The sequence below is a fragment of the Rattus rattus genome, chromosome 13 (assembly GCF_011064425.1).
Source record: "Rattus rattus isolate New Zealand chromosome 13, Rrattus_CSIRO_v1, whole genome shotgun sequence".
Classification (NCBI taxonomy): Eukaryota; Metazoa; Chordata; class Mammalia; order Rodentia; family Muridae; genus Rattus; species Rattus rattus.
In genome coordinates this window covers 73,097,815-73,169,903 of record NC_046166.1, presented here as the reverse complement: position 1 = coordinate 73,169,903, position 72,089 = coordinate 73,097,815, and the positions used below count along the sequence as shown (strand labels likewise).

At 47.1% G+C, this 72,089-nt stretch overlaps 1 pseudogene; it reads right to left on the bottom strand.

Moving 5' to 3' along the window:
* Positions 1 to 25,912: 25,912 nt before the first annotated feature.
* LOC116914594 lies at positions 25,913 to 55,069 on the bottom strand (annotated as a pseudogene).
* Positions 55,070 to 72,089: the final 17,020 nt, after the last annotated feature.

Here is a 72,089-nt window from a genome sequence, read left to right as displayed (position 1 = left end):
AGACTTGCCTTGGTCATGGTGCCTGTTCACAGCAGTAAAACCCTAACTAAGACACAGGACTAGGCTCTAAAATACTCTTTCTCCCCCTAGGCCTGAAGGTGTTTCCCAAAACAGTACTGCAGTGTTCAAATCCTTGAACGGACATTTCACATCCACGTCAAGGGTCCCTCACTCAAATCAGCTCTTCTGTGCAGCTCAATATTTCTGAGAGGATAATGAAACAAGTCTTTACTGTTCAGGTCAGTTAGAAACTAAAGATAGTTCCTCTGCCCTCCAACTCTATTCTTCCACTTTGAACATGTTCAGAGACGATGTATCTTTCCAAAGCTGATGAGCAGGACCTCACAGGCCTAGTGCAGTCAGTGGCTAATTTGCACGAGTTTTGTGGGTAGCTAGGTACTGACTAGACATCTTTCTCTTACTTCTTTTTTCAAGCACCGAAGTAAAGAGTGCCCTTGCCCAGAACCTGGTGGCCTAGACGAGCAGAACTGAGATGTGGCATCTGCTGTTGAGTGAAGCCTTGGGGCATAACTGGGAGTTGGCAGAAGAGGTAGTCAGCCTTCATCCACCCTTGTAATGTTTTCTCTCAATATGGCTTTGTCTCATAAAACCGTGCCAGGAGAAGATGAAAGCAGGCACATGCCCACCACATTGGATCTGGAGTGCATTAGATGATTGTACTTGTGCTAGCATGCTCTGCCTTGCTCTCACTGGGGTACCATTGAGTGGACTCGTTACTGAAACCTAAGTGGCAGAGAGACTTCAGAGACAACCATAGGCCACTGATAAACGCTGCATTAGTCACTTTCCTGTTGCTGTGATAAAAATACCAGGACTTGGAGCAATTTAAGGAAGCAAATGTTTATTTTTGGCTTACAGTTGCAAGAAGCTAGAGTCTGTTGTGGTGGGAAAGGCATAGCATGCAAACCAAAGAACTTTGGGGTCTCCGTGTCCTTCATATGCAGCAGAGAGACCAATCGCAGGAGGCAAGGATGCAATTCAGTTCAACACAACTAAGTCCGGTTGTGGTAGTTGCAACAGGTATGGTCCCCATAGACTCATGTGTTTGAGTGTTCGGCCCATGGAGCATGGCACTATGGGGAGGTGTGGATTTGTTGGAGTAGGTGTGCTCTTGTTGGGGGAAGGGTGTCACTGTGGGGGTGAAGCTTTGAGGTCTCATATATATGCTTAAGTCTGGTCAGTGTGATCCAGCCTCCTACTGCTGCTTTTAGATGAAGATTCAGAACTCTCAGCTCCCTCTCCAGTACCATGTCTTACCCACCATGATGATAGTAGACTAAACCTCTGGAACTGTAAGCCGTCTCCAATTAACTGTGTTCCTGTGTAAGAGTTGCCACGGTCATGGTGTCTCTTCATAGCAATAGAAACCCGAACTGAGACACAGGAGTTCTGAGCCTTAGTAAGTTTGTTTCAGGCATTTAAGCACAATGAGATTTGGTGAAAACTTTCCTGGTGATAATTAACCCAATCCCCTTGTGCAATACAATGCAGATCAAGGTAAATAAAGATCAGACGTGACTACACTGAAACTCTTTGTAAAGTACACGGGACACCTTTCGTAAGGATGGGTTCTACTGATTGAGAAAAACAAGCTTATAAGACTTTGACCAGGCAGATCGAACAAAGGTCACCAAGCCATTAATAACCGCCACTCCCAGCTTTCTGGGTGGATAATAGATCATGCATCCCTTCCTTTGAAAGAACAACACTGTGAGTTTAGCATTCTAGGTTCCCTAGTACTTATTTGTGAGCACAAGGACTTCCACACCTGCTGCAAAGCAGGAAGTTGGCTTGCAAGTTGGGGAGGCACTATAAACCCTTAAAGCCTGCTCTCGGTGATGTACTTCCCCCAGCAAAGATGCACTTCCTAAAGATTCCAAGACCTCCCCCCAACAGTGCCAATGACTAGGGAACAAGTGTTCAAATACATGAACCTATGGAAGACATTTCCCAATCAAACCACTACATTCACTCTCTTGACTGACACAACGCTTATGGCCATCTTATAGGTCAAAATGTATTCAGTTCAACTTCAGCGTTCCCCAGGGTCTTTCACAGTCTCAACCCCATTCAAACGTCTACAGTTTCTTGTGAGACCCAAGGCAACCTCTTGGATGTGATTCCTGTAAGAATCCAAACATTCTTTGGGCATGCAATGGTACAGAGTACAATCTGTAACCAGAGTAGACACATAGGCAATTGTGCTTGAGGAAAGCTTCAGCTGAGTCTAAAATCACTCCACCTTTTGGGGAAAAAAAGCATGAGTTTTCCATGTTAAAGGCCCTATTTTCTCTTAATAACTTCTTGTGAACACCAGATTACATGGTTTAATGAGAAAATACCATTTATTTGGATTTGATGGAAAACATGATAGGAAAATTAGCTCTACAGAGATAAACCTAGGACACAATGTACCAGTTTTCTCCTTGGTGCATTAGAATAAAAACATATTACCTCCAAAGCAGCTTTCAGACGTAGGAACATTAACAGGCGACACAGAATGACAAGAGGGACTGCTGGGAAGGGGCCCGCCATCCATTCACAGCCTAGGGGTGCTGGCTTCAGACATAGCAGGTGTCATGAAGTAAACCAACCAGGAACACCACACATGTGAATTTGATCTTCCTGTGATGTCTGCCAGCCAAAGTCACTCATGTCTGTAAGGCTCCGATTGCATTCACTCTCACCTGACACTTATTTAAAAAAAAAATCGAACTATGAAAACGGAATATTTAATAACAGCATGTTCACTTGAGGGTGTGACTATCCCTTAAGAGCTCTAGATTGTACTCAGCATTTTAAAGGTGTGCACGCCAAAGGCCTAGTCCACAAAGATAGATACTCAAACAAGAGAAGAGATAGCTGGGCCACTGTAAGCTCACCAGGGCCCCAGAAGACCAGAACTGAGAGCTCAAAGCCCTGTATTCCAATGTTCAAGACCTCCCCAGAACCCCTACAAGAATACCCTGGGTCTTCTGCAATGGGTGTCATTTCCCACTCCACTTGTGGTTGTTGACCCCTTGGTGGGCACATGACTCCTTGCTGCTGCATGAGCAGCTCTGGAAGGAAGGAAGGAATGAGCACAGTATCACACACCCACGAGTTCAGATCTGGGCAGAACAGCATTGCTACAAACCATCGTACCAATAGCTTCCCTATGGCCTCTGTGCAGCTTCAGTGACTCCAGGCACATAATGTGCCATTCTATAGGTAGTTGGGCTTTGGGAATGCTTGCCTGATGCCTCTGAAATACCTCCCAGCATCCTAGAACTGGAGGGGGGGGTGGAGTCTCTAGTAGATATTCACTGTGTTAATAGATGACAATACTGAACACTCATGTGTATTATTAAACTGTAAAAATTGGCTTGTGCTGGGCACGCTGTGGTGAGCTTTGCATGAAATTACCCTTGTAAGTGTGTCTTAAATCCCGGCCTGTGAAGAGCAATGTCAGTGAAACTTGGGAACCATGAGAATCATAGCTGTCCATCTCTGGACAAACTGGTGGAACTGCAGGCAAGGCTGAGCTAAGGGGCTCAGCAGCCTGCCCACCTTCTAGAAACAGGGCTCTGCAGCATGACATTCTAGGACCAACAGAGACATGGGGAAGCATCTAGCAGCTATTAGAAATTCCTGTGGTGGATTTCTCTAAGGCACCCATGGATCAGTGTGTCTAGGATGGGCCCCGACTTAGTTATTCTTCGGAACTAATAACAAAATAGCCAATAAGAACAACATAAGGACCGAAGGGTTGTTCGAGGCTCACAGTCTGAAGATCGTCCATAGTGGAAGATTGGGTAGCTGGGTCAGGTTGCTTAGCCAGACAGACAGACAGACCTCACTCTGCTTCATCCCTTTTATTCACCGTGGGCCAGGGCATCAGGACACCCCACTCAGACTATAGCCGGTTCGGGAGTAAGTCAACTTTATAGTCAATATCAACCATCACAATCCCCACCTCATGTTTTAAACTTTCTTTCCTGGTGACTCAGTGACCACGCAAGTTCAAAGACATTGACCCTGCTTGGTGGCAAGCAGGCTCAGATGTGTATACGGGAGTCGTCTGTTCACACACAAGGAACAAACTGTGCCGGGCTCTCGTGCAAACCAGGTTAACCAATGCATAGCTCTGAGATCCATCATCTGTTTTTGACCCGGATGAGTCACAGGCAGGGCTCTCTAAGCTTGCATCAACTCCGAATTAGCAATTGCACTGCCTCTCTCAGGAACCGCGATTGTTTAAATACATATAAAATTGTCCGGTCTTGGAGATGAAAGGTTTCTGACATCATGATGATGTCACCAGCGGACAAAAAGCCATCCTTTTTGCATTAAACTCCATCAGGACTCTCTTCTGTTTATTTCTCGCAAATCAGTAACCATCACACGAGTGACCACAGAAAATGTGGCCAGTTTATAAAAAGAAAAGAAACCACCTTGTTGCTCGTGTTGATGCTTTAGTCATGAGTAGCATGTGCTTGGTTTTCTGCAGCAACTGGGCTTTATAGTTCCCCTTCTCTTTTCTCTCTCTGAACCCTCCCCAGTATCCTCATGTTTTCTTTCAGATGCATGGCCTCCGTTTCTTTCATAGTTGTTCTGTGCATACGAATGCGCTCGTATGTAATGGTAAGCACAGAAATGTAACCACTCATTCTGCATAATAAGATACATCCATGTCACTTGTATGTGCATTTTCAGAACTGGCCATTTGCTGATGTGCTCTTCCCTGGGGAAGACTGTCTTCCCTGCTCTGAGCATTCCTTAGTTTCCTGTAGTTCCTTCTGTAGGGCTGGCAGCCTAGTGAGATTTCCGACATCCATGTTAGCATGTCTATTGACGTTGTCCCTGCTCAGCTCATGTTTAAACGGCCATGTTGGTGAGACTTCATGGGTGTAGCTTCTGGTATTTCTAGAAGACATGACCTCACACAAGGCCCTGTCTCCTACAATCTTTTCCCCTCATCTCTTACCATTTTCTGAGTCTTGGGTGTAGGACTTGTGTTGTGGATGCATCCGCTGGGACTGGGTTCCAGCAATTTACATTTTGATTGGTTATGGCTTTCTGTAATGGTCTCTGTCTGTTGTAAAGAGGAATTTCCTTGCTGATAGGTAAGGACGACACTTACCTGTGGACATAACGGCAAACGTCTAGAGTGTACTTAGGGACGATGTTGATTTAGTAATGCAGGTTCTGATCTCAGACCCATGACCTTTCTCTCCCTAGGTTCTTGTCTAAGTTTCCATTGTCAGACATAGTCCCCTTTGCTTGTATATTTTAAAAGATCTCTCTCTCTCTCTCTCTCTCTCTCTCTCTCTGCTCCTTCTCTCTCTCTGTCTCTCTCTCTGTCTCTCTTTCTCTCTCCTTATATCTGTCTCTCTCTCTCTCGCTCTCTGTCTCTCTCTCTGTCTCTCTGTCTCTCTCTCTCTCTCTCTCTCTCTCTCTCTCTCTCTCTTTCTCTCTCGGTGGTGTGTACACTCATCATTCAGGTGTGTGTACAGGTCAAAGGCTGACGTTGAACTGGCCTCAATGGTTCCCCACTTTATCTTTAGAGATCTCACTGATCCGGTACTTTATCCTGTCTACTGGGCTAGCTTGTCAAGGAGCCTCTGGGAATCTCCCGTGTCTGTCCCCAGTGCCAGGACTCTAGGCAGATAGTACACTCATCTTTTTGGTTGGTGTTGAGGGTCTACACTCAGGCCCACCCGCTTGCACAGCAAGAGCTTGATGCACTCACCCCTCTCCACAGGCTCAGACCTCTCCAAGGCTCTGCCCTCTTCATGGCTCCGCCCCTCTTCAAGGCTCCGCCCTCTCCAAGACTCTGCCCTCTCCACGGCTCCGCCTTTCTCCACAGGCTCCTCTTCACGTGCTTGCCAGCCCTGGTCATGGAGCTACCCTCTAGCCTCACCTCACTGAGGACCCTGTGACTCACACTTTCTTGTTACCACTCCCGGAGTTCTGGTAGCTTGACCTCTTTGACAAGTTAGCTGTATCAGACCACACCCTGAAGATGACCAGGCAGAGACAGATAGAAAATTAAAGTAGTATTTTCAAGTGGTATGCCTCTTTTCCCATCTGTTATGGGAGCTGACTTCACGAAACTTATTTTTGTGGACATTGGCAGTCTAAGTTAACAGCTACAAAGGACATGAAACAGAATGTGAGTTAAGATGCCCGATGACATGAGTAATCAATATTTACAGAGTCCTGTGGTCACTAACGGCATGCTTTCTCCTTTCTTCCCAAGTGGTGGAAACCTCACTGTGATGGGAGATTGGGTATTGAGCATGTGGGATGCTCTATGCTGGCCACGCCCCTCGAAACCTGATATTGTGTCTATTGTTGGGTGCTTGGTTACCGGCAGTGCATCCAGAAACAGGTTGGACATTACTATAGTAACACTAACTGACTGAGGTTGTGAAGGAGGCTGAAGACCAGGAAGTACTGCCCTTTATCCCACCATTCAGAGTCGGGAACATGAATCCAAGCAGAGGTCAGAAAACACAGCCTCCAGCTTCTCAGAGAGTCCTGGAGCTGCGGTTTCCAGGTTCACAGAGCCATGTAGACTGACTTCCAAGAGGTCCTAAGCCCTGTTCTCCCTAGCAGTTATAAACCAGGTGTGAACTCAGCATTTCCACCCTTGTGAAAGTGAAGCCCGGGGAGGGATGCAGCTGAGCTGGAGGCACACCGCAGAGAGAACGCATAAGGGATGACCTTCACACTCAGTCTGGGAGCAGGGTAGTGAATGAAGGCTGGTGCTTAGGTCCCAACTCTTTCTTATTGTGTGGAAGACCCAAGACAATGGAATGGGTTCAGCATGGCTTTAGAGGGGGCCATTGTCTTGTCATCTTCTAAACTTGCTCTTTGTAAAGGGACAAGGACAAGGGTCCATCTCCACTGGAGCCCATGCTTTCTTCCCTCCCTCTCTGCTGAGACCCAGACACCCAGACGTGCAGAAGAATCATCTGTAGCGTCTTTCCAAGTTTGCAAGGGGAAGCATGAGTTTGTTGTTGTAAAAACATAAAAAAAAAAAAAATTTCTTTTTTTAGCCCCACTAGATCCAGCACCACAGTGCTCCAAGCTATCTAGTAGATGTCTTAGTCCCAGTCAGCAAAGCCTCTCATCTGCTTTGCTCCATCCCATATCACACTGCTGAAGGCCTCTCTCTGAGCCTGGCAGCAATCTCTCTACCTATCTAGTTCCCAAGGCAGGTTTCCATACCAGAAACACATATCCCAACTCCGTGGCTGCCCACACTCTCTCCCACATTCAATTCTCCACAAGAAAGAACACACAACACAACAACCTCTGATCCAATTGATAGGATATAATTGCTCACCTAAACATACAAAGCCCCGTACACACCCATCCCTTAAGAACATTCATAACAACCTGAAAAGGTATAGTGTGGAATCTTAACATCAGCCTCCATGTTCTCTCCTAGGCTTCTCCACAGCCTTGTCCTCTCTTCCGTTCCCTTCTCCTCCTCTTCCTTTAAACTTTTCTCCTGCCCATCTTTCCTTCTTGTCCAATGACAGGCCTCCTTCTATCCTGTACCTGCCTCACCTGTATGATGACATCATCCCACGTGAGTTCATCTTCTGGTTGGTCCCTAGGGCACCAGAAAATCATGGGTAAATATTCCTGGGAACCTATTGTACATCGAAGGCCAAATGCGAAAGGAGTGTGTGTGGATGGGCAAAGCCTCCCTGTATCCCCAAGTTTATAACTTAGGGAGTCTGAGACTCCAGACTCAAATCCAATCTTTCGGGGTTGGAGATTTAGCTCAGTGGTAGAGCGCTTGCCTAGCAAGCGCAAGGCCCTGGGTTCGGTCCCCAGCTCCGAAAAAAAGAAAAAAAAAATCCAATGTTTCAGACCACTGTCTTGTATGCTTTAGGGAAGGCAGATACAATGTATCTTAACTATGTGCTGGCCTCGTTGTGGCAAGGGAAGGCAGATACAATGTATCTTAACTATGTGCTGGCTTCATTGTGGCATCTACACCAATGGTGGAAAGCCTCTGTCTGTGGCACTGAGTTGGTCCCCTGTGTGTCTGCAGGAGATCAGGGGACACAATATCTATGACAGCTGTGTACCATGTGATGCTGCATCCACAGCGACATCCAAAACCACAGAGATGATCCAAAAGCCACTTGATTCATTTCAACCCCCACCTTTCTCGAAAGGATTTTAGTGTGGTGAGGTCTTAGGGTTGCTATTGCTGTGATGAAAGAACCATAACCAAAAGCAACTTGGGGAAGAGAGCATTTATTTCACTCACAGGAATAATTCATCACTGAAGGAAGTCAGAACAGGAACTCAAACAGGACAGGAACCTGGAGGCAGGAGCTGATGCAGAGGCCATGGAGGGTGCTGCTTACTGGCTTGCTCCTCATCGCTTACTCAGCCTGCTTTCTAATAGATCCCGGGGCTACAGCCCACAATAGCCTGCCCCCCCCCATCACTCACTAATTAAGAAGATGCCCTACAGGCTTGCCTGCAGCTCAGTCTTAAGAAGGCGTTTCCTCAGCTGAGTCTCCCTCCTCTAAGATGACTCTAGCCGGCATCGAGTTGATATAAAACTACCCAGCCCTTGCGATTAAACAGGAAGTGTTCAAGCCGATGTCTAAAGTATACAACTAGGAGAAAATTATGAAGGAAGTCAGAAAGCGGGGGAAAAAGAACTAAAATTGTTCTTCTAAAAACTGTGTTTAAAAAAGAAAAAGCAGGCTGAGAGTGGGACATGCGTGGGACCCTAGCACCTGAGAGGGGATGTTGCGCTGGCTTCTAGAGAGGAGGTCACGCAAGCTTCCCTTTTCCTCCTGTTATTCTAACAATTTACTATAATCCTCTCAAAAAAAAAAAAAAAAAAACCTAACGAGAATTCACAGGACTGGTAGGCACCGTTTAACAGAAACATGAAGGCGGTCTACTTGTGCATGGATTCATCTGGCAGAGATGGATTAAGCTGCACCAGGGATGGTTTTACGGGCAGCAGGGAGAGCAGGTGGTTGCCTAGGGCAGCAGAATGCTTTAGTGACTGTCACGGGAGAGTCTGTAAGCTGTGAGGGGCTGTGTGGGCTTGTGTCTCCTTTCCCATCTTGCCTGGGGCAGCAGACTGCCAGCAGGCACCCCTGGGTGGCACATAGCAGAGGAACTCCTGAATGTGTTTGCATTGTTAATGAAGCTGGTCAGGGATGGCAGAGAAAGACCCTGTTTACTATTGTGTGTGCATCTCCTGGGCCCTGAACATTTTGTCTCTGCGCTAAGCACAGATTCAACTCAGGGCTAGAAGAGGTTAGAAGAGATGCCCCCAACAGCCTGACATTGAAATTGTTGAGATGAAGGTCACATCTGGGGTGTGGCATCCATAGTAGACCAGAGGAGAGCAGCAGGATTTATGCAAATTCCCATCTTCCTGGATATATGATATATTGTAATACATATCATATGTAATATATACATATACATATATGTGTGTATATATACATATACATACATACATACATATATATATATATATATATATATATATATATCCACCACTGCCACCAATAACAATGACAACACCTCCACCACCACCACCACCACAGTCTGGTAGATTCAGCCGAAGTTGTTCTTAATCTGCATATGGCCCCTCACCTGCTGATGCCTTCTGCTTCCACTACCACAGAATCCAGGTTACCCAATCCCGAGGAAGCCTTGGGGAAAGAGGCTCAGTTCTGCAGTACATCTTTATCTCATACTGGGGATGATTGGCCATTTTTTTTTGCAGCAAGTCAGAGCTCAGGAAACACAAGGTCTTGACCTGTTTGAGAAACGGTGGCCCAGGCTAGGTCCAGATCCTGGAGACAGCTGACTCTGTATTGTGTACGTTAGCGACTTAAATTATCACTCTAACTTTCAGTTCGCCAAGTCTTCAGGAGACAGAATGGGTCAGTCTGTACAGACGTGGCGAGAACCAACGAATCTTAGGAAATGCCAATGAAGACCGTCAAGGCAATTGGGGAAAGTCTACGGGGTCCACCAACAGTCACAGCTATGTCCTGTGTCGAGGACAATGCCGGCTACCATTGCAGTGGTTCTGAGGGGGAAGCTCGGGGATTCTGCTCCCATTGAGGTCACTGTAGCCACAATAGAATGGTGTCTAGGGACAAGAGGAGACCAGGAAAGGCCAGCACAGCTCACTGCAGTTTCCAAACACTTGTTAATCTTGTCCACTTGACTGGGTTCGCAATTGCCCAGAAGACACTGGGAGTGTCTGTGAGGATGTTAGGAGAGAAGCTTAATCAAGGAGGGAAGATCCACCTTGAGTGGTGGCACTGTAAGCTGTTGTCGGACTGAGCTTGGGGCAGGAAAGGAGCGATAGATCAGTGCACTGGCTTTTACTTTTGTCTCTGGGTTCCTCACTGCGGGAGCAGTGCCCAGTTGCCTCATGATGCCACGCATTCACCGCCATGATGGGTAGAATTCTCAAACTGTGAGAGGGATCAAAGCCTTCCTTCCTTGGTTGTTTAAATCAGGTACGTTATCAACAACTAGAAAAGCAACCAATCAGTGTCCTCTTGTGTAAGCAACCAATCATCAGTGTCCTCTTGTGTAAGCAACCAATCATCAATGTCCTCCTGTGTAAGCAACCAATCAGTATCTTCCTGTGCAGGCAACCAATCAGTGTCCTCCTCCGTGTATACTCTGGAGTTTGACTTGTTTTCAAGGAGCTTCTACCCAGATTCAGTAGGTTTCTTCTCTCTTTGAAAGTCATTTTAATGTTGCTGGCTCCCCCAAGCCCCCGTGATTTTTTTTTTTTATTGTTTATTTGGTTTTCTGTTTTGTTTTGTTTTTAAGTTTTTCCCAATTAACAAAATGTACTGTACAGGTAGAGCTCGAGGGACCTATTTTTATGTCAGCATGCCTACCACATATTTCATTCTTATTACCATTAATGGGAACTTCATATGCATATCAATGGGAGAGAGTCCCCTGCAGTAGTCAGAGTGAATAAGCTTCATTAATGCAGTATTATGGCTGATTTGTCCTGAGAAAATGCATTTAAGCCTAAAGGGTTTGAATAAATCTGCCAGCAGAGATAAACAGCTCAAAAGGATTGAAAGACAAGTGTGCCTGGACTTCGGAGCCTGCACTGGAGGCCCAGGACCAAGGCTTCGGGGAAACGTGGGGGCTCTTTAAGAGAATTGCAAACGCCTGGTGTCTACACAGACATGAAGGGCCAGGGATGGGGGTGGGGGAGGAGGTCAGCTGTGGACGCTCAACACAAAGCTTCATTTTGCCAACACAGAAAGTGGCAAAGGCCCCAAGGGGGAGGGGAATGGTCGTTTCTGCAGCTTCACTTGATAAACGTGACACCACGGTGTATTTGTAATAGTTAATAAGCCAGCAATGACTCTCTATTAAACATATCGCCTGTCGTTCAGAGACCCTTAACTTTACCATCTCTTCTGATTCGGGCTTCCACCACACATTAATTCATCCTGCCTCCCCGGGGTGCTGCTGGCCAGGGACATCTCTCAGTTTTTCCTTATTATGGATAAGTGACTTGGAGGGCCGCTGGGCTGGCGTTTTGTAGACTGTCTGCGGAATCTGCCTAATGGCTTTCTCATGATGGGAGTAGAGTTATAGGTTTGTGTGGGGCAAATGGGTGGTGCCATCACACAGAAGAACCTATAAGGTTGAGTGAGTTTAGTTCCCAGAAATCTCAGGCTTGAGATCCATTTCTGTTACCTGCTCTGGAACGTGTAACCAGGACACCCCACTGAGAAGCCCATGGCAATCAGTCACATTCAGGGAAAACACCTGAAGTCCTTCCCCCACACAATAGAGTATTGCTAATGTCTCAAACTGAGCTAATAGGAAACACCTGCCCCTAAATCCCTCCCTACTCATGGATATTTGTATAGTCCCTGTCTACATGGAATAAAGCACACAAGTTATTTCACCAAGGATCCTCTGAGCTGTACACTTGGGGAAGAGTTCTCTCTCCCAAAGCATTCATAGCTGGATCTTGGACCTACCTGGCTGGCTAGGCTAACACTGCTTCTGCCTCTGTCGCTGGTGCAATTGCTGGTGCAGACATTGGATGGCAGTGGGATCTGTGCTACCTGTTCTGCAGAGGCCGCCCAGATCTCCTAACTTCTCTTTGGAGAGCTGCTGGCCCCTAGCCTCGTGGAACCTATTTATCTGGGCTCTGCTTGGCTCTCTTGGTGAACAGTGGACGACAGGTTTGTTGGAAGGTCCTGTTTCCACTGCCTGTGCTGTGGCTGAAGAGTTACTGCTGTGGACATTGACCTTGTTCACGGGCACCAGGCACCACTGGGCTTTTCCAGTGAGGCATTTGTTCCTTAGAAGGAAGCTCCCATTCTCAGGGTACGATCGTCTTCCTGGAGGCTGACACACATACCTAGTTAATGGGAATGCTTTTCCGTGTGACCCGTTTCTCTACTAGTTCCCCTTATAGACTTACTCAATAATTTATTTGTGTCAATATGGGTCAGTGACTACATATTTTATATTTGGATTAAAAAAAAATCAAAGAATACTTCACACATTCTGTTTTCCAAATTATTTTACTAGCCTGCAAATTTATTAAAAAAAAAAAGAAAGAAAGAAAGAAACATTTCTAGGAGTGACATCATTGACCAAAGAGTATGTATACCTTACATTTGAATAAATGCCCATACTTCCCCCTAGAAAATTATTTCCATTTTTGTTTTCTCCAGAAAATGGGAGAACATCTGCTTCCTGGAATCTCTGAAAACTCTGTGTTATAAAATCTATTGAAGTTCACTAAAAAAAAAATTCATTGTGGTTTTGATGTGTTTTATTATTTGTTAATTAGGTTTAATTAATGAAATTAATTTAATTCTAATGTCTGCAGAAGTGGTTTAGATCCTTACTTTATTTCCATAGATTGAATTCTACCATTACTTTCCAGTTTATGATTGTTTCTCTATTGTTTATAATTATTTGTTTTACAGTATTTATAAAACATAAATACATTGTGCCTCAAACTTAGAGTCTTTAACCAGCGCTGTGAATGGTGCTGTTTAGCGAGGTTACAGAACCTTTACAAGGAGGAGCCTTGATGGGGGAAGAAAGTCAGTAGGGCGGGCTTTGAGAGTGTGTGGCCTCAGCCACTGTTAGTAAGTCCTATGTGTGGTTGAAATGTGAGCGCTCAGCTTCCTGCTCCTGCACCTGCTGCCCTGTCTCTCTGGACATTAAGAATGCCCCTGCTTGAACCCTAAGCTCAAATAGCCTCTTTCTTCCATGTAACTCATGAAAGTTCGCAGTGGTTCCTCAGGACTCTAGGTCAGCTCACTAAAGATAACTGCTACATTTCAATGTGTATGCCTGTCCTCTCCCCAATGCAAGTGAGCGGGAACAGCTGAGGCTCCCCAAATCAGAAAAGTTCATAAAGACAACATGTTTTCCAAACACAGTGGGGGTTTATCCAGACATTTAAAAAAAACAGTGAAATTAACAACATTTGCAGGAAACATTTGGGGAGTGTGAATTATGTTAAAGGAAATAAAATGGGAGAGGTAGACTGGCAGAGAGGAGAGAGGGCAGATGTGATTAGGATGAAAGGTGAATGAATAAATATAGTAATGGAAAAAAGATAGAAAGACAAAGAAAGAAAAGAAGGAAGGAAGGGAGAAAGAAAGGGAGGGAGGAAAGAAAGAAAGAAAGAAAGAAAGAAAGAAAGAAAGAAAGAAAGAAAGAAAGAAAGAAAGAAAATGGAGTCCTCTGATGCATGGTTCTTCTACCTCACGCATGAGAGAATATGTCTGAGCTCTGGGACCTCCTTGCTTGGCTCCCTGAATCTGAAGGATGTTTGCTGCTTTATAATAAAGACTCCATTCCCAGAATCAGAAGCATAGTGCACCTGAAGGTGAGATGTCCTCGCTGTACCTTCACAGTAAAGCACTTGAATTCTTCACCACAGAAGTGTAAACCTTTGCTGTTTTAAGCCACCGAGCTTTGAGCCATTTATTAGGTAACAGCCAGCAACTATTAGAGTAGTTTTCCATCCTGCCTGCAGCCTGGAGAAGCATGAGCAAGCTTAGCTTTTCTCTTTATCTCCCTTGAGGGGAATTTTTGATGTGCATTCTATGGCAGGGATAATAGTGCCTCCTCTCAAAGATGCCTACATCTGAATCTCCAACGAGTGTAAAATGCTCTCTTAAAATGGCAGAAGGGACTTTGAAAATGCCCAGGTCTTACAGAAAAACAGTTATCAGGGAGCTTTGTCAGGAGGAAGCTGGAGTACCAGGCAGAGAGGGGACCACGGACAGGGGTCAGGGAGATGTGAAGATGCCGAGTCTGACTCTGACGATGAAGAAGGGAGTTATAGACAGAAGATAGTCTGAGACGCTAGGAGATGTGATGTGACCCTCTCCGAAACTTCCAGGAACATCACAGCTCAGCAGATGCCCAGGTTTCAGTCTAAGACTAACTGGAACCCTGACCTCCAGGACTATGAGCGAGCCTGGAGGTAAGTACCTGTTATTTTATACTCTCATCTGTGTGTTTTCCTCCAACAGCAAGAGGAATCCAAGGCACCTTCTAAGTTTGGGATTCATTGAATGTCTCTCTCACATGGATCTTCCTTGGGATGTTAAGCAAGCAAGCACCCTTTGGAATGGGGAATGCAGGTTCTTAGCTTGTGGAATACAAGGAGGTTTTAAAGTGTGTGCACTGTTCCTGTTTTGGAACCGAGTGCAGACAAACGGTTGGATGTTCTGACCCTGTTCGCAAGCAGAGGCTTTGTCTACGTCTACTTCACTTTCTCTGTCTCCTGCTTGTCGTGGCCACTGCTGAATCACAGTCACTGTTCCCTTCAGCTCTGTCTCTGACTGGCTGTCATTTTTGGTGTGCTTAGATTTTTTTTTTTTTCACTCTCTCTCCAGCTCACAGAGCACCTCCATCTGCCACTCGACACACTGTGTGAGCTACCACCGCGTCTCTTCTCTCGGTGCGTCCGCAAAAATGGTGGTGCTGGTTGGTTCCCAGCAGGGAGGTAGAGTGAGCTATAACTTACCCTCTTTGGTCATTTGGTTATAGTGGGGTTTTTTTGCTTGTTTGTTTGTTTTATAGTACACATTTTCACCAGAGAACTAATTTGTCAGCCTTCTCACTCCACCAGAAAACCCACACCATCTCAGTGTGCCCTGACAGTCTCTAGCTTTTCTCTGTTTTGAGTAAACTGTCATAAATGTGCTGTGTGGAAAACATAAAGGAACACCTTTGACTCCTTCCACAACGTCAGGAATCATCAAATAACATAAAGTCACTAGGTATGAAAGTTTCAACAACAGCGATTTGCCTGACAATCCTACTCTTCTTGGTGGGACCAGCCCAAGGGAACAGTTTACTTTATTCCTATCTTAACAACGTTAATTTCAGATCACACGCCACTGAATAAATACATCTTTCTTCATATTTTCAGGTTACAGGTGACCACTAAGAATTAAAGGTACAGAGATTCAAAGACCCCTAAGGAACCACGACTAGGAAACCGAAGGGAAGGAACAGGATCTGTCTACTGTGATGACACAGTAAACCCGAAATGAACTCTGCAGAGGCCAGAGCAGCTGCAGCTGAGGGTGTGGAAGATTGAGAGCAGAGGCGTTGAGCTGAGCCTAGCTGCAGAGATAAAAAGGGCAAGACCATGTTCAGGTGAAGGAATGGAAAGACAGATAAATATCCAGAGGACGGGTGGTCCAGACTCAAGTAATCCTGTCAACAGCAGGAATGGAGCCTGGCTGAAGCCTAGGAAAGCTGGAGTCCCCTGCCTCTTGGTCCTTGAGGTACACATCAGGTGTCAGATGGCAGCTGGGTGGGGCCTCTGCCATCAGATTACCGGATGGCTACCTTTGTACTGGGTCCAAGTGATGGAGTTGTACCCTCTCTTGTCTGTACATAAGTGGTGCCCACCAGACTGTATTCTGTGTTCACTAAGGCGTGCAGGTATCCTCCACCCTAAAAATGGAACCCAAAGCTATTTATGGGATAGTCTTTCAGGGTGAGAAGCCACTGCTCTATGCAACGTGAGGTCACTAAGAATAGGACACTTGATACCAACATGGACACAGAGGGACCCCCCATGGGGACAAAGACCCTAGTTTTGGACTGTGGGAGTCCCAACACCAAACATGGCTGTAAGTGTGCAAATTAGCCTCTTACCTCTTGCTTTCTCTAGCAAGATGGAGTGGCCTAGCATGGCCTCCAGTGAAGCATCTCTCTGCTGACATCTGCTCAAGGGGCCACCGAAGACACCTTTTGATTGCATTTGTTGGTTCCCCAGCAGCTGTTCGAGAAACTTTCTCAGAGGGAGACTCCGTCTGGAGTCTCTGCCAGGAGCAAGTGGGATCGACGCTCAAGGTTCCCTCTCACCCAGATCTGCCTTACATCCGAGAGGTGGACTTTGTTGGCCTTTCCTGGATCCCAGAACTATAGGGGTACACACTCACGGCTTGCACACCGACTGAAGTGGCTCTTGAGAAACACTCTACATGGCTTCTTCTGTCTTCCTTTCGTTTTGGTTTCTTGAAACATGAGGGTTACATATGTTCGTTTTGATTTTGAGTTGGGATTTACTTCTAGACATGATAGGAGGAGGGAAATTTCAACTCACTGAATCCATTTAAAAGCAGAATGGCTGGCTCATCAGCCAGGCCTCCATAGGGCTTCTGGCTTGTTTCACAGCATGTCTAAGGGCGAAGTTTCCATGATTCCTTTCTCACTGGCTTATCTGCACACTTCCCCTCTGGTTAGATCACTCGCTAATTAGAGAAGCATGTTTTCTATGGCCTCATGTAAGGCAAGCATCTAACTGAGCTTAATCTCATCAGAACCCTTTGGCCCAGCACTAATAACTTCCTCCCACTTTCCTATCTGTGCATTAATCACTGTGTTTGAAAATGGTTATCAGTCGTTCATAGCTCATCCTGTTTTGCTTTGGGTCTGTTCTTCCTGGCCTGTGTTTTGGGGCACATCCGGGTGTACAGTTTCTTGTCTATGGTAGCCTAGCTGTGTTTGTCCAGCTTTTCCTCCCTGCTGTCTATTAGCTTGAGGTATCAGCAAATGACTCTGGATCAGAGAACCATGCTGGGTCCTTGGACCTGTGTGTGTGTGTGTGTGTGTGTGTGTGTGTGTGTGTGTCTGTGTGTGTGTCTGTGTCTGTGCCTGTGTCTATGTGTGTTTATGTATGTATCTGTATCTCTGTGTGTGTCTCTCTATGTGTGTGTGTCTCTGTGTATGTCCGTGTGTGTGTGTGTCTGTGTGTGCTTACATGTGACAATTCCTATGAGTCCTTCAGGCATTTGGAGAAGTCCCTCATGTGCACCCACTAGGCGTCCTGTGCCCACTCCTTTGTCCTCTGGGTCTGCAAAGAAGGTTGGAATCGTGTGGGGATAACACGCTCATGTTCCTTCCACCTGGGATGAACTTCATCAGCGCCATGTCAGAAGCCTGGCCTTCCTGCGGAGATAGATCGAGATGCAGTTGTACACAGCTTGCAGAGGCCAGGTCAACCTGCATGAAGTGGACAGCTATTTCAGTATTTGCCAGGAAACAGTGCAGGCATATTTGATTTCAAAACCAAATAGGTATATTGGACATAAATGTGATGCCCAGAGGTTATGCAATATTTATCTGGAACTTTTGAATTTCCCAGGTAGGTAGATGCAAATAGAACATTGGAAAGAAGCAGCATGGGGAGAGATGTTGGGCTCTTGTCCATCTCTCTCTTCCCTGTGGTTATTCTGCTAGCATGAGTCATCGTGACAAAAGAAAGGCACACTGCTGTGTCTTGGGATCAGTCTCCCAACTGTATCACTGTTTGAACAGCACCATTTGAGTTTCCCATAAGCCTGCATCCTACAGAGTCAAACCCCACTGGTGTTCAAGGTTTGTCTTCTTATCAGAACTATGGCCCATTGTTCTTCTCCTTCATCTGCTTTTGGCTCTGTCTGTCTCATTTCTAATGATGCCCTTCCCCTCTTCAGGTTGCCAAATATTGCCCACATTCACTTACATTTCTTCCAACAGCTTTTCCCCCAACAGCCTGGCAGCAAAGCTGGTTGCCGTCCTGGGATTGGCTGGTGCTGACGGGGCATTGTCATTCTCTGGTAAGGAGAGCTCTCCATACTCCTCACACCCGGAGGTGTGTGGCCATCGATTTAGAGCGGTCCCCTCTTGACCCACGCTGAGCTTGATGTCATACAGCATGTGCAAACCCAAATTCTTTTTATAAACCGATTGGAGACTCTTATCCCTTCAGTTCTGTAACTGGTTGGCAGTCACTGACAAGATGTGGATGTGACGTAACTGTCAGATAATAGAGGACATTGGACTTAGCAGTCAGCCTAGGAATGCAAAAACCTACCCAAAGTGGAAACGCGAGTTTATAGAATGTGCTTTTCCTGATGTACTGATGTGCTTTTCCTGAATTATATTGCCTAACTAAAGGGGAAAGCTTCATTTCTTTCCCTGCTCTTCAGTTTCTACAAGCAAAATAGGAATGAGGAGGGCAAATTCCCTCTGCACGGAGTGGATTTCAGTGGATTTCTATCAACAGAATCTGCTGGGCAGCTATCTCTAAAGAGCTCAGGTCGTTTTAACCAGCAAAGCGCATCCTTAACGTGTTGAGATAAGTCAGATCCTTAAAAGAATAATAATTTTAATGACAAATCATCCCACCTTTAGAATAAAGCGCAGCTTCCAGCTGGCAAGGCAGCGTCCTAGCAGAGCTGTGGTGGCAGTGTTTCCCCGGGAAGGGCTCTGCAGCTGTGGTTTGTTTTGTTTTACCTTGGATCGTTGTTTTGTAGTTTCTCCAATGAGAGTAGCAGAAAAGTGTTTCCTGCAGCCTAACACGTCTGGTGCAAAAGCCAGGGCTACGTCTGTCTGTCTGGTTCTTGAGCTGTGAGTAGAAGAGGGGAGAGAGACTGCCGAAAGGGAAAGACACACAAAGGGAGGGAAACCAGGCCACTTACAACATTTCTGCCGATTATCTGACTCAATAATGTTTTAAAGTATTGGCTTTAGTAGGAAATACTCTTAGTATTGATCTTATGTGTTCTTTTTTCTTGTTTTAAATGTATCTACCAGAACACTGAAACTCCATAGGCCATCCGTTTGCCTTCTGCTTTCTAACACAGAGTGCTGCTCAAGGCAGGGACTTCCAGGAAGGATTTATTAAACCTTATGTTGTTCACGCATAACTCAATTTATTCCCTAAAATGGACTAGCCTAGGATTTCACTCCGTCAAATAATAAACAACAAGGTTGATCTCTGTCGGTGTAAATAAGAAGCAGCAGAAAGACAAAGAAAAAAAGTGGGCGAGGTTGAATTTCTGGGCATTAGTTTTAATATGCGATTTTCAAAGCACCCACGCATACACCCCGGCTTTGAGCTTTGGGTAGAAGATTGATAGGGGACTGAAATTGATCCTTTGTCCATCAACATGACGGGCGCGATAATGGATAGACTACCCATATCAGCTCATCAGGATGCAGCCCCATGGCCACCACGGAGCAGATGTTTCCTTTTGTGCCGCGCTGATAGAGAAATGGACAAGGGACATTTAAAATTCATTGTGGGGGAGACCCTATATTATAATGAATCTCATTAATAGTGATTAAGATTTTTTTTTTGTACTCCCCCGCTACCGTGGTTAATACCCTCCCTTAGGTTGCCAGCCGCTGGTATCACCATTTTGTGTCTTCAGAAGATTTCTCATGCTTTAAACAACTTCCAAACTAAAAAAAAAGGAAAAAAAAAAGTTCATTTCCTTACAAACAGGCCAAATTCACACTGCAGAGGTGTTTCAAATGACGAGTGTGAATGGAGAAGTGCTCAGGGTCCCCAAGTTCTCTATGACTTTTGATTGCTGTTGTAGGAAGGTGGCAGCCAACATAATCGCTCTGTTTACTTGACTAGAAAACCCTTCCGGAATTCATGGTGGAAACCCAGGACCCCAATCAGGGACGATGCCTGTCAATAACAGGGTGTGGTGTTCGTTCGTGTTTGTAGACAAGGACGTTCACCCTGCCGGGGACAGAACGTGGAATGCTGGGCTCTGATAGTTCTCCACCTCCATTCATGGGTTCGGACTTTGCTACTGTGAAGCAGAGGTCTGGGACTAGCCAGGTAGAGCCGTGCCTCTTGTGGGGACTCCTGCACTGGCACCATGACTGGAGCTGGGGAGAACCCACTATTACAGCAGGGTTTCTGCCACATTAACCCAGCCAGCCCTGCCCTTCCCAAGCGCCACAGCCTTTGTGACACCGAAATCACTCCCACAGCTCCAGAATGTTAATGCAAACCTAATTATACATCTCGGCTTCCGCTTTGGCGATAGGCTGTACTTAAGTAAAATTTAGCGCATCTTATGCGTTCCTACAGCTGGATAATTAGAAGGCATTTCAGTTTGGGGGGCAGGAAATTAATGATACGAAGATCAGGAACTATTTAAAGACGGTTATCCTCTGCTCTTACCGACCCGCTCCTGGAATCAAACTAAACCCCGGGTGGAATCAAGCCCTGAGAGGGAGGCGGGCATGGTTAGGATTCAACTTGTGAGCCTGGGACCCACGCCTCCTCTACCCACAATCCTCTGGGTGAACTGAGCCAGCTGAATTCTGAGGTAGGGCTGGCTGGTCAAGGGAGGTCTGGGCAAGCCGAGAAGATGCAACTCTCAGATTTTCACAATCCCTTGACTGGGGGGGAGAGATTATCAAACATTAAGGACAGGAAAGCACCTTGGAAATCATCCCATTTGGGGATTATTGAAATATTTTTCTTACTACACCGATATCCAAATAGCCCGACAGTTATGTACACCCAGACATCGAAGGCGGTTGGGCATCCTTCTACCCTGGCTGTGTAAATCCCCCAGAAAGCACACACAGCTCTCTCCTAAGAAGGGGAGCTAGCCTTTTAGATCCACAGATGACACATGAAGCCGGTAGTGAATGAGCAGAAGGCTGGAGCTCATGTCCACTCCCCAACAAGCAAGCAAACCCAGAGCTAGGGGGTCTTTTGAGCTGCACTGTGTCTTGATTTACAGCAGACACAGGGTGCTATGTCTTGGTATCATCATCATCATCATCACATCATCATCATCATCATCACCATCATCACCATCATCATCACCATCATCATCACCATCATCATCACCACCATCATCATCACCATTATTTAACGAGACTGACTGCTTTGTATTGAGAAACACATCCATGCTACCTGTTGAGGTGGGGACAATAAAATACACCACCTGCTCACAGGTGAGAACGTTCTAGAAGAAAGCTGTTATCAAGGAAAAGAAAGGCCATTCCTGAGTCAACACAGATGTGGAGTGGGGATGGGAAGGCCAGCACATTATAGTAAATAAATAGCTTTTGTTCCTTTTGTGTGTGTGTTGGGTGGGAGTGGGTTGGAAAAGTACTTGGTCTTTGTGGTTTACTGTTTTCCTCAACATACAGGAACGTGGTGTCCCTCATGACTATTTCAGAAGCCTCGTGGCAACATGAAGGTGTGTGGGGCTCCTCAGCTTCCTGTGTTGCACCAACAGCAGCCCCACGCAAGATCTTTCCACAGCTACTCTAAAAAGCTTGCTGCCTCTGGTTCAACTGGAGGTCAACATGTAGAAGAATGCAGATCGATCCATGCTTATCGCCCTGTACAAAGCTTAAGTCCAAGTGGATCAAGGACCTCCACATCAAACCAGACACACTCAAACTAATAGAAGAAAAACTAGGGAAGCATCTGGAACACATGGGCACTGGAAAAAATTTCCTGAACAAAACACCAATGGCTTATGCTCTAAGATCAAGAATCGACAAATGGGATCTCATAAAACTACAAAGCTTCTGTAAGGCAAAGGACACTGTGGTTAGGACAAAATGGCAACCAACAGATTGGGAAAAGATCTTTACCAATCCTACAACAGATAGAGGCCTTATATCCAAAATATACAAAGAACTCAAAAAGTTAGACCGTGGGGAGACAAATAACCCTATTAAAAAATGGGGTTCAGAGCTAAACAAAGAATTCACAGCTGAGGAATGCAATGGCTGAGAAACACCTAAAGAAATGTTCAACATCTTTAGTCATCAGGAAATACAAATCAAAACAACCCTGAGATTTCACCTCACACCAGTGAGAATGGCTAAGATCAAAAACTCAGGTGACAGCAAATGCTGGCGAGGATGCGGAGAAAGAGGAACACTCCTCCATTGTTGGTGGGGTTGCAGACTGGTACAACCATTCTGGAAATCAGTCTGGAGGTTCCTCAGAAAATTGGACATTGAACTGCCTGAGGATCCAGCTATACCTCTCTTGGGCATATACCCAAAAGATGCCCCAACATATAAAAAAAGACACGTGCTCCACTATGTTCATAGCAGCCTTATTTATAATAGCCAGAAGCTGGAAAGAACCCAGATGCCCTTCAACAGAGGAATGGATACAGAAAATGTGGTACATCTACACAATGGAATATTACTCAGCTATCAAAAACAACGACTTTATGAAATTTGTAGGCAAATGGTTGGAACTGGAAAATATCATCCTGAGTGAGCTAACCCAATCACAGAAAGACATACATGGTATGCACTCATTGATAAGTGGCTATTAGCCCAAATGCTTGAATTACCCTAGATGCCTAGAACAAATGAAACTCAAGACGGATGATCAAAATGTGAATGCTTCACTCCTTCTTTAAAAGGGGAACAAGAATACCCTTGGCAGGGAAGAGAGAGGCAAAAGATTAAAACAGAGACTGAAGGAACACCCATTCAGAGCCTGCCCCACATGTGGCCCATACATATACAGCCACCCAATTAGACAAGATGGATGAAGCAAAGAAGTGCAGGCAGAAAGGAGCCAGATGTAGATCGCTCCTGAGAGACACAGCCAGAATACAGCAAATACAGAGGCGAATGCCAGCAGCAAACCACTGAACTGAGAACGGGACCCCCGTTGAAGGAATCAGAGAAAGAACTGGAAGGGCTTGAAGGGGCTTGAGACCCCATATGTACAACAATGCCAAGCAACCAGAGCTTCCAGGGACTAAGCCACTACCTAAAGACTATACATGGACTGACCCTGGACTCTGACCTCATAGGTAGCAATGAATATCCTAGTAAGAGCACCAGTGGAAGGGGAAGCCCTGGGTCCCTGCTAAGACTGAACCCCCAGTGAACTAGACTGTCGGGGAGGCGGCAATGGGGGGAGGGTGGGAGGGTAACACCCATAAGGAAGAGGGGGAGGGAAGGGGATGTTTGCCCGGAAACCGGGAAAGGGAATAACACTCGAAAATGTAAATAAGAAATACTCAAGTTAAAAAAAAAAAAAAAAAAAAAAAAAAAGCTTGCTGCCTCACAAGTGTGTGGCTACCTGGAATGTGGGTGTGAAAGCCTGCGATGGCTGTGTGCGTTTGCCGGAAGTGAAGTTGTCCATGCTTGTGTATGAACGCACATGTGTGTACCCATTTGTATCTGCAGCTAAGCGTGTGGTTGTACATTCGTTTGCCTGTTAACCTGTGTGTGTGTGTGTGTGTGTGTGTGTGTGTGTGTACAAGAGTGTGTAAGACAGAGTGAGTGTACTGGTCTGTCTCCCTGGAGAGCATCTGTGAGCTAGGATTCTATATCCCAAGTCCCCGTCTATCTTCTGATGTCCCTCTGGGTCATTGGAACTTGTACCATTACTGTGCCACCTACGGTTTTGTTTGTTTGGACAAGCTGCTAATACTGTCTGCTCTGGGCAAGCCACTCCACTTGCTCAGATACCTACCTACCCGCCTTAGTCATGTGGAGAGGCATCTTGGGACACTACCCTCCTTTGCTATATGGAGATCTGTCATGGTGGATAAAAGCCTGCTCAGACTGCATTGCAGAGGTCTGCAGCTCCAAGGGTAGGGAATAAGCTAAGCTTTCTACAGGACAAATCCCTGATGACGAGAGACTGTTTGTGGAGTGACAGGGACTGCAGACTCACGGAACACCCATCACCAACTGGCATCTTCTTTCCATTCTCTTTCCATTTCTCCTTTCAGTGTGTTTTATCCCCAGGAGGTCCTCCAGCCTGACAGGGTGCACTGGGTCTCACCTGCCTGCTCTCCATTCGGCAGGGCCTTAGACAAGTCAGGGAGCGGAAACATTCCTTCGATGATGCCCTGATTCAACTGTTGATATCTTTTAGCATAAGACACACCCATCTTTAGTTTTTCAAAAGACACATGAGGCATCCTATGTAGTGTTTTCCCAAATTCTGATTACGAATCCCCTTTCTACATCTTGTCTCACAGAGATGAACATCTCTCGGAGAGAGAAGGAGGACTCATCTGAAGGATCTACCACAAAGTTAAGAGGATTTCAGGGTTTGGGTGTCTTATCCTCCAGTGATCTCTCGCCTAACCTGAAATCTCAATCTCATGTATTCCTTTCAAAAAACAATTTGGGGTGTTCTTTTTAAAGGTTAATATTTCAGAAGTTTTTCCCTCCTTTGAAGGGCACTGTATACTTCAGCACCCTAACCCCCCTCGCCACACCCCACCACCCCTCAGCATCTACAGATGCAGAGAAGCCTATCTACCTACAGCTTGGCTCTTCATCTCCACTTTGAAGGGAGGGGGAGAAGACGATATTTCAAAGTAATTCTCTCATAGGCATGAAATACCGAAACCCTTGATTAAATGTTGTAGCCTCTGATTACATTAGAACCATGAAATATGAGTTTCTCCTGAGCTGGCAACGGGTGGCTAGTTAATGTGTTTATGTACTGCTGCTGCGTGTCCTGGTGTCTAGGCCTCTCTGTCTACTCTGAGGGAGATGAATAAGGAAGTGTGCAATCAGCAGGTGATGTAGAGGCAGCACGGAAACGGAGAAGAGCCACTCAATTGCTCCCAGAATCTATTTTACATGTCCAAGCGGCCATTCTTCATCATCGGAAGAGGCTGCTGGCTCAACTCACTATTCGCTGTAGACTGCTCCCACCACAGCTCACTCACAATACCCCAGAGCTGCTCACTTACTCACTCCCAAACTTAACGCTCTCCATGGAGGCCTTAGACCCTGCCTTTGTGTGTGTGTGTGTGTGTGTGTGTGTGTGTGTGTGTGTGTGTGACTGGCACAATCTGGGTCCCTCAGATTTCCCTATGTATTTGTGGGGACTATCCTGATCTGAGGGTGAGAAAGAACTCTAGACAATTCCGGCAGAGGAGAGTGTGGACAGAGATTCACACCTCCGCATGCCTGGTGCCCGGTATTTACCAGATCCCAATGGGCAAGTTAAGTGTGCCCTGGGAAAGAAAATTAAGAGAATTCATTCAGTCATCCCAGTCTCTCGGCAATGACCCTCTGTCCAAATGACAGAGGTGTACCCACAGAAGAAGCGACAATTTCAATGTCCTGAGTGACATATGGAATTGAACTGAGTCGTGAACTGTAAAATATGCCCTGGACTGTGAGACACTTACAAAGTCTCATTCTCCATGGCCTTGTCCCTGGTCACAGCTTTAATTAATTTTGCTCATTTGGCCTTGGACTTCTCTTTCCAGCCAGATTATTAGGTTAATATTTCACACAAAGTAGAGAGGACATGACCCATCCTGCAGGACATGCTGGCCCCCCACTCCCCCCCCGCCTTCACACTGAGTGTGGACACAGATCCGTGGCACCTAGGTGAAGGCTACGCTCAGGCCTTCTAGTGTTGGGCTAGGCTGCTCTCTTCTCGCCTGTCTTAACCCAGGATCTCTGCTCTCTTTGGTGGAGTTAACTGACAGCCAACAGTTATAGCATCAGCTGATTTGGGAGAAAAATTAGGGACCAATTAAGCCCAAATCTCACTGCCCTTTTTCAAGGGGTGGATGCCCCCTCCCTACACACTTTCTATTAGGGCTGACTGAGTATCTTTTCCTCTTTGTTCCTCAGTGCTGCTACTGTCGTCTTCTTCCTCTTCCTCCTCCTCCTCCTCCTCTTCTTCTTTCTCCTCTTCCTCTTCCTCTTCCTCCTCCTCCTTCTTCTTCCTTGTCCTCTTCTTTCTTTTATTTTTTTGGTTTGTTTTTTGTTTTTGTTTTTTGATTCTTCAACTGAGAGCAAGAGGATTTATTGTATCAGAGTCACACTTGGCCACAAGTGAGAACTGAAGTAGTCCAAAATGACAAAGGTGCAGGGCGGAGGGCCAGCGGGACTGTTTTGGTTGTAAGAAAGGCAGTCAGTTCCCCAGGTGATCTCGGTGAGATGACATTGGGGGTCCACTGAGACTTACTGCCGACGGCAGCATACAGTCCAACAACTTCTACCAGTGTCCCTGTCTTCAGCATCCCTTACTAATGCTCCTGCAGGCTCCGTGGCGCACAAGCTAACTTGCTTGGACCTCTGCCTCATCCGTCTTCTCTTGCTCTTCAGCCTGCTATTTGCTTCCTCCGCCACTTTGCTCTGATGGTGCAGGCGTTTCAAGGAAGATGGCGCTAAGGCTGATCTCCCCAGCTTCCTACCACAGCTCTCTCCCTTTGTGGCAGGCAAGTGCTGTGCTCTCAGCGTTCCTTCCTGTTATCCTTCCTTAGTCTGGAACCATGAGCACTATGTCTGGGGAGCCTACTGGTGAGAACATAGTGGCTTCAGCACTGTTTTCCACAAGGGAGAATGAGGATACTTTTCCTAGAAATCTGTTTACTGTACAGAGGGGAAACAACAGACCAAAAATTCCATCATCCTGACGGGTCAGTGAGTTTATCGGGGTCACTTACAGGAGCATGTGTGGGTCGAGTTCCACCCCAACACAGACAACTCAAGAGAGATACACTGCTTGAGATGCCAGCACAGCCTGTAGGTAGTTCTGCCACTGACGAATCTCCCCAGCGGTGGTACAGTGCTTACACAATCTCATCCAGGGCCTTCATGAGTCTTATAAGTCCCTGTGCACTTCATGGGACTTGGAAACTCCCTCCCCCTTCGTGAGGGAACCTTTAAGTCCTGAGAAAAAGTTGACACCAGTAAGACTCGGCATACGGAATGAGCCAGTGTGTGACAGGCCACTGGCCTCCCCTGAACCCTCTGGGACCCCAACTAGCTGGGCAGAGACTGAGTCTACACTGTGTCTAGAATCAGTCCTTGGAAGTCAAGAATAGCCGCTCATAGTGACTGGCAGCGAAAAGAACAGAGAGGGAAGATCGGTGTCCTTAGGACAAGCTTGTCCATAGCTGTGTGACCCAAAGGACATTAGTGGTCTCCTAGACACACCTTAAAAAAACACCAAAGGGATCCCAGAATGACTCTGGTGAAAACGATTTGCCAAGCACTACCTTAGGGCGGTGTGTGATCCAGTCACTGAAGAGTAAAGCAAAGGACAGCAAGATGACAACCAACCACTGCCCAGAACCTGGCCTTGAAGGAACGGGTGGGAAAGGGTTACAAAGGGACACACACGCCTTTGCTGCCTTGACAAACCTTTGGTTGCCAGGTTGATTTACAGAGGGAGTGCTGGAGACAGATCCCCACACACAGCTGAGCATGCCCCCTGCATTCTGAGGGGAGACTGATGCATGACCTGCGGCCAATCAACCGACCGGTGCCCAAAGATACACTCAATGGAGAGCCCCCAGTTGCTGCCTGACCCCTTCCATCCGTTACTCTTTAAGTCCCACACGGGAGAGTGGAAGATTCACAGTTCGTATCAGACCGTGATCGGTCTGTCAGTCTGAGAAAGCGCCAGGAAAACAAAAGAACAAAATTGATGAAATAAATAAACAGAGTAACCCGTCAGCCGGTATTAGAAGGATACATCTTCATCTAGAAGTCACAAAAATTTACTGCCCTTCCAGCACACAGGGCTGCACAACCGTATATTATCACAGGCTTTACGGGCGTGCCTTCCAACTGCCAACATCTTTGGCATGCATAAAACTTGCATCCATGTTTTGATGAGAAGCTGCCTCAAATCTATGCCGGAAGTAGAGCAGAGATCACTCAAAACGAGAAGGGAATATGTAAGAGCTGCTGTTGTGTTTGGAGGGGAGGAGAGTGAGCAAGGCCGCGCTTGGAGCCTGAAGAGGAGAAAAAGTCCGGTGAGTGAGGACGAAACCGGTGAGGACCATCTCCTCACAGCTGAGGTATAAAAGATGAACTGAGTCACGGGCACTTACTGGGGGCCTAGCTTCAATATTCATAATGGTTTCAAATAAGATAGTCATTGTTCTTGTTTTTTTTTTTTTTTAGATTTGAGACTTGGACACAAGATTTATATTACTCTGTTCTCCTGGGGATCTGTAACCAAGCATTACAGGTTAAGTGGCTTCAAGGAGCAGATACCAACTCCTTTCCAGTGCTGAGGGCCAGAGTGTAAAGGTATAGGTCAGCAAAAAAAAAAACACGACTACCAAACATTACTACCAAACAGCAGGGTAATTCTCTGAGCCTCTTCCTAGAACCCACAAAACCTCCCTTGGCGTTTAGCCTTTTGTCTTTACTCTGTCCATGCTACACGGCTTCTCCCAGGCCTGGGTTTAAGTACAGGCCTAGGGTCGGTCTTCATGAAGCTTTCTTCTCGTAAGGACACAGACAGATAGGATTAGGGCCCAACCCTCTTTAGCATACCGGCTTCTTATCTTCACTAGTAACGTCTACACCGTCTGGATTTCCAAGTGTGGCAGGATTCTGAGACACAGGGGTTATATGGCCTTAGTGCGTCTGTCCTGAAATGACTCTACCTGTTCATAGACCACAGTCAGGCCCCAGGCCTCAAACTAAACATCCCTAGAAAAACGAAGCCATTGATCTGCCATCTTAAGTTTCCACCCGGAGGCTGAACTCAGGTTCTGGTGATGTGATTCCTAGTGGTAGGAGGTGGTGTGGGGAAAGGTTCCAGAGAGCAGAACGCAGACGGGGTGAGCTAGGATTTCCACATGCCAGTCTGGCCACCCCATTGGCTGCCCCCGCGTCTGTGGTCATGGGTCTGGAGCTGCGCCATTTCCCCATCTCTGGCTTACTCAACAGGCATCTGCTTTAGGTGTTAACGGTTGGAGCTCATCTCTGCATACCTCCCTGGATTCCAGCTTGCCTCTTCTCGACACCACCGCCACTCCAACCTTCTGAAATGGAGACTTTCCTCAAGTCCTCTCTCGGGACTTCCTCTCTTTCTTCTTCCTCCTGGGACTCTTTCCATGGGAACCTGCCTGAGGCAGTGGCCACTTCGTGGAGCATGTGGCTGACAGGAAGGAGAACTGCAGTGCCCCCTGCACCCATTTTTTACCACAGCAGTAACCTCTCATCCCTACCAGTTCAAAGATGCTGGCCGTTCCTCTCAGTGTGTCCTCAGCCAAATGTTCTCAGGAACCCTTCATGCCTGTGAAGCCTCCCCATGTCTCCAATTAGATTCTGCTTTCTCCACAGCCATAGTCTTCATTGTTCTTGAGTCTCATTGTTGGTCTCCGCTCATAGGCCTGGGTTTAAGTATAGTGAAAAAGATGGTGGTCACGATTTCTAGGTTGTCAACTCTATTGGATGAAGAAACACAGTAGGGTGCCTGGACTCATCCGTGATGGATTTTTTTCCTTAAAGATTTATTTTTGTGTACGTGGGCACACTGTCGCTGTTTTCAGACACGGCGGAAGAAGGCATCCGATCCCATTAGAGATGGTCGTGAGCCACATGAAGTTGCTGGGAATCGAACTCAGGACCTCTGGAAGAACAGTCAGTGCTTGTAACTCAATCCAGCCCCCTCATGATGGATTTCATGGAGAAAACTAACCAAGGAGAGAAGCCGTGGCGGCACCATCCTGCATGTTAGGGTCTCGGGACGGACAGAAGTCTAAAAACGTTCTATCTTTGCGGAGCCGCTGGCCGCTGCCCTCAGTCTCTTTCCGCCTTCCGGTCTACTGGTGTAGGAGTAAAGGGCTACTTCCTGTCCCTGCCGTCCCCGAGAGCTGCCGCAATTCTGCCATCACCATCGTGGACCTTATGGCCTAAAGCCCAGAGCCAAAACAAATTCATCAGCCCCTTTAAGATGTTCGTCATCGGGGTTGGGGATTTAGCTCAGTGGTGGAGCGCTTGCCTACAAGGCCCTGGGTTCGGTCTCCAGCTAAAAAAAGAAAAAAAAAAAGATGTTCGTCATCAGATATTCAGTCATAGCAACAACGTAACTCACCGGTGAGCTAATAAGGAAGGTAGAGGAGCCCAGTTCCGTAACAGACAGATGCGTGCGAGCAGTTACTCAAATGTGTACTGTATTAGCTCCTAGCAGGACATATTTCCCACCTCAAGGATACTAGATCAAAAGTGAGATCAAGGATTGGCGCCACGACGCCTACACCTGCTGCCTCCCAAGAGTTGCAGCATCCTTCCTCCATGTGACAGGGCTGGGAGTGGGGGAGGCCACCCAGGTATCCTCCATACTGCTGAGCCCCAAAGGGCCAGAGGTCAGCTTTCCCTGGATAAAGCAGCGCAGTGAGCAGATGCCGGTTTTGTGAATTGTTTATTACGGGGTTGTTTTTCTTGGAGTCCAGGGTTGTAGATTTTTCTGGCCAAGTGCGATAGGTAGTTATTTTCGAGTTATTAAATATTCATTATTAAATATTTAATATTTACCAGGGCTGTTTCTTTCATACAAACTAATTATGCACAGACCTTTCATTGCCAGGAACTATATGCTGGTAAAGACTAATTAGCATCACAATGACTGCCCCTCGTGTACGTAGGGCCATGAAAGATCAGGATAAATATTTAATTTGAATGCTCTTTGTGGGTTCTCCCTGATTATGTAGCGAGCTCAGCCCAGGGGTCTCAGCGGCTCCCCACAAAGGATAAGTGGCAAAGGCCAACGCTAGGGCAGACCATGAGGTGGCAAGGCACTTTCTGTGTGGACTGAATTGTGTTCACCTAAGTCCTAACTCCCCGGTACCCACACTCCAGGATCAGATGCTTGCACTGGGGGAGGAGGAGGAGGATGGATGAAGGGATGGGAGGAAGTGCTCAGAAACCACACAGCAGCCTGAGGCCAGTGGGAGGCAAGCACAGAAAGGATTGTCAGGCCCACACAGGAACCATCCCCAAGGTTGCCTTGCTTCCAGAGTTGTTCCACCCAGAGTGTCTTCTATTCACACTCTGGTCCTGGGACACTTTGTGTAGCACCCGCAGCCCACGAGGCTGCTGACTGGAAACCCAGGCTTTGTCTGGATTAATTCCTTGAGCCCTTTGGCGCCTCCACGCTCCCTCATTAAACCCCAGGACTGAGCCTGCGGAGGGGCCGCCTGTGACCTCCTCATCCCAGGAGCCCTTCCTCTTTCACCTGGACTGTAAACACAGACATTAAACAGCAACCGTATTCGGAGTGACGGAGACGCTAAGATTTATGAGCGTGTTAAGGCTTTATGACCTGTTCTGAGAGGAATAAAGATGAAACGACAGAAGAAAACCTTCTGCAAATGTTTGACCCGAGTTCTGGTGCATTTGAAATGAGACAAAGGAGAAAGGAAGGGAAGGGAGGATGGAGGGAGATGCAGACACACAAAGACACACGCATCTTTCTACTCCCTTGGCAAGCATATTGTTGGCTTGTACTTTTGACCAAACACTGCAAGATATCGAGAGGAGAGAGAGAGAAAAAGATCTAAGTTAGGTCTGATTTGTTTTTTGTTTGTGTTTCTTTGAATTTCTTTTGTCCCTCGGTGTTTAGATTGTGTCTGCACCACAGCGAAGCCCAGGAGACAATTAAGATGACTCTGTGCTTGTGGTGCCCTGACATGGGTCTACTCAAGTGCCCACCCTCAAAATAAAAAGCAAGAGGACCGGGGCGAGGCTTGGTGGAAGAGTGCTTGCCTCCTCGCATTTGCAAGGCCCTGGGTTCGATTCCTAGCACGAATAAATAAAGAACAAGTAGCTCACACCACAGTGCTTGGAACTTAGAGAGTAGATTTTAGGTGGCGTTCTCCAAACAACGCCACCTAAACGCCTGAGTCTGTGTGGGTAGCAATAGCCTATGCTAATTCACTGCACTGGGGCATCCCAGTAAGTGTGGGTGGTGACCACATATGCTAATCCGCTGCATCGGGGCATTCCACAATACACTTATTTTGAAGCTGCTTGTTTTGTTCTATAATAATACGCATTTAATACAAAAATAAATAAACGACAGCAAAGACCGCCTGTGTGTTTCTGGGTGGGTCAGTCCTGCGTAGCTGGCGTTTTAGGATAAGAGGCAGGTTGATTTTTTTTTTTTTTTTTTTTTTTGTGGTGGTTGTCGTTGTTGTTTTGGAAAATGACTGTAATTTCAATAAATCTCCAAAATGCCATCTTAAAGCCAACGAGCCCCTCCGGTGACAGATGACAGATGCCACTGGCTGGCAGAGGCCCTACACCACTTAGGCAGGTTGTTGTCTGCTCTGCTCAGAGGCTCTGGTGCCCTGATTTTCTAACTGTCTTGGCCCAGGGTATAATGTTTTTGTCTCTATCCAGGCTGTAAGCAATGTAAAAAAGAGTAGAAAATGCCAGAATGCGTTGGTGACAGCAGAGGCTGTGGCAAAAAATAGAAAAACCCATTCAAAGCATGTGGGTCACCAGTCCCAGCCTTCTCAAAGTAGAGTAGGCGGAAGGGAGAGACACAGATAAACCCCAGCCTCCCCCAGGGCGGCAGGCAGGGCATCTATGCCATCTTGGCCCAGCCTGGCAAGCTTTGTGCCCTCTTAGAACAACCGGGTCCATTGTCTGTTCCGGCTGTGGCCTCTCCAAGCCCGGGGGCGCTCTCTGGGTGATGGCACTGCTGCCTTTGCAGAGCACAGGGATCATATCTCCCCTTCACACCTGAGCCCAGAGGAGAAAGAGCGGAGGCCACAGGCAGCAATGCCCGCTCAGAAAGGACTTTAGATTTCCCCGTCCCTTCCAAATCTAAGGAGCAGATATAGCTGGCTCTATCTCACTGCTCCATCCAGGGAGCCCGTGTTGCTCCCAGGCTGGGTCCCGAGCAGAAGAAGTGGGACTTGCCTGGTTTATCTGTGTCAGGTTCAAGCGATGCTTGGCCTTGCAAAACCAGAGGCGCAGAATTCAAGCTGGTGGCCAGCATCTCATCGGGGAAAAGTCCTGTTTCTGTCATGACAGAGAAGCCTCTGCAAATGCAGCGCAGACAAACGCAACCTAGAACGCTAGGCACGCTATTGCTCCGGTACCTTGAAACGGGGTGGATTCGGCAAGGTGCCAAAAGAAGGGACAGCAGCACACAGAGCCCCCTCGTTCTTGCCTCAAATCGAGCTCCCTTCTCGGGGCTGCTACTGTTCAGAGCCCGACTTCACCACGGTGTAAAACTAACTTCCAGGACAACGAGGTGCCTCTTCCATCCCCAGGTTCTGTGGCTGAGTTCCCACATCCCGTCCGCGGATGCAACGGAAAAGGAAGAAAGAAAGAGGCTTCCGCGCTTGGGGCACCTGTTCTGTGCTGCACACATCACACCGTGGCACTGCCGAGGCCTGGCAGGTGAATGCCGTCACTGCTCTCAAAGGCAGCTCAGGCACCAAAGCTGTCTGAATGAAGGTGGGCCTTGCTAAGTGTGGGCTGTTTCAGCCAACGCCCTGTTTCTGTCGCTGTCCCACACAAAGGACCTTCAGTAGGGACGGAAGAGTCCGCACAAACAAATTCCAGCACCTTCACCTCAGGAGTTGCCAGGACAAGCCCACTCACATTCCCCAGAAAACCCAAACCTTGCTGGACGTCCTGAGTGGGGAAGGGCAGAAGGATTAAAGGAACCTCACAAGTAAAGAATGTCTGGGGTTGGAGGAGACAGGAGAGGGTTAGATCTCCATGGATCCAGCCAGAGCTAACCATTTTCACATCCCACCCCTACAGAAGCAGACTGGGTGATGCCCTTTTAGGAGCAATAGGCCCGGCTGGCTGGGCACATCTTCCACAGAGGCACACGTGGCACTTACCTGTGCAGCTCTTCTGCAAAGCAAATCAACACAGACCTCCACACAGCACAGCCCCAGAGAAATTTCGATCTCCTTCGATTTTCCCAGGGCAGTCATATCCACCTGCCTGTGGGGGAAAAACTCACCCCCACGGACAAGAAGAGACAGTCTCTGGGAATTGCAGCCCCAGGGGAGGTGCCTCTGGAGCAGAACATGTATGTAACTGTCAACATATATGTAACAGTCATACATGTGGTGGGTATGGCAAAGAGCTGGCGTGCTAATTGGTTCACACTCATATTTTCCCAAGAAGATCCCAGAAACTGTCACACTGACACTCGTGCAGGGCACAGGGATGTTGTATCTGTGAGAGCACGAGGGTTCCATGTTGAAACAAATACGTCACGTGGATTTAGTACTCTCGCTATCCCCCATCATGCCTTGCGTTTGATCCTGCTTTGGGTATCCATTCAGTATTGTCACCGTACTAAAACTCTGTACTTAGACAAACTTCTCCAAGGCCATTAGCTGCACGTCTTTCACTGGGCAAGATCTGAGGACTGGTTCCCAGAGAAGCCACCATAGGACCAAAAGATGTGTTTACTACTCTGATACCAAAAGACTTGGCCATTTGGATTCCTCCACATGGGTGAGACGTTCTTGCAGAGCTCTCGTCTGCATGGACTATTATGATTTTCAAAATTCTGAGAGCCGAAGAGCAAATGAAATCATTGAGGGTCCTTCTTAAAATCCTACCCTGGAATTTGTTGTCTATTGCATGTTCGTCTCCAGGTCTCCGTGCTCCCACTCACCCACCCTCATGTGCTCCCACTCACCCTCCCTCCCTCAGGTGCTCCCACTCACCCTCCCTCAGGTGCTCCCGCTCACCCTCCCTCAGGTGCTCCCACTCACCCTCCCTCAGGTGCTCCCACTCACCCTCCCTCAGGTGCTCCCACTCACCCTCCCTCAGGTGCTCTCACCCTCCCTCACTCCCGCTCACCCTCCCTCAAGTGCTCCCTCTCACCCTCCCTCAAGTGCTCCCACTCACCCTCCCTCACGTGCTCCCACTCACCCTCCCTCATGTGCTCCCACTCACCCTCCCTCATGTGCTCCCTCTCCTCCCTCCGTGCTCCCCTCACCCCTCCCTCAGGTGCTCCCATTCACCCCTCCCTCACGGTGCTCCCCACTCACCCTCCCTCCGGTGCTCCCCTCTCCTCCCCTCATGTGCTCCCATCACCCTCCTCAGATGCTCCCACTCACCCCTCCCTCCCGTGCTCCCACTCACCCCTCCCTCAGGTGCTCCCACTCACCCTCCCTCATGTGCTCCCATTCACCCCTCCCTCAGATGCTCCCTCTCCCCTCCCTCATGTGCTCCCACCCCCTCCCTCAGATGCTCCCACTCACCCTCCCTCAGGTGCTCCCACTCACCCTCCCTTAGATGCTCCCACTCACCCTCCCTCAGGTGCTCCCTCACCCCTCCCTCAGATGCTCCCACCCACCCTCCCTCAGGTGCTCCCACCCACCCTCCCTCAGCTGCTGGTGCTCCCACTCACCCTCCCTTACCCTCCCTCAGGTGCTCCCACCCACCCTCCCTCACCCTCCCTCAGATGCTCCCACTCACCCTCCCTCACGTGCTCCCGCTCACCTACCCTGAGTACATGGAGGCATTGTTTAAACAAAAGACCTGGCTCGTTTGTAACTGGCACAGGCTTTGCCTGTTCTGTGGAGTCGCTCAGGACTCCAACAAGGGGACGGCACCTTCCTATCCTACGCGCCCTCTGATGTGTCTTCATTTGTAGCCGAGTAGAGGAGCCAATCCCTCTGCTCCCCCGGGGTGTGGATTATTTACTTCTAATTCTGAGTGCAAAGAATAAGATGGATGAATGGGGGACAGATGGATGGGCAGATGGATGGACAGACAACAATGGATGGACAGATAATGAAAGGATGGATGCATGGATGATGGATGGGTGCATGGGTGGATGGATGACGGACAGACAGATACACAGATGGATACAGATGGATAGAGACACACGATGAATGAATGGAGCAGACACCACATGTGGAAACAGAGAGAAATCTTCCGCGGGTCCCCTGAATAAGGAATTCCAGGCTCAGAGTCCATAGCTGAAGATGTGGGACAGAATTCCCTAGGGTGTCCACGGAGCTGTTGGAAACATGGCTGTTCCTACTGCTGACACCTTTCTAACCTTTTAAGCTCAGGTGAGGCCATCACTCAAGAGCATAGACCCACTCACAGGGGCCTTTCTCTGAGGCATATAAATATGCAACCTTAAGGCTAAGGAGATGGTCCAGTCACCTGTAATTCCAGCCCTGGGAAAATGAAACACGGAGAATTCCTAAAGCTACCCTAGCCAAACTGGTGAGTCTCAGGTTCAGAGAAAGACTACTGCAAAAAATTAAGTGGAAAGACATTTAAAAAGATACCCACCATTGACCTGTGTACAAATACACACACACACACACACACACACACACACACACACACACACACTGAGAGAGAGAGAGAGAGACAGAGACAGAGTCACAGAGACAGAGACAGACAGGTACAGAGACAGACAGACAGGTATAGAGACAAACACACACACACACACACACATACACACATGTGGGAGGGAGACAGAGAGACAGAACCTTGGCCCCAGCTGACCATGGTAGAGTATGCCTGGAATGCCATCTCTCAAGAGATTGTGGCAAAAGTTCTAGGGCTCTGAGGTCAGCCCAGGCTGTGTAGTGAGCCCCACCACAGCTAGCCCTGTAACTTAGGCACTGTGGGGATTGTGGGGCATGCAGACCATAGGATAGCAGTGATCTCAGGACTGTGAAACCTGGTGTTCCCTGCTGGGGCTATTGATATGATGGCCTGCACAGCATTGTATTTTGGTTCCAGCTGAATATTTGACAACTGAGATAGCTGAGTTTTGAGAACTGAAGGGGGGAGGGGATTCTATGCTGGCGGCTGATCAACATAAGCCAGGGATACATAGGTAGTCCTTCTTCCAGGGGCGATCCACGTATCCTCAGGGCAAAGACCAGGGAGACGGAAAGAAAATCCCCAGGAGTAGACATTGGAGGGCTTCTTCTGTGCATTGACTGTGCCCCCCACCCCCCACTAATTCACAGAAGGAATTTGAGCCTGTTCATGTGATGGATCTGGTTATCAGGGCCTTTGAGAAACACCGTGACCATGACGGTAAGCCTCTGATCGTAAGATGAGATCAGTGTCCCTGCCCCAGAGGGAGAGGGATCCTGCAGGTCTCGCTCTCTCTTTCTCAGGACACTTGAGGGAGGCTGTGATCTCCAAGCCATCAGAAAAGCCTTCCTGAGGAAACCAGTCAGCATCATGTCTGGACTTCCAGCCTCCTTACTGAGAGGGCTTTCTCATGGGAGGCATCCATCTATGGCACTTTGTTGAGTGACCTAGATGGACAGTTGCCCTCCTTGTTGAATTCAGATGTGACCTTCCTCTCAGGCATGGAGCAGGAGGACCTGTGGATGAGGCAGGATGCTGAGGCCCCGTACACATTGCCTTTCAGCCCTAGCAGCTCTGCCAGGCCATACTCAGGATACAACAGTAGAACAATGGGACCCTGAGAATTGGGGTGAGGACACCCAGTTCAGTGGACTTGAGTAGCTAGGACCCTTAGATACTATCTTTCCTCTGCATCATGGCTGTGAGTCCCCTTCAAAGTCTCACAGGCTTGCTTTTGTGGGCTCTCTGCTTGACAGTGCAAGCCCAAGGTGCCTCCTCAGACTTGGTCCTCAACTCTTCTTCCACCCCCCGCCTGGCCTATCTAGGGAAAGGTAGCATGTACGAAATAAGTAGGGAGTTATCAAGGGGCAGGGACCAGCCACATCATGGCAGGAACCAGGAGACTCTTTAGAGTGACATTCTAGGTGTTCTATTATGGTGGAACAAGAAACAGCTCCAAAAATTGTGGAGGTGAGGAAGCCTAGTGCCGTAAGAGATCACTCACACAAGCACACCTCCAGAAATTCTGCTTAGCTGAGGAGAGTCCCAGAGAGAGTCTCAACTCTGAGCCGTCCATACCCCACCTCCAAGACTTAGCACCTAGGACCTGCTCTAAAGAGAGAGCTCAGGCACTGGAGCACACTCACTCATACATGAAGGTGCTACTCCCATCCTGCCTTATGCACACAGACCCTGTGCCCACAGGACCACACCTCACCGTCTGCTGGCTCCCCAGCTCCGGGACAAACCTTCAGCTACTAAGCTTGCATTTCTTGCATGTATGGAAAGTCAACTTAATGAACAGCATGCTTTTGCAAGGACACCAGTAAGGATCCTCATACAGTTACAATGACCAATCGTAAGGGATACTTTCTTCCTCTGGGAAGCCACTGGACTAGGACAGGGATCGATTTGCAAATAGCTTACCTCCAGGCTTCTGCTCTTCTGCTGTTTTCCTCAGGGCCACAGAAGAGGGCTTCTCTTGCTAGAGCTCTCTGGAAGCCTGTGCTGTGTCTTGAGAGAATTCTCCAGCACCATATGCCAGATCCAATTGTGAATTGGACCTCACGGTATGGCGTGGATGCATTATCTAATTAATCAGCATTTAAAGGCTCTCTGGAGAAGATACTACGGAGCACACAATACTCTCCCAGAATACATAACGGGTTACCCTGGGAGCTGAGGAGCCAAAAACATTTTAATGGGCATCTGCAGTGAAGGTTAACACATATATATCATGTTCATCAGAGCTTTGCATTTTGGGAACTTCAGGGGCTGGTGCTGGCTTGACACTCAACATCAAGGATACTTTGAGGACCTTGTCCTCCACCAACCAAGTCCCTGAGAAGAAAGACATTGCTGTGTGTGAAACAGCTTGCTGGCCAGTTTCTTATAAGAAGTTATTGTAAGAAAATGGACACACAGAGACATTTCCTCACAGTGAGCTCAGAAGAGAGATGTGGGAGCCATTATCAGAACACAGGGTGGTCATTTTTGTCATGTATCCTACAGACTATTGCCCTGATGAACCTCTCACTAAAAATAAAATAAAATAATAAAATAAATGAAAACCAGCCAGGCTGGGGCAATGGCTCACTGGGTAAATACCCTTGCTGCAAAAGCCTGAGGACCAGAGTTCAAATCCCCACATGAAAGGAAAATGGGTATGGATGTCTGCAATGCCCGTGTTCCTACATGGTGATAGGAGGTGTAGACAGGAGCATCTCCAGAAGCTCACGGAGCATGAAGCATGGTAGTTATCAGACAAACCAGGTGGGAAATGGGGATCAGTGCTGGAAGGTGTCCTCCAACCTCCACATGTGCACTGTACTAAACACACACCTACAGTCACAACACACCTACAGTCACATACACACCTACAGTCACATACACACCTACAGTCACAACACACCTACAGTTGCAACACACTTACAGTCACAACACACCTACAGTCACAACACACCTACAGTTGCAACACACTTACAGTCACAACACACCTACAGTCACATACACACCTACAGTCACAACACATCTACTGTCACAACACATCTACAGTCACATATACACCTACAGTCACATACATACCTACAGTCACATACACACCTACAGTCACAACACACCTTCACAGTAACAACACACCTACAGTCACAACACACCTACAGTCACATACACACCTACAGTCACAACACACAGCCACAACACACCTACAGTCGCAACACACCTACAGTCACATACACACCTACAGTCACAACACACCTACAGTCACATACACACCTGCAGTCGCAACACACCTACAGTCGCAACACACCTACAGTCACATACACACCTACAGTCACATACACACCTACAATCACAACACACCTATAGTCACATACACACCTGCAGTCGCAACACACCTACAGTCACAACACACCTACAGTCACATACACACACGTGTCTGTGCCCATGGCAAGGCAGGTAGCAAAAATGTTGTTAGGAAGAAACAATGTATGAACATTATAGAAAATTTTAATCCTGACCCTGGGTTTCTACCCCACCTTCCACCATTTAGTTCCTGGATAAAAAAAACACGCACAACCTTTCTGTTTACAATAAGCCTTATGTTATGTAGTACGAAACCTTGGCTGCTTCCTTCCCTCTATGCTATTAGAACCTATTTTTTATCATAACCCCATTATTATTTATTATGCTTTATCTGGGCTACTTTTAACTCTAACCAGCCAGCCCTGGGGACACGTTCTCTTGACTCTTAACCCATGATGGCTTCTTCCTCATGCTACATTCTTCTCCCCCTCATGCTCCCTCTCTGACCCGCAAGCCTCAAAACCCTAAACCCACCTCTGTCTCTTCTACCCAGCTATGAACTTTTGATATCTCTATTTACCAATAAGAAAAAACTTGGGGCCAAGATATACGTACAAACTCTCTCATCTCTAAGACAACCAAGTCTTCAAAGCCCACTCTTTACAATAGATTATCAAGAGATCGAACCTCACCATATGAGTGACAGAGAAGTTGGCAGTTGCTTAACAAAGTAGGTCTGCTCTTGGGTCTGGGTGCCAGTTGCTCAGAGAGCATCACCCCCAGCTGCTAAGGTATGAGAGCAAGAATCTGTTTTACAGTGAGAGAAAATTGAAGACAGTGCTCATGGCTCATGGCTCATGGCTCAAGGCTCAGGGCTCAGGGCTCAGGGTTCAGCTAGACCTCCAACTGTTCCTGTGTCCTTGTAACTCTTAGTTCTAGCTCTGAGAATGCACACAATGCTCTTGCTACCACCTTCCTTCCAAGAATAACTCAACAAGACCTTTTCAGATCACCCCCGAAAAGAATTGCAGACTATGTAAATGGAGCGGTTGTGGAGGACCCCCCCTCACCATTTTGACAATGTGAATGTGTGTTATGTGACTGGGTGCTAGGGCAAGGGAAAGGAAGAAAGTTGGGATGAAGCTTTGGCTAGGGTTGAGGGACTTACACCCACGCACAACAGGCAGGGTGGACACAAGCCAAGTTAGCCTGTGGATGCGAAATACAACTGGTCTGTATCTTTCTACTTTGGGGTAGATTCCTCAGCATTGGGCAATTGCAAGGAGGAGCACTTGCTTATTGCTCTCTTCTCAACACTGGGGTGGGTCACTGTGTAACGTTTTATCAACCTGACACAAGCTTGGGTCATCTGGGAAGAGGGACTCTCCATAGCGAAAATACCATCAGATTGTCCTGTGGTAAGCCTATGGGTGCTTTCTTGATTAATAATTGATGTGTGAGGGCCCAGACCACTATGGATGGACATGTAGTTCTTGGAGCTACAAGAAAGGTAGTTGGATGTGAACCTCCTGGAAACAAACCAGTAGGAAGAACTCCTCTATGGCCTCTTTCTCTGTTCCTGCCCATAGGTTCCTGTCATGGGCTCCTGCCCTGACTTCCCTTCAGGATAACCTTTTATTTCCAAGCTGGTTTTGGCTGTGGTGTTTTTATCACAGTAGAAACACAGAGTAGAGTCGTTATCCTCAACTGTCCATCTTGAGAAAGAGCAAAGAGATGCTAACACTGGGCACATGTGCCCTGTAGGGGGCTGGCAGCCTCATCCGCAGCCTGGAAAGCAGAAGACCCAAGTCCCTGTCCAGCGCAGTCACACTCCATTTATGCAGAAGAAATGGGGGCCAGCAACGAGCCAAATTAAAACAGCCACCCTGTCTCTTAGGCGGGGGTTTTGGGAGATTCTGAGTCAGCTGGTTTGATGGCTGATTTTGATCATCAGCTTGATTAGATTTGGAAGGAACAACGAGATGCACCTGCAGAGGTCTGTGAAGGCCTTTCCAGACCCTCCCCGGGGTAAACAGCACCTTCTAGAAGCTCAGATATAAAGAGGTCCAAGGACAAAGCCATTCTGCCTTCACCTCTTGCTGGTGAATGACTCTGCCCTTTCCCTAGTACAACTTAGTGCCACATGTCCTTTTCCTAGTGCCACTATCACCAAGACCACAGCTTCTCTGTGTCCCAACATAAACCAAAGACCAGGGACTTTCCAAAGTCCTCCAAGCCTTTAGCAGATCCCAATAGTGTGTGTGTGTGTGTGTGTGTGTGTGTGTGTGTGTGTGTGTGAGTGTGTATGTGCACGCGCGCGCGCGCACGCGCATGTGCATGTGTGCGTGTGCACGTGTGTGTGCGAGCGCGTGTGTGTGTGCACGTGTGTGCGTGTGTGCTTGCGCTGGTGTGTGTTCCCATATATAGTCTTCTGTTGTTTTTTATTTTTCCTTTGGAGAATATACTGGGTGAGGCTTCTATAATGAGCAGAAAGTAGGGTTGCTCGCCTGGTTGCTGGTCGAAGGATCACTATTGTTTCCCAGGTCAGGATGCCCATGAGCCTGTAATAGGCCCTCACAGCTTAGTGGGCCTCCAGATCTTAGCACAACTCACATCATGATGGGCGCATTATCAGGCCTTGGAATGCAGCATGCTCATCTCTGACAAAATGAGAGCAAAGACTTCATCTGTAGGAGGAATGGAATGCTGCAGCCGCCTCTATGTAAACACAGGTCGGGGTGGAGGAGGGCACAGCCGCAAAGACACCTTCTGCAGGAGGACCTAGTTGAAGACTGTCTTAGAGACCAAGGATTGCTGACGCAGACAATGCCAGCCAATCAGGAACTGCTGTTTAGAAGCGACGCTTTCTTGGGACCAATGGGGAGCAGGTGGAGGGTATTAAAGGTGCTTGTTGCAGCGCTTCGAAGATCTCTCTGCGGTATTCCTCGTCAGCTCCTTGAGTCTGTGTTCTTGATTCTGAGCCACATCACCTTCAATCCCCGAGGGCGGGCAGTGAATAGTCCAGGGCACAGACAGCACTCACACGTCAAAGTCCATAAAAATAAATAAATAAATAAACTCGCTAAGTGTACTTTCTGACTTTCGTAGTTCTGCCTTTGGCTAACTGTTTTTGCTGACTGAAGTGTGCTAACCCAGGTTGTAGTTTCTGTGTATAAAGCCCACCCTGAGAAATGTTCAGGACTGCATCTGTTTTCCAAAAGCCTGGTATAGTTGCCAACCGCCTATTGAAGACTCTGTTGGCTTGAACTCGTGTCTGAGTGCTCGTCTCTGGTGGATGTGTCACAACAGGGTGACAAACACACCTCTGATACTAGACAGAGATGGGGACCTGATGCACCTGTCTGTCTCTGCTGCTGATAGCAGCCTGGCGTGGACGTGACTTCCTGTGGCTGAAGCCCAGATCTGTGCCTGTTGCTATTAGCAACTTGAGCTAAGCCTCTTTCTCTCCAGTCATGGGCACACCTGGTTTGCAGCACTATCAACAAACAGCCTGTTTGCCTCCTTCACAGGGCAGTGTGTTCTCGTTCCTATTGGCCGTTGAATCAGAAACAGAGCACAGAAAACATTAAGAATCTTACAAAATAAACAAGCAGAACAAAAAGTACCCCAAGCAAGAGCGTTCTCTGCAGGAAAATGGCCCGGTCTGTGCTTGCTGCCTCCAACAGCGCTCAGAACTACTGTAGCTGCACACGGTGTCCCTCGGAGACAAATAAGACATCATCACCCGTATCCATACCCATTTTCTTGTAGAAAAAAAATACAAATTAAACCGAACAGAAGGCACCGTGAACTATGAGATCTTGGACAGAAAACGTTCGCGTTAGTATTTTATTTAATTGCACCTGAAAACCTTCTCTTGAGCAGGATAATTGTCCTGGAGGAGATTGGTGTCACTGGTAATTGTTACTTTCACCAAGGATTTAATAATATTTTATAAATGTCAAATGAGCATCTTAGACTGAATTGGAAAATTAAACACTTAAGGTTGAAAATATAATTATTCAGAAAGACATCAAGTTGATGTATGCTTTTTTTTCCCCCCTCGACGTTTAATAAGCGATGAAATGTGTGGGGAACGGGGGACTCGTTCTGTAGTGACAAAGAGAGGTGAAAGCCAGGAGAAAAGGAGAAATCATCCCTGTGGTCTAAATGGCTGAACTACACTGCCGTGGGGAGCGGGGGCGGGAGGCGGGGCGGGGCGGGGCTGTTCCTTGGTAAAGTGATGTAAACTCAAGTGTCCACTTGGTTGGCTCATGAAACACCTAACGCATTAGGAAAGGTCACGTCTTTGTGTGCCTGAGAGAGGTTTTCATGGGATTTAACAGAGCCAGGAAGACCTGCCTGGATGTGAGCTGCACTTTCCAGGGTCTGGGGTCTTGGAAGGAACAGATTGGAAATTGGGAGTGGTCTGAGTACAGGCTCCCTTTGCATGTCCAGTGACGTTTTCAAGCACTAACTTCCAATATGTCTGACGGCAGGTCACCACTAGCTCAGCACGCACCACTGAACAGATAGATGTGCTGCAGGCAGTGGGGCTCAATCCTTCTGGAACCTTCTGAGAATCGGGTGGCATCTGCCTCAGGGTCATCTCACCCAAGGATGAAGAACTGAAGACAGATCACTCAGGGGGTACTATTCGGGCCTTGATTATTCTTCTCTGTGTGTCCTCGGAAGCAAGAGACCTCGGACCTAAAAATAAGGGCTGCAGGGCCACGCTCAGGCTGTGTGGGGGAGGGCAGCACACAGGTGGCGGCTGCTACAGAGGCCAGTGTGGGGAGTGGTATCTGGGGTGGAGTTTGTTACATTCGGGGAAATTTTTCTAAGACTGAGAGTGTTCCTGAATGACAGAAGCCCTGTCAGACGAACTCGTCGGTCTGGAAGGTAATTCCCTAGGTGAACCGCCCAGTGGTGAGGTGCATTCAGCAGTCACAGATGCCACACTCACAAATCTTGCCGCTCATTACAGCTCAGTTCTCACCCCGAGCCAGCCAGCACTCGTTGTCCTTTTGGGTCCTTCGTGGATACGCAATGAGTGGCCAGAATCACTGCCCGAGGTTGAGCAAGGTGGTCTTTTGCCTTCTGCTTTCAGCTTTCCTAGATACATGCTGTAACTCCAGTCGTTTAGTGTCCGACTCTGTGTGGAGTTTTGGTGATTCGGTGGCTTAGAGTGGAGCGTCCTCATAGCGCTCGGTTAGCTGTAAGGCTAGGGTGAGCCTCCGTGGGAATGAGTGCATGTCAGATGAACTCGATTTGGGCACAAAGTGCAGTGGGTTCAATGTCAGTGAGTGTACCACACAAAGTGTGGTATCATTTAACAGAAACACACACAAAACAAGTCTACAAGGCATGGTGTCCTTTCTATAACAGCTACAACTGCCTTCTCGGTTAAAATCAACCTCCAAAGTTAGAGTGTCTGCTTTTATGTTTGCTTGTTTATTTGTTTTTGTTTGTTTGTTTAAAGACAGTGACTCATTCTAGCCCGTACAACCTCAGCACTCACTATAGATCCCAGGGTAGACCCCAAGACAGTTCTCTGGCTTCTGCCTCACCAATGTGAATGCCAAGCTTGTGGGCGTGGTACTGGTGAGCTGACATTGACCGTTTTCCGCTTGCACACCTTCCCACACCAAGTTGATAAGGTCATTGGTAGTTTTGTTTTTAAACACAAGGAAAGAACGATTTAAAAACCTCGTTCATTTATCCCCATGGAGACACCACCCTAGAAGCTGTGGATGGGGGTTAGGGGAGAGAAATTACATGAAAGGTCCTGAGTGAAAACTTCAGGAGAAAGTTGAAAGCTTACGTGGAGGCAAGGCAGCTCCGAGAGGGGAGGGCGAGAGGTCCCACTACAAGCCCAGATCCAGGGCCTGCACCGCACTCTCTCACACAGACCATGCCCTCGGTGAATTCTCACCCAAGTCTCCAAACTGTGGGCATCTTCTGCCCCTACCACTGGTCACTGCGAGTCTGACAGTTGCTAAGGTGCATGTCCAACTACCCAGCAGGTCAGAGTCACACCTGCTCTGCCTCCCTATCATGACCCCTGGGTGGCAGCTCCAGCACCGGCTTTTCAAACTCTGTGTCAGTCATTTGTCCTATTGTTTTGGCCAAATAACTAACCCGTGAGCAGAAGGAAGGAAAGGCCTACTTCGGTGTACAGTCTGAGGGTGAGCCCATCACACCAGGGAAGTTCCGGTGTCAACACCAGGGTGGGCGGTGACTGACTGGCCACCCTGGGTTCACAGCTAGGAAGAAGAGAACGTTCTGCTCGTCTCCCTTTGTCCATTCTGGGGCCCAGACCCTAGGACAGTGTGATGCACATCCAGAGGTCTCCTGTCCTCAGCTAAACCTCTCTAGAAGTACCCTCACAGACACAACTAGAGGTGTGTTGCCATGGTGACCCTAAACCCGTTACATCTGGGTAGAGGAATCCGGGGCGGAGGCTCTCTCTGTCCTGTCATCTCCCAATGTGAGAACAGCAGAGCGTTGTTGCAAAGCTTCCTCACTGACCTAACCAGGGGAACGTTCACACTGCAGGGAGGTCTCCAGACATAGAACCTTGAGGGTACTTGAGATTCAGTTGCAGTAGACTCCATCCTTGTTTGGGGGCCATGATCATCCGGGATGACGTCTCCATAGTTGTCTGCCCAGACACACATAAGTGTGGGATGCCAGACCGGGTGGGTAACCATGTTCGGAAATAAATGTGGGCTGAAAGCAAGCGGAAGCCAGGAGAAGAATGTGGCCTTTGTTGAGTGTTTCTCTCAGTGAATGGAGACCCAGGCTGCGAGGAGCTGGGTATGAGCTCCTCTGTGCTGAATGCCGGACATCCGACTCTACCCCTCCCTCCCCTCGAGGCCCCTGCGCCCCAGCAACAAGATACTCTGAGATAAAAGGCTGTCTGACTGGACTCCAGTCTGCTGCTGCTGCTGCTGCTGCTGTGAAAACTTCAGGCCATCACTAAGGGCTTCAAGGAGGGCAAGCAAGCCGGGTGCATCCACTGGCATTTTGTGGGATGGAGAGAGAGGAGTAGAGACGGTCATTAACCATAAGCAGCCAGGGGCGGGGGTGACCACTGGGGCATTAAGAGGGGGAATAGTGTGAAGGAGAGGAGGATACCCTCTCTGTAACTGACCAGTCTCTGCCTCAGCACCACTATGTTCTGGAGGACTGTGTGAGCCTGTGCTGTGTCGGCACAATTCCCACTTACTGTCTACTCTTCCCCATTCCTTTCTCTAGCTTACTTTAGCGATTCATACACACACACACACACACACACACACACACAGACACACACAGACAAACAGACACAGACAGAGACACACAGACATACACCCAGACACACATACACAGATACACACACACACACACACACATACACACACACACACACACAGACACACACACACACAGACACACACACACAGACACAGAGACACACACACAGACACAGACACACATACAGACATACAGTCACACACACAGTAACACCACAGACACACACACACATACACACACAGAGACACACACAGACAAACAGACACAGAGACACACAGACATACACCCAGACACACACACAGACACACATACAGACATACAGTCACACACACACACAGACACATGCTCACCCCCCCTCTCTCTCTCTCACACACACACACACACACACACACACACACACACACACACACACACACTCCATATCCTGATACAAATGTAAAGGCAGATCAGGTTCAATGTCTCAAGCCATCCATGAGTATATCAGGCAGACAGCCTGGGAGGCCCTAGACTAGGCCCGGGATCCAGAAAGCAGTTGAAGCCTGATCCCCCAAACATCTTTGTGACCTTTGAAAAGACGGAGAGGGAAAGGATTAGAGAAGGGAAAGAAGGTAGTCGTGTGGACTTCCCAGAGCCACATAGAGAGTGAGAAAAAAAAGGGGTGGGGGGATGCTGGCACAAATCACAGATGGCAAAGACACTCCACTCCTAGGAAGTTTACTAAATCTCCATTTCACTGGATGCTCTGAGGCATGAGTACCTGGTGCCAGTCAGCCACGGCAGGTCTCTTTCCAAGAGTCTAGACACCTTTAAGAGGAGACAACACTTAGAAATTTTATTTTAGATTTACTTAGCTTACTTTCTATGTGTGAATATTTTGCATGCAAACATACATACATACATACATACATACATACATACATACATACATACATATGAACAGCACACATGTGCAGTGTACTGGGAGTCCAGAAGAAGGCACTGGATCTCCTGGAACTGTAGCAATAGACAGTTGTTAGCCACTGTGTGGCTTCTGGGAACTGAACCCAGATCCCCTGCAAGAGCAGTGCATGTTCTCAACATAAGTCACCTCCCTAGCCCAGCAATTCTTTCAATAAAATACTTCAGCGGGCATCTTATCTAAGCAATGTACATTTAATTCAGTTTAGTTTTTATCTCACTTAAATATTTTACTAGCACCAGTGACTATATACAGTAATGGTTTCATTCTGACTTTTCATAATGTGTATAATATATTCCAATCACATTCATCTCTGTTTGCCCTCTCCTGTCCCCCCATATTAATTTCTTTCCACCTCCCAACTATACCCTGCTATAAATACCTTCTATCTTTTGACCCTCCGCCTTGCATAGGGGTATAAAAATGAAGGGAGTGGCCCTCATGTATAGCAAGTAAAACTGGCTATGGTATGGGAGCACACAACGGGATGGGTCACATGATCAGGTAATTCACGGTTAGGTAACATCATCGTTGTCAGTAGGAGGTAGAGTATGTAAGTCTTAGCCTGGGCTGCTTGGAGCATCTTTATCAATAACTTGATGCAAAGATAAAAGACATGTCATCATAGTCACAAGTCCCAAAGGCATAGAAGAAGGCAATACAGTTGGATGGCAGTCAGAAGCCGGACATCCCTAATCTGCCACAGCACTGTGAGACCCAAGCTGCAGTCCAGCTACAAGTGCAGGATCCCATGCAGGGAGAGAGGCCTGGATGGAGACCTTGGGAAGGAGTGGTCTGCAGCAAGGGTCCAGAAAAGCTAGCAGCTTCTCGGTGTGGGTGGGCCCTGCTGCTCAGGTCTCCCCTGGGTGGGGCTGAGACTGGACACTGGCCCTGGTCTTCCAGTTGGGCAAGTTGGACTTGGTATCCTGAAGGATGTTGGGAGGTGGAGGGTAGGATGTGACAAGAACAGAGAGGGACATACGGACCAGGTTGTGACCTGTCTGGGAAGGACGGGGTTATGATCTGGGTAGGACCGGCGGGGTTGCCACCTGTAGAAGTAAGGCTCAGAGCAGTTATCTGACCACAAGGCTAGGTTGGACCACACATGTCTTGAGGGGCTGTAGGACAAGAAGCTCATACCAGGAACAGCCAGCTCAAAACAACATGAAGTAAGAAGGACTTGGTAAGGCCCAGGGGTTGGTCCATGGCCACTCACTTCCTATGGACTTAGGGTGAAGCAGAGTGTTTTAAGATAGAGGAGACTTGTGGCAAAGGAGGCTGCTTCCTCATGGAGGCCAGGGTATGAAGAGAGAACATCTCTGGCTTGGGTTCTATCGAGGCCCCAACCTGGTGAGCAGTGCAGTACACATTCAAAGAAAGCCTTCCCTCCTCAGTTTCCATCAATACCCAGGGACGTGCTCACCTATCTCCTGTTATGTCTCATCCCATGTGACATTCACAATGAACTGTCACCCTGCAGAAATCACACCTTAGACCTGCCTAACCTTAAATGCGTTCAGAACTTCAGCAGGCAAAACCAGCTGATACAAGGCCTGTTTGTCAGTACGGTGTTGAGTGTCACACATGTAGTTGATAGAATGTAGTCCTTAAACTGCACACGGGGTGGCTTCTCTGCCTCAGACCCCAGAAAACAACATTTAAAGAACAATTCATTCTGACTCCATATGGCCAGATGGGGCAGAGGGAGACAGACAGAGCTGTGGGGCTCACTGGCCAAATCAGGCAGTTCCTGTCTCAAAAACAGGTAAGTGTCATCTTCAGATTGATGCTGATACCCAAGGTGGTCCTCTGGTCTCCAAAATAGCATGCACTCACATACTCACACATACACTGCACGCACTTTCATACACATGCACACACACACAAACACACACACATATACAACCCTATTGCAACATACATACATACATACATACATACATACATACATACATATACATGTATTGTCACATATGTGCTGGTACATAAATTCACACACACACACACACACACACACACACACACAACTATAAATACCATAGACAAAATCCTTTTAAATCATAAAGAACACTGATACTGTAGAAAATTTTACCCACTTGGTAAAGACAGAAGAAAAATCAGCATGTAAGGCACTTCTTCATCCTGTGGAGCATTAACACATATGACTTAAAGAGCCACAATATCTGCTCAGACATTCAGTCATCCACGGAATGCTAATCAGCAACACAAAGGAATGAACTGGTATTGCCCACTAAAATATGAATGAATCTTGATGCAATTACGTGGAGGGAAACAAAGCCAACAACAGGGAGAACACGGATTATTAGCCCACTTACACATCATCCCAGAACACGCACCCTTGTCATGGCTGGAACAAACTCAACAGCGGAGTCCCAGAGAAGGACTGTGGAGGGGTAGAGATGGTGTGGAGGCAGGAGGGAGCTTTCAGGGTGAGAGAGCCGACACAGCCCTCAGTGTTGTTGGGTTGGGGTGTGTATACACGACACACCTCTCAAGTGTGCAAAAATATGTGCAGTTTATATACTCAGCCTTACTCCTGTAAAGCTGTGAAAACTTAAATCTGCTTTTTCTCTCTTCTCAAAGAATGCATTGGATTTCCATATCTTGAATGCTTGAATATTTCTCCAAACCTCTGAAATATTTTTACCACATTGGTTTCACAGCTGCATATCCCTGAATCAGAGATGTCCACATGAAATGGGGACAGGTTTCCACATGTCAGTCATAATACCCCAACCCTAAAGCCCTCATCCAAGATGTCTTCCACTGCCTGATTTTCAGAACAAAGTCCTCAAGATTTCACACCCTGCACCTGGTAAATTGCTTGACTGCTGTTGTCTTCTCTTCGCCGGCATGTATACGCAAATCAGCACTGGACGACAGCTTCGGCAGTTAGGCACCTCTCCTAAGACTGAAGTGTTTTCTAATTTTACTCATGGAACCTAGCTCATTTATTTCTTTTTCTCCTCAAACAGATCCTCTAGTAATCAAAGAGCATCATTGCTAAGTGTATCCAGTCCTGATCCACATTCCACTGCCTTCCAGAAGGGGAGGAAAAATGAGACAGCACTGCCAGCCACCTGTTCCCCCAGAAGCCAGCGCGTGCTTCCAGTTCTGCTTTTCAGCAGAAGGCATGGTGAGTGGGAGGAGAGCTGAGACACAGACTGCATGCAAATGGCCGGATGCAGAGGGCATAGGTCCACACAGACTGCAATGGGCTTAGAACCTGCATTCTCTCAGTGGCGTATACAAGCAGCATATTCCTCGGGGGGAAAGCACCCTGCCTTGGCCTCTAACACACGCCCTTTGGCAGGAAGATTTCCATCACTACCTTCACAGGTGCTGAACACAGCCCCAGACTATTTCTTCTCACACAGAGGGCAGCAGGTGTGTCTACAGGACTCTCTGGCAGACAGCGCTGGCCGTAAACTTATTCCCTGTCTACAGTATAGCCAGCAAGCATCAGGAGCAACACTGGAGCCATGAAGTTACCTGAATCACCCTTGAACGTTTGGGAAGATGTCTGATGGATTAAGTGAGTTCCAAAGTTAACTGACATATCAGTGAAGCAAATTAGATTTGAGTCAAATATCTTTAGCTAGTGAAAATTCCTCTTTGTGAAATACTGTCCCCATAATGCCCTGGCCTTGGGCCCCACACTTGGAATTCCATGATCAGAAAACAGGTAAAGATTCATATGAATGTGTGGCCACTTTAATTTAGGCATTTAGCAATATCTGTGGCACAAAGTAAATAAAAAACATTAATAGAGTTTGCATCAATACAACATTAAACAAATCCCATTGTTATTGACTTTTAAAAACCACTGTTACAGCTTATCCTCTTTATAAAACACCTAGTCATCCAAAGCAGCACAATGTGTACTAAGAAATGTAATGATATGGAAACAAATGTAGCCCAGAATGTTAAGGATACAAAGGAAACTAAAGAGTGCAACATTGTTGTGACTCAAAAGGCAAATCAGGTGGGGGGTGCCGGGTCGAGGGCAGGGAGCCAGCAAGGATGTAGTTTGTGGTCAACATTAGCCACTGACTCGATTACTGTAGACATAGTGAAATAACTGAGAGCTATAAAATGGAACCCCTCTATGGTGGTTTGAACAGGATGGCCCCCATAGACTCATGTGTTTGAATGTTTGGTTCATAGTGAGGGGCACTGTTAGGAGGTGTGGCCTTGCTGGAGGATGTAATCATTGTGGTTGTGGACTCTGAGGTCTCCTATGCTCCAGCCAGGTCTAGTGCGGTATACAGTCTCCTCCCGCTGCCTATAGATGAAGATGTAGAACTCGCAGCTACCCCAGCACCATGTCTGCTCTCACGTCAGGGGGACCTGCTGTCAGTAGGACTGGACAATGTGAGTGAAGCCCTATCTTTTCTGGGTTTCTGACGCACCATGGAAAGTCTCATGTGCCAACAATTACATGGCTTTGGGTAAAATATTTAGTTCTATTTACTCATGATCAACTCCAAGAAAATTATATGGAACTCTTGCCATTTCCTGAATAAACAGCCATAATGATTAAGAAGATAAATAAAACTGTTAACAGAACTTGTCGCTCAAACCTGAATCACTACAAAGGGGTAAAAGCTGCTGGGGGCCTCCTGCATCCTAAGGTTACTGCTCCAGTTTGCAAAAGAGCAAGTGGGCTAAGGCCATGTTTTTGGACGCTGCCAGAGGACAGAGGTCGCACCACTCCTGTCCCGGGTCCTGTGGAAGTGCCTGCAGCGTGGCTGTTTGCACAGGCAAATGAATTTGCAAAATCAGACACAGTCTTTCAGTCTCTGCTGCCTTAGCTACAAATATCAACAGAGTCAGCAAACAAACAACTCTCCAAGGAGCCTTCCAGCAAGTTCTGCTCACATCTTTGGATTCCTTTGGGAAGAATTATACAAGCATTGTTTACTCATCCATCCGTTAACTAAATCAATAAATATGTATTGGGCACCAACTGTGAGCAAGGCGCTGTGCTGAATGCTTGGAAACACACGAGAGTGTGTAAAATACAGCTCTACTGTCTTGGGTATGCTATGGAGCAATAAATTGAAAGTGACAGTGTTCACAGAACATTGGAAAAGGTAAATCTCACCTTAAGGAAATCCTCCTGATCTTCCACTGAGAGCTCAGGGAAGGGAGGGCCAGCTCCACCCTCTCAGGAGACTTCAATTTGCCTGACACTGCAGTCTCTAGATCTAGAGCAAACAGCAGAAAAAACTAGGGTGAATTCCTGGGTGGTGTCTTGCCCTTCTTCCCTGAGCAGTGAATTCTCTCCAGCACATACAAGAAGCGTAAAAGTTTAAGATTCGCGGTCCGATTGTTGTGAAACTCTTCAGTAACCTCTTATTTCCTTTTAGAATTAAGAGCAGAGCCGTTACCATGCCTCTGGCCTCAGGGAGATTCTGGTCCCTGCCAGCTTCTCCAGGTTTATGTGCCACTGTCTTTCCGTGGTTTGTTCAGGTGAAGTCAGGATCCGTGCACCTTTGATGTATAACCTACACTTCCTCATGATTCTTCTCCACGCTGTTCTAACCCACCCGAGATGCTCGGTCCATGGCTTCATCAAACTTCAAACACTGCCATCTCACTTAAGTCAGTATTCAGGGAACGCTCTTCAGGGCTCCAGACTGGATCCCATTATGTCTTCCGTACTCCTCCAACATTCTTGGGGTGGAAGCTCCTATTTTCGTTAGACATAAATATGCATAAGTGAATTCTTGAAATACCGGAAGCTTAAACAACAAGGCTCTACAGTGCTGCTTAAGGAGCACAGCGCTGAGCACAGCCAACTGGAACTCTAAAGGATCCGAGCTTACATTCACGCACGCACGCACGCACGCACGCACGCACGCACGCACGCACGCACGCACACACAGGAGGAAAAGCCAGGCTTTAGATTGTATCCAATTCATTTCAGGACTATACCTGATGCTTCAACCTGCAAGCTGTTGGCAAGAACTCAAGCACACGCTACGCCTAGTGACAAGGATTCTGGGAAATGTAGTCTGTGCTTTGCTGCTTGGTTAGGTGTTAATATGACCGCTTAGAGAGTTCACTGCAGAAGCGTTTTATCTGAACTGTATGCTGCTTGTCATGGAGAGCTGTGAAAACTTGCCCACACTGTATTCCCACAGGCCATACCCCCATCACACTGTAAGTAAGCTGAACGGGAGAGCGGAGGATTGGATGAACTAAATGTGTGGATGGATGTTCTAAGGGTGTACACAGACATTTGCGATTAGAGGGTGTGGTAATTTGGAAGATCATGCCCTCATACATATTAGAATAGTTGGTCCCCCGTTGATGGAACTGTTTGGGAAGGATTAGGAGCTGTGGTTTGGTTAGAGGAGATATCTGGAGGAGGTGTCATGAGGGTGACTGTGAGACCACTCTCACCCTCATGCATTCTCTGTCTCCTGCTTGTGGATCAAAATGTGAGTTCTAGTTCTTCCTCCTGCCATGCCTTTACTCTGCACTCATGGACTCTCACCTTCTGAAACCGTAAGCCCAATTAAACTCTCTCTAAAAATATATGTTGCCTTGATCACAGTCATAACAATAATAAAAAAAAAAACACCCTCTTAAGTTATGATTTGGACTGGAGGGAAAGAATTGGTTCATTTCCCTCACTAAAACAAGACATGTGGGGCTGGCAAGATGGCTCAGTAGGTATCGGTGCTTGCCCCCAAGCCTGATGATCTGAGTTTAATCCCTGGGACTTGTATGTTTGCAGGAGGTAATTAACTCTCACAAGTTGCCCTCTGACTTCCACACATGCATACATGCCCCTCCATACATACACTCACACAAACAATAAATTAATAGTTTAAAACTGGGCACACATACTAAGCAATGAAAATAGTTATACCTAAGGGTTAAAGCTGCATAGAAGAATAGACAGAAAACAAGTCACAGGGATTGCGTTGACTTGGGGAGGGGTTGATACCTCCAACTGGGCTGCAGAGTACTCTCCAGCAAGTATGTTCATACCGGGACAAGGCCCCAGTCCGCTTGGCGGCCATTGAGGATCCTGATGATGTCAACGTAGGGCATCTTGTTCAATTTGCCCCAAAATTCAGGCAAAGGGCATCTTAACACGTGTAGGCCTCCTACAGATAAAATATTTATATGGAAATTGGAGCCCCAACCTCCTAAGCTCAGCATAACTCATCTTCTTTCACACCTACTCCTCCCTGTCGTCTGCTCTCCCACAGGTTGGCGAGGTCCCTCCATGACTTTTCAGCCTTGATCCTCAAAGGAAAACTACAGTGACAAAGAGAACCTGACGCTTCTCGTCACTGTTTCTGCTGACTCTTTTCAGAAGTCATGGCCCCTCCCTCTCATCGACACCCACTCCTTCACCTCCACCTGCAGACATCATGTTCTCTTATGTCTGGATGTTATTAATTAATTTTGTTTTATTCCTTATTTCTTCCCACAGAAGTCCTTTGCTACCATAGAGGGAAAACCACCCAGGTGGACTCTAGACCTGTTGCCTGCTTCCTGTCTTTGCCTGTTCCCAGCTCTTGCATACAGGATTTTTGTACCCTCACTCCTAGGAGATGTTCCTCTGCAGAAGCCACTGAGATGGTGACCCCACTTTCCTTGTGCTTTCTCAACGTCCTGCACAATGGTCCCCCCAGTTGTGTTTTTCTCCATCACCAGCATGTGATGTTCACATTCTCTCCACATTAGCGTCCAGAGTAAATCCCAGAGTGAATCAGATGGAAATCCCTTCACTATAATTTGTAAGTTGTTGTTTTTGACAAATTCTCAAACATTTGGCTTTGCCAATTGCTAGATACTGGGGTGAAAGCCTGCTAACTCAGAGAGGAAGAGAAAGGACCTACCTGACCTTCCTCCATAGCCGATGTCCTAAAAGGAAGTTCTCCTTTTCCACGACATTAAAAGAAAAAAATAAATAAAGCTTTCAAATGGAATGTCCCTCCCTTCCATTTCCTGCATTTCCTGTTTGTTTCTCTATCCATCCTCCTGACTTCTTCTTACTCTCTATGTTTTTTTTCTATGTTCACTCCCCCTCCACTGGTTGCTTGCTCCCCGCCTTGACCTATGGTTGACATTATTGAATCCTGTTTATAATAGGCAGAAAGCTCTTGGATTAAAGGTCTATGCAGGGATGAGATGCACCACAACCAGAAACAGGTTTTCCCAATAAATAACACAAGCTGGAGGTCTGGTCTGTAGTGTGATCGGACCCCTGTGAGTAGGCTACTCATGTTTTTGTCCAGTGACTTTAAACACTATCTACCTATCCAAGACTCAGGTTGCTCTCTTTGCTGTAGATGTGACAGTCAACATGAAAGAAGCAAGAACCCAATTTTTCATCTGGCTTCCTGATGTGTCTGTCACGCTCAGCGTGCCCACGGTCCTCCTGGGTGTTGCAGCCAGCTGTGACAATGAAACTTCCATTCACGGTTCCACACTCACGGCCTCCGTCCTATTCGTTAGCGCATTATGATAACATCCCTGGGGCACTTTAGCGAGGCAGCTCTCAATTCTGCCTTCAGTGTCTTCCAAACTGACATATGAGGGTGCTGAGAACAGAGGAAACTTGTAGCTAAGTCTACCTGCTACCTGACTGGTATGGGACCTGCATGCTAGGTCACTCAGTCAATTAAGTCAATCAAGTGCTCCCTACCCTGGCACTTAATTCCTCCTCTCAGCAAAAGCTAATGTCAGCCTATGCCCCTCTTGCTCCCTTAGGAAAGGAAAATGCCTGATACCCTGTCATCAAACTCAAAGCTTTGGGAAGTTGTTCAGAATATATAAGGCCTATCTTGGACATTAGTTCTGTATCTGTAGAGTTGATAAATTATCCTATTAAGTGATATCTCAAGCCTTTACATTCTTTGGGAAGAGAAGACTGACATAAAGGAGATCCTCTCCAACTGGGGCTCACCTGTGATGCCTTGAGAGCATATACTCTCTACCCAGGTAGAGAACTCCAGGGCCAGCACCTGCACGCTCACCGTGAACCTTACAAGCCTTCTCACTGATGCTCCTTGATGTCGTCTAGGAAATTCCAAATGTCAAAAGCTCATTTAACTCGGTTATCTCGCTTTACAAATTATGCCTCTAAACAGCCAGTCTATTTTTAAATAGAATGATGTTAAGGAACACACGATCTGCTGTCGGTACGTGCTGACCTAGAGATTTGCCCATCGGCAGAAGGAGCAGAGCTAGCTTTAGCCTTCTTTGCTAAGTCAGCCAAAACAGCCCCAATTATTAAAGTTTTACTTTATTAAATTGTTTCTGGCCAATGAATGTGTTTTCCTTAAGACACTCTGGTTTGGAATATTAAATAAGAGCTGATATTGTTAATATTTAAAACAAATATACAAAATGTATCATATGTAAAGGAACTGTCGCTTAGACCCCTTCTCTTTCCTTCCTTGGATGCTGACTTTAACCCCTCCTTTACAAAGCCTGCAGGTAGGTGATTGTTCCTTGTAGTAGAAACAAACAGGTAATCGGTTACCTCAGCCTTCCTCAGAACTCTGGTCCAGCCAGCTGTACATTGCCACTGTTAACCTTGATGTAAAAGTTTCCTCATGTAACTTTGTCTCTTAATGTCCCCTCAGAGCCCTACAGTTATGACCTCCTGGCTGAGGTTTCCTATCTTCTGCCAACTGCTAAGCTTTATCATGGCCCCTTGGATGAACCCCTCTTGAGTCACTGACGGATGCTCCTCCAGTCCTTGCCCTCTGCCAGCCTTTACTGAGAAGCGGTTACTGAGAGAGAAACATTCCCCAACCCCCCAAAACAGTTCAGGTGACACCTATAAGGGGACTAATGTGCCATTGGCCATCTGACTCATCCCTCTTCTTCCAATCTGAACATTGATTGTGAGACTCGGACTAAAATCCTGGACTGAAGCCTTCTTTGCCTCATTTAACCTCTGTCTCACCAGCTCAGATCAGCTCACCCTACAACAGTTCGATTTGTTCCCAATACATCAGCAGAAAGACTTTTGAGATTCTGTAGAGAAACTCCGGCTATAAGGAACCTCCCTCCCTTTCACCCAGGCCAGATTCAGTTCTTTACATCAGCCCTCTGTCTTCTTCTGTCTCCTTCCTTTGATGCTCTGTAGCTCCCTGCTGCTCCTGCTAGGTCAATTTGGTGCAACAGCCCTGGCAATGAGACCGGCCACTGTCACCCTATCAATTCTATGTCAGCTTTCTCCCACCTCAGCTCCTCCCCCTCCCTCAACTTTCCAGAGAAATCTCTGAGTTTAACTCTGTAATCAAACCATCTGCTCACGGCGCTCTAATAATCACTGCCAAGCCTCTTCAGGAATACAGGACAACAATCGCCTGATCCATCGCAGCTGATCAAGCTACGGCTCTTCTGCTGCTGCTTGGCCTGAGAACCCCTATTCATGGGCTCGGATCTACCTCCTCCAACAAAGATCCTCCTCAGCAGAAATCAGCTATAATATCCTCCCTTGCATTTTTATATCCCCCAGGGTTAGGAAAGGTAGTTTCCTGCTGAAGGACTACACTTCCCAGCTTCCTGCTGAAGGACTACATTTCCCAGCTTCCTTTGTGGACCCAGCCTCTCTGCTCCTCCTGTCTCCACAGCTGCTCTTTAAATAATCTAACATATCGCTCAACTATTGGGAGTGCCTGGCCCTACTGGACTAAATATTTAGGTCCTTCTAAAATTCCTGAGTTGAAATTCCAACCCTCATGTGGTATTGGGCCTGAGACCTTGGGGATGGGGGCAAAAGGGTGATGGAAAGGAACCCTTAAAATGAGGTCAGCATAGTCATAAAAGAAACCCCCAGTTTCCTCTTGCCTATTCCTTCATGACACTTCTGCCAAGGGGATGTGGGGTTACAAGATTGTCACTATGAACCCCAACTCTAATTTTGTTGGTGGTGGCTTAGTTGCAGCAGCCCAAAGGGACCCAAGCTAGGTCATAATCTAGGACTTTAGACAAGACAGGATTCAGCCAATCAAAGTAGAATGGTCTGCCAAATCTACCTTTCGCCAGAATAAAAGCCACAGGAGATAGATATCAAAACTTAGAGACTTTTCCATGACTAAACAGACCAGGGCAGTTTTTATCCCATGTCTCCAGGTCCCAGGGTAAGAAGAGACAAAGGCCATCCTAGACATCATGGAAATGAGACACAAAATGGGCAGAGGGGAAGGTGTCAGAGAAGAGGAGCATTTCGAAGGTCTGTGGGGCAATCATTAATGAGCAGGAACAAGCTAAAGAGATAAAAAGAACCCTCAACATAAAGACAGCATCCATGCTCAGGAGAATCCATGCCTGCTGTGGTGAGCCCAGGGCAGTAGACAGTCACACATCCTCTAACTGGAACGAAGGCAGATTCCAAGTAAGTTATTCATGGCTTTTAGCACCGTGCATCCTGAAGAATTCATATCCAAACATCTCGGCCACACCAGGGCAGTCTCTTCACCCGTTAGCAATCTCCAGGTCACTAGAGACAAAGAATGCACTAACTGGTAATGTACTGCCACCCAACTCACTCGGCTCCCATTAGAGATGGAAGGCAGTTTGGGGAGCTTGGACCTCAGTAAGAGGGAGGGAGCCGCAGGGGTAAGTTGTGGCTGGTGCAGGTGGGATGTGGTCAAGTAGCTGCTTGGAGGTCTGGGCCTCCTACATACAGCAGCCAGAGCTCAGGTCTCCTCATTTCCTGGAACCTGCACTTGTGTTCTCTCTACCTTGACTACATGAAAGAAGAAGAAGATGAAGGAGGAAGGAGGAGGAGGAGGAGGAGGAGGAGGAGGAGGATGAGGAGGAGGAGGAGGAGAAGAAGAAGAAGAAGAAGAAGAAGAAGAAGAAGAAGAAGAAGAAGAAGAAGAAGAAGAAGAAGAAGAAGAAGAAGAAGAAGAAGAAGAGGAAGAAGAAGAAGAAGAAGAAGAAGAAGAAGAGGAAAAGTGACTTCGCCTGACGTTTAAATCCTCCAGAGCATGGTTGCAGGGAGTCAGGCAGGTGAAGCAAGGGTGAGGGGCCCTGGGTAGTGAGTCCACACAGCCCTCCTGAGATTTTGCAATCAGCAGGATCCTTTAGGGTTTTCGGTACAAAGCACCCCTCTGCCTTTAAAGGAATGAGACCTGCACACTACCAAGAGAGACATGGACGTAGGAGTAAGGAGAGCATATGAGGATTAGGTCAGTGGGGTGACCATGATGTATTAGTTAGGGTTGTACTGCTATGAGCAGACACCATGACCAAGGCAATCTTATAAGGACAACATTTAATTGGGGCTGGCTTACAGGTTCAGAGGTTCAGCCCATTATCATCAAGGCAAGAACATGGCAGCATCCAGGCAGGCATGGTGCAGGAGGAGCTGAGAGTTCTACATCTTCATCTGAAGGCTGCTAGCAGAACATTGACTTCCAGGCAGCCAGGACAATGATCTTAAAGTCCATAACCACAGTGACACACCTATTCCAACAAGGCCACACCTCGCAACAGTGCCACTCCTTGGGCCAAGCATATACAAACCATCGCACATGGATACAACGCATTGTTTACATATATGAAGCTGATAATATGACACTTTATTTCATGTGACACCCACAGCTGAGTCCTTTTCATGGTCACAGAAGAGTGCAGCAGGCATGGGACAGGGACGGTTGTGGGTTGCCCTGGTGCTGTTTGTCTTCTAATATCAATTCCGCTTCCTCAAGAGGGGTGGATCACATTCTCAGGTGATCTCATGTGAACCTTCTCCCCATTTTAAAGGCTGGTCAAATAAAGGCTAGAGCCTGTGGTTGTGCAGTGGAAGGGAAAGGTGGGGCTAGAGGTTTTAGAAAGTGGGGGAAGAGTAGGGAATGGAGGAGGAGAAGACAGAGCAAGAGGAGGTGGAAGGAAGATGGAGCAGAACCACATGGCCTGGAGAAGCAGTTCATTGCTGGGGAACAGAGTGCTGTGGTGGTGAATCTGCCCAGTCTAGGTGTGCAGGTTATAAATATCGTAACTGAGATGTGTGTTTCTGCATGAGATTATTGGGGGTGGAAATTTACCACAACACAGGGAGGGTTGTGGGTTGCTTTCTGGTGCTCCCTGTGGAGTAGGGGGTACGAGGAGACACGGGACTAGAGAGATTTAATGCAGATTAAAACAGTTTTCATTTAGTGGTGTCATTTCAATCCTCCTGCAGCCTTAGGTCCAGCAGCTGAGGGAGAGGGAACTGTTTTAATTTCCCAGCTTTTGCTGTGAGTCGGACTTCTTGGCAATATTCCTCTGAGATGATATTTTATGTTTCCAAACATATTTCATTATTACATCGGGCTAGATCCTCATGGCTTTCAGATTGTTCCACGTCATTCTGGAATAGTGACTCTGAGGCCGGTATGTCTCGGGTTTTCAGACTGGCTTCCTAATTCTCTATGAAGATTGTGTTCTGCGTGCCTTTAATCCCAGCACTCAGGCAGAGGCAGATGGATCTTTAAGTTCAAGGTCAGCAATAGCTACATAGTGAGCTCCAGGCAAGGCAAGCGATACATTGTGAAACTCAGCCTCAAGCAAGCAGAGTGCGTTCTGGGAAGATTTGCCTCTCCCGACTCAACAAGGCTTGCCCCCTTCCTGGACACCCATTGGCTTGTCTGCTGTGTCCATAGGAGAAATGATTCTGACACCACCACCATGCACATCTCTGGAATCTCTGTGCCTCAGTTTCCTCTTTGGTAAGGAAACAGCCCCAGGGTCTCCTTGGGCACAGGAGCCTGAGGCATGGAGTGTGGTGAAAGTTGCTTAGACAATAGCTCGTCACAGAGCTTGTCTACAAAGGACCTAGTAAGAATCTTTCCCTGTCTCTGTGTAGTGAGACACTATCCGTGCTACTAGGGCAGTGGCTGAAAGGTTTCAGACTTCACCCTGAGCCCATTTTTATCTGACCGCAGCTGGGCTGGCTCTGAACTCGCTGATTGTTGGCACTGCAGCGAGTCAGCAGACAAGGCTGGAGTCAGGTGACACGGGAAGGCTGGGTCCGCCAGTTGTAGAGACAAAGAAGACGCTAGATGAGGACCGAAGACACGACTGGAAAAGATTAATTTTTAAGTACAACTTTGCTCTTAAACACACGTTCTTCGACAATATTCATGTCACTTTCTCCCATAAAAATACCAGATAATCGCCTTCTATTTTTTTTTTTTTGCACTTTCCTCTTCTTCTATTAATGAATTATTCTTAGAAACATTGGGAATCTTTGAAAGTATAATTTCAGCAGCCGGAAAAAAAAACCTGGCTATAATTTAAAATTCAAGAGCAGGTTATTTCTGCATTTCTATTAATGCTGGGGTATGAGGAAAATGAAACCTGTGCAGCCACAAGATCGTTTCTTTGAAAAAACCTGCTGTGAACTTCTCTTTTCTGAATCCTTGTGTTCAGACCCCAATCAGACTGTGGTTTAGGCTAGAAATTACACCACCCAGCTTGGGCTAACTCACATCGTACAAAATCAGCATGAGGCCACGGGCTGCAGAAGATGCCTCTCTGAAACTTGCCTCTCAATAACTTATACATTGAAATGTAAGGTTTGCTTTAAGCACATAACCGATCAGAGACAGAAAGCCAGTATTAAGAAACAGACCACACACTTGCCCGGGGCGGGGGGGATCTCCCCTTAAAGCACAGGTGCCAAATATACATGCCACCTGCTGCTGACGTCACTCTCGGCTTCCCATGTGTCTAGTGGTCATGTGAGGACAGAGCTTCACCATGCGATCCATATTGGCTGTTCACTGTCTACTGGTTTCTTTGTCTGTACTGAGTTTCAGGACTTGCTCACCTCCTCCCGTATGAACGGGGCAGACATCGTCTGTCTTCATATACTTTCACATGTTTGCGCCAAGTATACAGACGGCGGTGGTGTGAGCTTCTTTTTAAAATTCTCTTTGTATACCTATTTTTATCTAATATAAGACACACAAAACAGGTAAGAGGCAGGAATCCCTTCCTCTTCCTGTGTGTCTGGGCCCTTCCTTTACTCTATGAGGACACCACCAGGGCATGATCAGCCACTAGGGCCTGACTCATAGCCCCTCCAGCTTCCAGTAGGACCAGCAAAAGCAGCCACACTGGCTGGGAGCTGTCAGGTTCCTGCTTCCAATATCCTAGATCAATAGGTAGACAGCCGATTGGATAGGCTGCTTCCGACTGATTAATTTTCTAAGATGGCTACCGTAACTGGATTGAGGCTGCTGAGGCCCTGTTATTTCATCTGGGCTGAGAGGGCCTCTGACAAATAAATTAACCCTTCGTTTCTCACTGACACCATTTGCATCTGAATGAACTTTACAGAGCTCTCTCATCTCAGCGTGGAGTCCTTCCTGAGGAGCCTCTGAGGCACTGGCTTTTTGCAGCTCTCAGGGAAAAATAATTTCCCTGAAAGTGGCCCTGATCACAAACCCACTTGGCTAACTGTTGAGGAAACCAGAGTGTGACCTTGCACTCTTCCAAGCCTTCGTTATATGCACATGCACACTCATGCACACACACACACACACTTGCATGCACACTCATGCACACACACACTTGCATGCACACACACACGCTTACATGCACACACACACTTGCATGCATACACACACACACACTTGCATTCACACACACACTTGCATGCACATACACACATGCTTACATGCACACACACACTTGCATACACACACACACTTGCATTCACCCACACACACTTGCATGCACACACACACACAGACATACACATGCACACACTCACGCACAAGCACATGAACACACATGGTCATAGTACATGTGGCGGGTCCTTTGTGCACATCTCACTTTAGGTGGAGACTGCTGGGCTCCTCCTGAGTTGGTCCAAGAGGCTCAGGAGGCAGGGCCCTGCAGGGATCTCTGAACCCCCTGGACAGGGCTCTGAATGCAGTCAGTCTGCCCACTTCCTTTCCCAGTGCACTGTACCATATCTATCTGCAGGCAAGCATCCTTGCCTTTCATAGCGATCATATGCTAAACAAACAAATGTATCATGTCTCTTCAATCAATACGTCCTCAAGCTCATGGTCATCAAAGTTATGGAAATGTATTTTGTACATCTTCAATGTTCAGCTGAAAATCAATAAAAATCCATTATCTCGTATTTCAAGGGCTGTGCTTGTGAGCAACAGTAGAAATAAATCTCCCCAAAGGGAAAAAAAAGACCTGTCTCACACAATTACTAATTATTGATATTTACTTCTTGTACCATTCCACCTGGTGGGCAATTACTGGTAATTAAATGTACAGCAGATACGCCTCAAAGGAAAAGAAATGTTAAATTTGAGAACAGGACTTCATGCTGACAGTGCTGGGTGTCTGGGTGAGCGTCGGGATTTTAAGTGAGAGACACCAGCTCGATATTTTTTGTCACTGTATCTAAATATTGACTTGTTTTTAAAATGTACATCAAGGCATCATAAAGCAACCTGAAATGATGCCCAGTTGAGACAAACAAGAAGTCAGAGGAACCTTAGCTGTCTAGAGAAGAACACGCCACAGAACTCAGTAAACCTAGGTCTGGAAAAGGCTCTGTGACCCAGTTGTCCAGGGAAACTGATTCAGAGGAAGCTCTCCCTGCCCCACCTACTCATGCATTATAGAGCAAGGTCTCGGGTGAGATGAGGTATGTGTATATGTGTGTGTATGTATGTGAATGTATGTGTATGTGTTGTATGCATGTACGTAAATGTATATGTGTATATGTGTGTATATGTGTATATGTATGTGTATATATGTGTATATGTGTGTATGTGTATATATGTGTATATGTGTGTATGTGTGTATGTGTGTGTATGTATATATGAGTGTATGTATATTTATGTGTGTATGTGTGTATATGTGTGTATATGTGTGTATGTGTGTATGAGTGTATGTATGTATATGTATGAGTGTATGTATGTATATGTGTATATGTGTATGTGTGTGTATGTGTCTGTGTGTATGTGTGTGTATGTATGTGTGTATGTGTGTGTATGTGTGTGTTGTGTATGTGTATGTGTGTGTATGTGTGTGTGTATATGTGTATATGTGTGTATGTGTGTATGAGTGTATGTGTATATGTGTGTGTGTATGTGTGTGTATGTGTGTGTGTGTATGTGTATATGTGTGTGTATGTGTGTGTATGTGTGTGTATGTATGTGTATGTGTGTCTGTGTGTGTATGTGTGTATATGTGTGAATGTGTATGTATATGTGTGCATGTGTGTATATGTTTGAGTGTTTGTGTGCATGTCTGTCTGTATGTCTCTGTCTCTGTGTGTATGTGGTTTGTGCATATATGACTGCACTGAGGCCAGACATTAAACTTAAGCATCTTCCTTTGTTTTGTAGAGATAAGGTCTCTCCCATGTACCCAGGCCTTGCCTGCTTCTGTTAGACTGACTGGACAACAGACTTCCAGCATCTGCCCGTGTCTCACCAGCACTGGTGCTATAGGCATGCACAACCACAGCCATTTTGTCTGGTTATAGGCATGTACAAACACACCGCTTTAGTTTTATTTCTGGTTCCAGAGACCAGACTTGGGTCCTCAGAAGAGCTTGTTTCTCATGAGCTTTCCCTACTGACCCATCTCCCAGCCCCTTGGGTATGTGTTTAGCTGAAAGGAGCTCAACAGTCAGAATCAGAACAAATAGTAAGGAAAGGCTCTGCCGGGGCTCCAGCCTGCAGACCTCGATGCTTGGAAACTCTACACATCTCCCCATATTTCCCATCATTGCAACCTTGGGCATCGGTCCCTTTCAACACAGCACAGGGCTTGTAAACAAAACCCATGGAGAGGCAAGGCATATCCTGTAGTCAAAGCGATGAACCACTTTCAGTCCTTGGATTAATCCAAATCTGTCTCACATAATCTCAGCTTCTATCAATTCACTGAGACACCTGCCAAACTGCACATCAGGCATAGCACAGGGCTTGGAGACCCTGCAAGGGCAAATCCCAGCCTGCTCCAAGATGAGGGGAGGAGAGTGGTGGACAGAGGACATCAGTCACTGACAGCCCACTTGCACCATGCTGTGGTCCCTGAAAAATGGCGCTGAAAGCTGTCTGCCTCTTGGGGCCAATGCAGCCCTCCTGGCACCATTACGTGTGTCACACACACACACTTGAGGGGGCACAAATCTCAGGAGACAGTGGTGCACTCAGCTGCATACAGTGCACAACGTGTGGTAATGGTGACAAATGACTCATATACAGGACGGGCAGTGTCTCTTGTGTCTCCTGTTACCCTGGTTCAAAGTTCTCCTGTCTCATAAATATACCACACTCCTGGGCTCAGTGAACTTCTGCTATGGCTTCTAAGCCTTCAGACTCCACTGACAATGCTCTCTCCAGTATTAGCTCATATCCCATGGCTGATTAACCTAAAACAAAATGAAGACTGACGAGGACCAGGAAAGTTAACATCCCTGATCTTCAGTAGGTGTGACTCATGGCTGTTCAAGTTCTACAGTAGCTATGACCGGTTCTGTATGTGCATGATGCTGCCACGGTGGCAGAACTACCCACATTAACATGTTGCCGGGAACACAGTTTCTCCCTCGAGCAGTACGTGTATTGATTTTGGGGAGGATCCTAACTTAGTTTTCCTTTTCAAGAAAGTCTTTGAGGGGGGCGTGGTAGACGGTGGTAGATCTGGCTTTGAATGGGAGATAGGAGATTGATCTGATGGATCGAGTTGTGGAAATATTTTGGGAAGAAAGGATTTCAGGTTCAACACTAGGGAATCTTAGGAAAGTCGACCTCATTGACAGCTCAGAGGAGAACATGAGACCTGCTGGCAAAGACGATCGATTTTACGTTTTTATCTCAGGGCCATACATAAGGCTGTTAGAAGATTCAAAACAGAGAAATTATCATTAGACGTGGGCGTTAAAAGGAAAACCTCACTGGCCACCTGGAAAGGAGAGAGGGAAAGATGGCGGGAGAGAGAAGACAACGTTTGCTAGGGACCCTATTGCCTGTGGGAGAGAGACAGGCAGAATCAGGACAAGCTATAAGGTCCTCACTGAAATCCTGCATTGGATGGAAAACCCATTTGCGAATGCAGGGCAGAAAGGAAGGTGTGAGCATGCACTCTGGATTCAGCCCCAAGAGGGGAAGGTGTCTCCATCAAACGCCTTATGGGATTCCCAAGGGAGGCTGGGATGTGCTGTGCAGTAGACCGAGCCAGCTACAGGCAGTGGTGACAAGTTGAGGAGTGGCTTAGGTGTGACAGCTGCTTGCTAGGGAGCAGGTGTAATGTGAAAATCTCAGAAGACACACCCAGAGAACTCAGAGCACCAGCCCACAGGGAAAGTGGAGCTTTAGAAAGAATTTGCGAAGAACTCCCATGAAGGTATAGCACAGTTCTGGAGTGTCTATGGAAGCTACCTTCTCTCTACCTTTTCCTTGGCCAATCTTTTTTGTCAACCAATGAAAAGAAAATTTTTTTTTATTTTTGTAAAATTTACACAGTACATTGCTGATGCTAAAACTTGAAAACAGAGAGCCTCGTACATAACGAAAATAATTTTCCTAGAATCCCAACTTGCCAGAATACCCACTCACCAACCTTTTCAGATATAAGCCTCTATTTAACCCTAGAGCCATCTGGGAAAGGGCAGTCTGAGAAATGATTGCTTTGTACTTGGAGAGCAGTTGACGTCTCTATTCTTATGTGGAGAGAGGTGGGCTTTTATTTATTTTTTTTGAGGGGAAAAATTCATTTATTAGTTTGATATTGAAGACAGAGAAATAATCTACATCTCTACAGAGCCTAGCAAATCGCTTCCTCTCGGAAGTAAATTATTTCATGATAGTTGGGTTTCCATTGAATCAAAATGAATTCTCTGTAAATTACCCAACACCATATAATGTCACTTGAAATTCCTCTAGGCCCAAGCTCAAAGTCAGCAGCTCCTCAGCTCTGGTAACAGTGCTGTTTGTCCATTCCTAACCCATATTTGGAGGGACAATTTCTGAGCAACAGCTGTGTCTTACAGTTTGTGCCAAGAGCCTGTGGTGTGCAGACTGACACGGCGCTTGTTATCTGATTGCCATGTCCCTCCCATTTCTAGAGAGCTATCTAGATTTCATTTTCAACAGCCATCTTAGATTATGTATCAGGCATAGCACTAAGTGATAAAGTTGACAAAACACACTCTAAAATAGACCTTTGGCCATTCTTGGCAGCCATGTGAAGCTTGTGTTCAGCCAGCACCAGGGGACAAAGTCTCTGTCCTTTGCTCAACTTGACCCTGTGAGGACCAAGGCAGAATGGTGACTGAGGACAGGGACCACTTTTTCCATACACTGTCATGTCACCTCGTTTGTCTGGGATGTACTCCACGTGGGTGTCAAGACTGCTGGGAGAGAGGAGAATGCTTTTCCTGAATAACCAGATGCACATTCTTTGCAGAACACCGGTGCCCTCCTGACTCTGCTGTCCTGCCCACTGAGAGCTTGTTTAAACAGGGCAGCATCCAGCATCTTTCACGAGACCTATGCATGTTTTTTTAAAAATATTGCCTCGAAATAACAGTGGATGAAACAGGAAACGGCCTCCCTCTGCTTAGGTTCTGGCTCTGAGGAAGTTCAGTGTTAGAATTTTGCACTGTTTTATACAAAGTATCTTTAGGTTTCTGGTTAACTGCCATGAACACAGCACAGATCATGCGTCTCAAATTTATGTTAACCTTAGACAAGAGAAGTTAGTTCCCCTGGTCTATCAACAGTGGACCTTGACACTGATGGAAGCAAGCACTGGGATAGACGGAAACTTGTTCTCTCTGTGTGTTGATGAACATGTGTTCGAAGGCAGGCCCATGTTGCCTTGTGCTTTGTAATCAGTCACCAAGAAGGGGACCAACTTACTTTTCCCTGTGCTCTTTGCAAACCAAGGTCTACACAAATTAAATGCACACACATATGTTAATCCCTTCAAGCTGATGTATGCAGAAAGAGCCAATAGACTCAAGGGGCCTCCAAGGAGCACTTCCTCTGGAGGGAACAGCAGAGCCCGACCCTGTGCACAGGGAGGCTGTGAAGGGCCTCTGCTTTAAAATGAGGAGACATGTTGTTCTAAAGTTCTCCTGTTCGCTAAGTCCATGACTTGGAAATACACACCCTCCCCACAACGTTCATTCCCACACACTGTTTTAAATGCAAAATCCGAGGCTACTGGGCTGTTGACAGCATCACCGATTGGATTCTGAGCTTTGAGATTCTGCATTTGAAACCTGACATTTGAAACAGACTGTGGGAAGGGAATTTCTTTGACTCGCTGAGAAACAAATCCAGTTACAGAACTGTTTACTTCCTATAATTGCCTTTAAAACCTAAGTGGAAGGCAGTTATACTGAGCTCATGGGTGATGTGTAGAGAACTGCAACACACACACACACACACACACACACACACACACACACACACACAAAGGCTGTGGACCCAGCTCACCCTGCTAATTACCCTGCCTGCACGGACACTGCTGTTCTCTTATTTTCTGCCTTCTCTGCCTGAGAGGCCCCTCAGCAGGGTGGTGCTTCAGGACTGTCTGGCCTGGGAGACCTTTCCGTCTGGGACAGTACCATTCTGTCTAGACGGGGAGAGCCCATCTGCTCTGTCGTGACTCTCAGTGCCAAGCGCACCTCCCTCCAGCCCTCTGCCAAAAGCTTCCTTTTGAGCATTTCGAGTTGCAAGAACAGACTGTCAAAACCATCCCTAGAGTGTGGCCTGTGCTTCCCACCACTGGGCCTGCTCCTGGGCTGGCAGAGTCCTTTGTCCTCTTCAACTTACACCTTCACCAGGGAGAGGGACAGCCATGAGCAAAGGCTGCTCTCACCACCTCCCTAGTCATCTGTGAGAGCAAACATAGTGCCTGCAAGGCTGAACGAAATTCCTCCCAGCTGTTTGCAAAGGGCCGGAGGCTCCACCTCAGAGCGGCAGAGCCAGGGTTAATACTCAAGAGATTCGGGCAGTTGGAGCAGCTCTCAGCTAGGCTGCTGTAAACAGAACTTTCACCTCAGTAAGACTCTAAGATATGCGGGCCTTTCCGAGATCCGTTAGACATCAAATAGAAACATCATAATCCACATGAAGCTTATTACGACGCAGACATTAGTCCCACAGTTCAAAGGTGCTGCTTCAATTTAATGAAGGGACTTAGTTCAGTAAAAGTTTATATGCTGCAAGTTTTCCAACTTGTCTGCTCTGTCTTTATATTATGGGTTATTCAACTCACCATAATGAAACCTTCAAAGAACTGAAACGCCATGGGGCTGGCAGTTTTTTCCAGATCAGACACCTCGGACAAATAACTTTGGTGCTTTCTAAGCACATGGAGTGAAGGGACTTTTATTCTGTTTTCATTGCCCAGGCCCAAAAAAAAAAAAAAAAAAAAAAAAAAAAAAAAAAAAGCTCCTTTTCCCAGACCTGGGGGCCTATCAGGAAAGGGGCAGCAGCCTGCTTTCTCTGGTGAGATCATGATTTTCTTGTCCCAAGAAACTGTACTTGGAATGGGCCTTGGAACACGAAAAGAAACTCTGTTACAATTCATAGTTGGAAACAAAGCATCAGTCCGCAGCATTGCGGTCCTACAATGTTTAAAGAGGCCTCTGGGCTATGCCTCTTACTACTTAGGAATAAAAGGGGGTTATCTATGTTCCTCTGTGGGGAAAGTATACACCCTACGGTGCCCTCTATTCAGGTGCAGCAGCAAAGTTGGCGTTAGAAACCCAGCCTGGCTCAGCCCCTGTGAAGGGGCAGAGATAAGAGCAGCTTTGCAGCCTGCCTCCCCCCGCCCCACGAAAGCTCGGTGCAGCTCTGTCCAATGGTCTGCACTGGCACACCTCTGACCTCACGGACACTGTAGTGAAGCAATTGCTCTTCTTCTTTCACTGACTTATTAAAATATAAGTCACAATAGCAGCCGTACAATACCCATGTGACATTAATAATGCAGAGATGTGGGGACCTAGCGTCCTACAGCATGTTAAGATCAACATGAAAAATCTCAAGCCTTTTTGTCTGGAGCTTAAGTTTATTATCTTTGTTTCTGCTAAATCATGTAAATTAAACAGTAACGTTAGTTTAGGGTTAATTGCTATGGAACAACAGCCACGAATAGAAAGCTATTTAGGAAGGGAAAATAAAAGAACGTGGAAGGAGAGGAGGGAGTTGGGGAGGGAGAGGGAAAGGGAGGAAGGAGATGGAAAGAGAGAGAGAGAGGGACAGTAAAGAGCAAAGTTGTCCCCACCCCTACATTCCATTCTTCTACAGATCCTGATCTGTCAAATAAAACCCTCGTGGTCTTCAGGACAGTGAGTGGTTCCTTACAGAATCAGTCTTTTTAACTTTGCACCTGTCATGGAATCTTGGAGAAAATACAAAAATACCAATTCAGTTAATAGTTTATATAGATAATGTCACACACAGTGTTTTAAGTCTGCAGGTCGGAGTTGGTGCTCGTGGACCCTTAGACTGCCTCACCTTCACCCTGGTCTCCCATCCTGAGAAGCTGAGGGGAAGGGTGAGTCTCAGTTCCTGTGGAAGGCAAGGAAGCTCTTCAAAGTCTACTTAGCATTGCAGCATTCCGGGCGCGTTCTCTCAAGCATGCCTTACACAGTGGGATTTCCATAGCTTATCCTAAGACTTCTTTTCTTTCCCCCGGTTTAATAATAAATTCCTCAGGAAATTGCCCAATAACTGCCACATAAGGGAGACAGATGTTCTGAAGGAAAGAGCAGTTTATTTGATTTTATATCTTGGCGCATATGCGTGGCAAGTCATAAATTCTCGGAGGTGCCTCGAGAGGAAGGTGAAGCTGTGGTGAATTTCAGGAGATCGCACTCTGTATGGCTGGCATGGATCTGTATGTTCCCAAAGGAAGAGATTCCAGCATCTGGATGAGTGACAGGTGACATACCTCTGGGGCTAACCGCAGTGCTTGCCGACGGACCTTCCCCTCACCTTGTCGTCTGTCTTCCTATAGGACTCTGATCACTCTGGACAGTGGAAGGTTGTGGGTTTGTTTGTTTGTTTGTTTGTTTGTTTGTTTGTTTGTTTGTTTTTCTGATTATAAG